The sequence below is a fragment of the Gallinula chloropus genome (genome assembly GCF_964237585.1).
Source record: "Gallinula chloropus genome assembly, chromosome: 1".
In the NCBI taxonomy this organism is placed as follows: Eukaryota; Metazoa; Chordata; class Aves; order Gruiformes; family Rallidae; genus Gallinula; species Gallinula chloropus.
In genome coordinates, this window is record NC_140085.1 from 203,472,708 (window position 1) to 203,544,796 (window position 72,089).

At 40.6% G+C, this 72,089-nt stretch overlaps 4 protein-coding genes across 4 annotated transcripts; all 4 read right to left on the reverse strand.

Annotated features, from left to right (window-relative positions):
• Window positions 1-7,061: 7,061 nt before the first annotated feature.
• LOC311203496 (matrix metalloproteinase-27-like) lies at window positions 7,062-14,051 on the reverse strand (the record flags this gene model as incomplete). Its single annotated transcript, XM_084278219.1, has 10 exons — window positions 7,062-7,162; window positions 7,348-7,451; window positions 8,961-9,120; window positions 9,352-9,482; window positions 10,201-10,324; window positions 10,484-10,645; window positions 12,410-12,538; window positions 12,636-12,784; window positions 13,338-13,576; window positions 13,947-14,051. The coding sequence occupies 10 exons, from the start codon at window positions 14,049-14,051 to the stop codon at window positions 7,062-7,064; spliced, it is 1,404 nt and encodes a 467-aa protein (XP_084134345.1).
• A 5,600-nt stretch (window positions 14,052-19,651) lies between these two features.
• Window positions 19,652-27,052, reverse strand: LOC311203468 (interstitial collagenase-like; the record flags this gene model as incomplete). The annotated part of the gene is made up of 10 exons (XM_084278184.1): window positions 19,652-19,894; window positions 20,118-20,218; window positions 21,139-21,298; window positions 22,293-22,426; window positions 23,082-23,199; window positions 23,709-23,870; window positions 24,554-24,679; window positions 24,770-24,918; window positions 25,765-26,009; window positions 26,945-27,052. The coding sequence occupies 10 exons, from the start codon at window positions 27,050-27,052 to the stop codon at window positions 19,794-19,796; spliced, it is 1,404 nt and encodes a 467-aa protein (XP_084134310.1). The 3' UTR covers window positions 19,652-19,793.
• Window positions 27,053-39,023: 11,971 nt separating this feature from the next.
• Window positions 39,024-47,186, reverse strand: LOC311203476 (stromelysin-1-like; the record flags this gene model as incomplete). The annotated part of the gene is made up of 10 exons (XM_084278197.1): window positions 39,024-39,124; window positions 40,196-40,296; window positions 41,492-41,651; window positions 42,516-42,649; window positions 43,705-43,849; window positions 43,983-44,144; window positions 44,689-44,814; window positions 45,822-45,970; window positions 46,051-46,292; window positions 47,079-47,186. The coding sequence occupies 10 exons, from the start codon at window positions 47,184-47,186 to the stop codon at window positions 39,024-39,026; spliced, it is 1,428 nt and encodes a 475-aa protein (XP_084134323.1).
• A 4,813-nt stretch (window positions 47,187-51,999) lies between these two features.
• Window positions 52,000-57,978, reverse strand: LOC311203462 (stromelysin-1-like; the record flags this gene model as incomplete). The annotated part of the gene is made up of 10 exons (XM_084278171.1): window positions 52,000-52,314; window positions 52,500-52,603; window positions 53,174-53,333; window positions 53,856-53,989; window positions 55,006-55,207; window positions 55,752-55,913; window positions 56,633-56,764; window positions 56,861-57,009; window positions 57,483-57,727; window positions 57,874-57,978. The coding sequence occupies 10 exons, from the start codon at window positions 57,976-57,978 to the stop codon at window positions 52,214-52,216; spliced, it is 1,494 nt and encodes a 497-aa protein (XP_084134297.1). The 3' UTR covers window positions 52,000-52,213.
• Between the last annotated feature and the right edge of the window lie 14,111 nt (window positions 57,979-72,089).

Consider the following 72,089-nt stretch of genomic DNA (forward strand, 5'->3'; position numbering starts at 1 on the left):
GGCTAGCAGTAAATATACATACATGTTAGTATCATATACATACAGACATGTTTGAAAAATGTTTTCCTGTGCTCTTTACAAGCTATATATATTTTCAATTTTTTTAGCAAGATCTTCTGCTCCATAACGACATGTACCATATGGCTGTAAGGTGTTTTATTTTCAAAACACCTTCCTTTTGAAATATTTGATTTTTTTACCTTAACCAGTGTAACTTTCTCAGTCCAGAGTGAAACAGCTGTTACCAGTTCCCATTGTAGTTTCTGACTCAGTCCTTCAGACCAGTTTCCAGTACTCCCCAAATGTTTTCTTGTATGTTTCTCTTTGATGATTTTGAATCAGCAATAATGTGGTAAACACACCACTCAGTTTATGTAATTTAAAATACATCATTACTTGATTTAACAAAGTATTTTTTCATTTTCAAGTGTGCTTCCCTGTGCATATACTTATCTCTTTAAAATACCTTTATGCGAACTATTATTTAGAAAATTGTGAGTTGTGGAATCAAAATTGAGCATCTGAGGAGCTGAGTTGTTGCAAGCTAACCCAGAGCAGATGCCAGGGCAGCTAGGAACACCAAGTGGCAATTGTGATCCTCCTTTCCCATCTCAGGGACCCTGATGCGCTGGGTAATTGGGAGTGCTGGCTGGTCCCTACAGGCTGTCACTGTGGGATGTGTATGCTGTGCTCTGCAATGTAAGGCTCATAACTCCATCCTCTTCCTACGATCAGCATTTTTGCTGTTGGTCAGTGCTAATCTTCTGTGTCATCAGCAACTGCTCCAAGAGTAACCACCATGTCCTGGTTTCAGCTAGGATAGAGTTAATTTCTTTCTAGCAGTGGATGGAATGCCGTGTTTGGGAGTTAGGATGAGAGCAGTGCTGATAGCACCCTGATGCAATCAAGGACTTTTCAGTCTTCATATTTCCCCGCTAATACGAAGGGAGGGGATACAACCAGGACAGGTGACCCAAACTGGCCAAAGTGGGCATTCCATGCCAATTACGTCATGCTCAGCATAAAAGGGGGGCTGGTGGGGACAGGAGCAAATGGCTCCAGGACGTGTGTTTTGGGGATGGTCTGGTTTTGGGATGGGTCTGAGCTGTACAGCCTGAGTTTGTGCAGTTTGGTGAGAAACTGCATTGTCTATTACCAGTTTCGTATATTTTGCTATGAAGTCCTGTTATTATTGTTATTTCTATCTTTCTGCTATCCCAGTAAACTATCCTTATCCCAACCTGCAAGGCTGTGGTTCCTTGGGTTTTCTTCTCCTTCCCTTTCCCCCTCCTTCAACTCCCTCCAGCTCCCCCCCTCCGCCCCTTTAAAGAACAAGTGGCTGTGTGGTGCTTGGCTCTCAGCTGGGACAAAACCATGACACACCACCACCCTTATCACTCCAAGATTAAACCAATGCCCCAGACATTCAATATCAAAGCCCTCAGTTACCCACCCCATATGTAGTATTTAAAAGCTGACATTGGCTTTTTACCTGATGGTTTAGAATGTTGTATTTGTTGCTCAGTTATGTGGAGGCTGTATTGCCCTCAGTCCTACAAGCAGAATTTGTTTGTAAAATACCCAAAAGCACTTCCACCAGCTGGTGAGATCTCCTACACCTTCAGCCCTGCAGAGGCTGCACAGACCCATGTTGTGCCCACGGGCAAGGCACTTTTGTGGGAGCATCTATGTCTATTCACATGCATCTATGGCTATTCGCTTATTAAAATGTAGCAAGACACAAATCATAAAAACACATGATACATGGGATGCATGAAGAAAACCCCCAGCAGACTCCCCACCCCACAAGCTGATTTAATTAATAAATGCAGGAAGACCATGAAAACCTGAGTCGCAGCCAGAAACACAGAAAACACATCTTAAAACTTTAGGTCTTGTCTACAAAGTCTGTACAGGACACTGAGATGGCTGTCATTAAGAGTCCTGACCCTGTAAGGTCTCTGCCTGTGCTTGCAGCCCTCAGAGAAGTGCTCTCCTTTGCTTATAGCCAGGTACGTTGTGCAGCTCATCTGCATGTCTTGCTGGCATAGTCTTGGTACCTGCAATGGCTGTGCTGAGTTTCAGTGCTCTGCCTTGGGCATGGTCCTGGCACACCTGAAGCTTCAGCGTTCAAAAAAAGCTCAAACTTCATAACCTGTTCAAAGTGCATGTTACCTATCAGTGCTTAAATACCAGCCATGTGGCTTCCTTTTCTGTTATCAGGATTTGGGCAATTAGCACCAGGAGGCACGAAGTTATGAGTGAATGGTAGAGTGGTTATCTACATCCAGTTAATGACAAGTTTTTTCCCCATGCACAAGCTCTGATGATTGCTTTTCTGTTATTTTAAGGTACCAAATCCTTAGAAAGGTTCAGAACCAGTTTTCTCAAGGCTTTGGGGTATTTGTCCATCACAGGGGATAGGTTGCGCACTTGAAATGATAAGGGGAAGAGTTGGATTTTAAGCTCTGTTCTAGCAGGTACTTGATGACATAGATCTCTTGCCCTACTCTGATGGCTAAAGCAGTCCCATGCCAGTGCTAGGAGACCAGTGTCTTGAAGGCAGACATGCAAGTGGGACTTTTCAGGACAGCCCACCAGGAATGCTGTACTCTCTGTGTCTCAGCAACACATTACATTAGGATGCATAATTTCCTCACGTCCTAATCCAGTCTCATCATGACAGTTTTATGATCCACTTGAAAAACAACTGTTAAAAAAACCATTAATTAGCTGAGAAACAAATGACCATTTTTTCTTTGTGATATGAAACAACTGGAAAGACAAATATGGATTAGCTTTCTCCTTGGGTTTATATGTCTTTTCTGCCTTGTCTTGTCTGCCTTTCCAAACTCCTCTAGTCACCAATACAGGGAATATGATGTTACAGAACCAAATAGAAATGTGAAGCTGAAAGCAAGAAGGATGTTTACTAAAAACATCAAGAAAATTATTTTAACTTAACCATGTGGGATCCTGTTTTCTGTGTATCTGTTTGTGTGTCTGTCTGGTCCCACAACAACTGAAGGTACTGACCAACTTCCGCCAAGCCAAACTGAGATGCTGTAGTTCCTACAGGTTGTGTGGAAAGTAGCAGCTAGCTAGAGGAGAAAAAACACTAGCAATGGGAAATCTGATAATTCATCCCTTGTCTGAGCTGTGGAGCCAGCAGCTGGTCAGCCCCTGGGCAACTGCATGGACTTATTCAGCTAGGAACTAAAATGCAGTATGAGGACATGCATTATGAGGAGCTACAGGTGGTGTGGAAGTGCTGGGGAGGTGGTATTATGAGGTCCCTGGGCTGTGGGAGTTTATGCTGAGGTGCATGATGTAATCTCATATTAGCCAGACTCCTGTCTGAGATGGAGAGGAAGGACCAACACTAAGCACCCATCACTCATTGGATTTCTGCTGTGGCACTGCTGTTCTGTTTCCTATTTGTCCACAGCATGACAAGAGGGAAAACTGAGTGACCAAACTGTAACCACTAATAAAAAGTCAAATGATTTTGTGTCTCAAGTGACTTTTCAAGCCTTCTTCATGCACAAAGGAAAAGCAGCACACACTGCTTGGTTTATTTTTGCAGGTGACCTGTGGACATGCACCCCCCATGCTGGTTCAACAGAATGACAAAGCTGCTAGTCAGAAAACTTCATTGACAGCATTTCACTGTTAAAGATTAACTTTCCTCAAGACAAGAGATTTATAGAAGTTATGAAAGGTTTCACCTTAGAAAGGAAGGGAGCACAGAGCAATTGTGACGTTTGTTTATGTACTTGAATAAAGAAGGACTTGGACAAGTTTCACAAAGAACTGACTAATCTCCTTGGTGACTCAATGATTAAACTTTTGTGGCAGCTAAAATTGCCATTGTATTACACACTGAGCAGAGTGTGTAAAAGTAATCTTGCCTCTCAGTATAAACACTTGGCAGCTCCTGTGATTGTGCTGTTAAACTGTGCTTTTTACGCATCCATCAACTGAATTCTATGCTGGAGAAGAATGTGAGCAGGGTGGAAATACGGAAATAGGATGGAATCATCTCCATCCCATCTGCCTTCAATGTGTTCTGCTCTTGTCTCATGGAATATCATGATCACTTCACAGGCAGGCAGTGTTGGCCCAAGCAGGTGCCTTCCAACAATTTTATCACTGGCTTGTGGTGATATCAAAAGCTTTACTTTTTTTTTGGGGGGGGGGGGGGGGGAGTGTATCTTGCCAACATCAGAGACAACAAAGATAGGATTCCCGTTTTGGATCACATAAAAACTAAAAGATACCTACTGAAGTCACTGTAAATTTTACCATACTTTAGCTGTCTGAATGTTAACTACTCCAAGTTAGTTGGCTAGCCTTCTTCTGCAAAGGGATGTTTTCTCCAGGGGATGGAGATATTGGGTTGCCCTGTCATAGTCTTTGGATTTGGAAAATTTCTCCCTCTTCTTTCAGTACAGCAGTATTCCCTAACTCATGTAGATCAGGTGTACAGATAGAAAGCTAAAGTTAAATGTTGTGATTTTGCATAGCAGGGTTCTGGTGGAGGAGGTGGGGCTTCAGGGGTGGCTTCTGCAAGAAGCAGCTAGAAGCTTTTCCTGGGTCTGATGGAGTAAATACCAGCTGGGCTCAAGGCTGGACTCACCACTGACCAAGGCCGAGTCCATCAGTGATCATCATAGCACCTCTGTGAATCGCATTTAAGAGAAAAAAAAACCTCAAACAGATGCTTTTTGCCACCACAGAAGGGAGTTAAAATATGTAAGAATCTTTTCAGACACCAGGGTCAGTGAAGAAGGCCAGGGAGGAGGCGCTCAAGACGCCAGGGAGAGACATGCCCCTGCAGCCCATGGAGAACAACATGGTGAAGAAGGTTGTCCCACTGCAGCCTATGAAAGATGATGGGAAGCAGAGATCCCATCTGCAGTCCATGGAGGACCCCAGTCTGGAGCAGATGGAGACACATGAAGGATCCTGTGAGTCTGTGGGAGGCCCATGTTGGAGCAAGCTCCTGCCAGCGAAACCTGCAGCCCGTGGAGAGAGAGGCCCATGCAGAGTAGGTTTGTGGGTTGTATCTGGTACTGCAAAAGCACACAGCAGAACCTTTTTACCCCAAGACACAACAGGTGTGCAAAACAGTGAGATTTATGAGAACTAGGGACCAGGAGGACAAGCCAGTGCTAATGGGATCATGTTCTTAGATATTCCTAGCCATGCATGCAACATGGCCAGCCATTTGTTAGTGTGTTCTGGGCCTCTTTCCAGATTTGAATGTAAAGGAAATACTTGGAGAGGATATGGCTGTGACTTTATAGATTTTGCATAATTATGAGAGTTTTTTTCTGTGTGAGACAGCAGCATGTAATAAATCTCAACTATATGTGCACTTGAAGCACATGGTATGTGGTAGCAGAGCAAAGGTGGTGTTCCACAACATAGTAAATGACTCTAGCTATTGAATAGGACAGAGCTGATTTGTGAAGGATGCCACTCATAGAGTCACAAAAAATGGCTGCTGGTTAAATGTGGTTATGCTGGAAAGACAGATGAGGGTGAGAGGATGTGTTTAGACACTGGGGCAGGAGACTGATTTTGATGGCAAAAATAATGATGTGAAAATGAGTGGTTGCAAAAGTGGAAGAAAGCAGAAGAAGAAGACAGAAGAGAGGACAGGCCAACAAATGGTTAATGAAATGCCTGTCTCTTGAAGATGTTTGAAGAGAAAAGAAGCAAAATATAAACATTGTATATTGGAGGATATTACCATCTTAACATGAAGACTTCCACACCTCAGAGATATGAAACACTTTCAACAGACGAAGTAGAAAATAGTTGATGTCAACATGAAGATGTTTATTACCAAAATGTTTGAAAACCCATGTGTATAAAATTTGGAGCATTACTAGGAGCATGGATTATAAGGGTTGCTGCTATAGGGGCTCAGATGGTCACAGTGAAAAAGTTGTGGTCAACAGCTAGTGGAGAACAGTGATGAATAGTGTTCCTCAGGGGTTGGTATAGGGAACAACACTTTCAACATCTTTGTCAGCAACATGGACGGTGGGATCAAGTGCACCCTCAGTGACTTGGCCAACACCACCAAGATACGTGTTGCGGTCAACACACTGGAGGGAAGGGATGGCATCCAGCCAGGCTTGAGAGGTGGACCTGTGTAACCTGCATGAAGTTCAGCAAGGCCAAGCACAAGGTTGTGCACATGAACTGATATAATCCCAAGTACAACTACGGGCTGGACAGAGAATGGAGTGAGAGCAGTCCCGAGAAGAAGGAATTGGGTGTGTTGATTAATGTAAAGCTCAACATGAGCTGATACTGATGCTTGCATCCCAGGAAGCAAACCTGGGCTGCATCAAAAGAAGCATGACCAGCAGGTCAAGGGAGGTGATTCTGCTCTCATGAGATCCCCCTGGAGTACTGTGTCACTCTCTGGAGTTCCCAGTAGAAGAAAGACATTAAAATGTTGTAGCTAGTCCAGAGGAGGGTCACAAAGATGATGAGAGGGCTGGAGCATCTCTCCTATGAGGGCAGGCTGAGACAGTTGGGCTTGTTCAGGCTGGAGGAGAGAAGGCTCCGGGGAGACTTTATAGTGGCCTTCCAATGGAGAGGGACTGTTTACAAGGGAGTGTAGTGATAGGATAAGGGGTAATGGCATTAGGATGAAGGAGGAGAGATTTAGATATAAGGAAGAAATTCTTCCCCAAGAGGGTGGTGAGGCCCTGGCACAGGCTGCCCAGAGAAGCTGTGTCTGCCCCCTCCCTGGCAGTGTTCAAGGCCAGGTTGGATGGGGCTTTGAGTGTGGGTAGACAGGAGGATTGGAACTAGATAATCTTTGAGGTCTCTTCCAACCTAAACTATTCCTGGATTGTATGGTGTAATGCTGTTGGACATTTTCTATCTAATCGGGGGTGGGGGAAAGGTTTTTTCTAGCCTTGGAGTTACAATTATAGCTGACGTTGGTTTATTGAAATAGTAGACATATATGAAAACCTTTGAGAAATCCAGACATGTTTTTTTACATTTGCTGTGTGTAAGAAAGTTTAATGATATTAACACTTAAACCAGCTGTTACTCTTTATTTCACGGATAACTTTATTAGCAGTAGGGTCGAACTCCCACTGCTTCGATCCATGGAAGAAGTAGAAGAATCCTGGAAACAGAAAGGTAAAGCATTGTAATATGAATATAAGGGAAAACTTCATTCTGACAGTGCAGGAGAGTATCTCTTCAGTTCTGTATTTTGCAGGACCCAGCAATAGTGGCATTCATCATAACTCCAGAACATTATGTTGTTTACATGTAAACTGATTTTACTTAGAAGCACATTTCATTTACCTTTCTGTTGGAAAACAGCATCAACCTTCTGGCTAATTCCTGGAAAGTCATTGGCTGTCTGTCTAGGATAGCCCTTCTCCATTGACTGCTTATATTCATCAAACCTGAAGGAGATGTAAATGTACAGAATTTAGACATCAATTACTTAAATAATTAAGCAGCTGGTGGAAGGTGTCCACTGTCTGTATGTAGTTTCACTGATTCCACTGAGGTTACAGAGCATTAAGTTACCTGCTTGCACAAATGCCTGCAGGACGCTGGCCATCGCGTTTTCCATGAGGTGGCCACTTGTTTCCTGATAAAGGCAGGCACATCTCCAAAGAATTGAAGGAATACCCATAATTTTGACAGTAGGGATGGGATTTACTGCCTCTGACGATAGTGGTGTGACAGGCAGCACATGGAAACTGCATTGATTCCCACTGTGGTGACTGCACATGTTTATTGCAGGAGTTTTAAACTCCTCTTCAGACTTTGATAGGACGTTGTACATAGGCCTCTACTAGCAGACAGATTTAGATGGAGGAAAGGAATCTGATTGGTTTCTAGTACAATCAAGTTGTTCTTAACTGAGCCAGGACAATTTTTATAAGATGAGGCTTAATTTGTGAGCTGAAAGGAGGATATTAAAGGGTTTTGAAGATTTGAGGAACCCTCTCAGGAAAAAAAAAAAGGAAGCAAAGAAACGATCCTTTGTTTTACTTCTCCTTGGAAACAAGAAATACTTTTTACAGGGACATGAGACTGAGAGAGTGAGTTGCTAGAGAAGAAATCTGTGCTGTGGCTTCCTTGCATGCCTTTGTCTTGTGACCAAGGCAGTAAAATAGCAATGCAAGATATTGGAGATACTCTTTCCAAAACTATCAAAAACAAAGGACAGGAAACAACATGCAGCTGAAAATCCAGCTGACATTGTATGTGTCACTGAGGAACCCCACAATTAGTCACTATGAAGTCTGACCCACGCACGGTCTGGCTGCCTGCAGAAGGCCTCTGTAACAGTTGTCCTTGCACACAGGAGGGCTCTCTCACCTTTCCAAAGCTTACTTTTTTTTTTTTTTCCCCTGGTATTAGAGTATCAGACATCACTCATGCCAGCTTGGGAACAGGATTTAAAAGCAGCGTTGCAAATCCAATGCTAACCAGCCAAAGAAAGGAAAATGAATAATCACCTCTATCTCCCTGAGAAATAAAATAATCCAGGACTTTTCAGAAACCCAAGAAATGCCACACAAGCCATCCCAGCCAGCCTTTTGCTGAATTAGGTTAGCTTTCAGGTATTTATTTCCTAGAGATACTTCTGTCTATTGTATTTGTAAAAATTCAAATGATGAATTTGGCTGAAATTTTTTCATCTTCCCAACATAATGCATTGAAACACACTCATATCTTGAATACCTGTTTCAGAACAACCTTAAGCTCTCAAAAGTCAAAATGAAATTCTTCTCCCTGGGCAGAAGTCGAAGAAACATTTATGTGAAAAGCAGGATTACTATTGCTACATAACATAGTTACCTAAAGGTCTACTTTCTCTTTTATCACATGGACATTTTTAATTGTATTCAGATTATATGGGAGTCAATCATAAGAAACCAGTTGCCCATTTTTCTTACCTCCAGTACTTGTCACCTATGAAAAAATCTGTCTTCCCTGTATTTTTATTACAAACAGCTGCATCAATTTTCTTGACACCTTTAGGGAAGCCCAGCGTGTTGATACTCTTTGGATACCCAACAAGCACCTGGTATCCACTGATAACCCAGAATTTATTGCCTGTTAAAAAGAAAATAATTTTGTTTCACCAGTGATTTTAAGACACCAAAACTAAAAATGCACTCTGTCAGTGTAGGTTGTAGAAAAACTAAATGAAATGTCCTAATTTATCTAGCTATCTGTCTATCTATCTGAGAAGTTAATTTAATGTGCATATAGCTACCCTTCATCCCTCCCGTCTTCCCACAAAGTTAAATGTAACAAAAATTTAAAGAACATCTTGTACTTCACCTTTGAAAAATAGGATCTGATCTTTCATGTTCTCATACACAGCCTGAATACCAGATGGCAGCATTGGCCAGAAGGTAGAAATTAATTCAAGTTCAACTTCTGAGTGATCAGGGTAGACTCGCCATAAGTGCCTAATTTAAATATAAAACAGCTTTTGTAGTAAATAACAAACCACAGACTTTTTTATATATGCACAAGAACGTGAACAATGCTGTGACTTACAAGCTCATTCTTGTCAGTGGAAGTACCTGGGTTGATGTGTCAGAAAGGCAAACATTCCCCTTGGTGGGAGCTGAGGCTTGCTTTATTCTGGCTTCTTTCTGGAATTACCCTTCCTATTAGTACTGATTGATTGATGATAGCAGTTACAAATAACTGAAATATTCTGGTTGTTCCTGTACTATATAATGAGAGTCATAGGGTTCCATGTGAACCTGACTGTAAGTTATTCTGTGTACACTCAGATGACTTCGGGGTTGCATAGGAGACTGGAGGAGAGATTGGTCCAAAAATATGGTAGAAAATACTAATTTCTAAAGGAAATGGTTGTAGCATTTATACATATCACTGTTTAGTGTTGCCATCTACAGATTTGGGAATAAAACTTTATTGGGACAAAACTGTTTTCTGGAAAAAAATGAAGTGCTTTTTCTATTTTTTTTCCCCCAGGGAATCCTGAAAAATATGAATATAACTCATATCTGCGAATAGTGTTGTTTCCATGAACTGAAATCTATCAATTTGTCTCCTTATAAATCTCAGAGTCATGTGAAACACGAGATTATTCAGTCTTTGTAGAAACTGTGAAAAATTAAACCTTGCAGAGACAAATGTCAGATCAATATTTACCTGCCCTTTAGGAAAATAACTTCCCGTCGGAGCGTAGTTACGGCATCGAAAGACATCTGGGATCCGCAGGTTTTAGGTGAGGTAGGGGTGGGTGGCTTTTTATCTGGGACATTTGGTTGAGATCCTAAGGGGGGCATTTTAGAAATGACACAACAAATTTGGTTTTCACATATAAATGCACGTTTTATATTATGAGAATAGAATAATATTTACAGTGAAACTTTGTGAAAGAGATTATTTCTCTTCTGCTTAATTCTTCTTTTAAGCCATAGATTTTACTTACCATAAATAGACTGAATGCCCCTTATATCATCTGGAGAGAGGGGAAATTCACTGGGCCTGACATAGGCATAATTGGGGAACATCAAAGCCCTCTGGTCATTAGAATGGGAGAGACCCAGTGCATGGCCAAACTCATGAGCAGCAACAAGGAACAAGTTGAATCCTTAAAAAAAATTGATAGAGAGAAGAGATTAGTCTGAGTTTGGTCTGCAGGTGGCTGATACACTGTGAACATGGTGGGGCTATTGCTCAGTGATGGTTTTCATACAGCATATTGAAACTCCCTAGGGTATGCATATAGGTAAACTTAGATTTTACATAGGATAAGGGAATGACTTTTGGCCCGTTTCTTTCTGTTAGCCATTGAAAGTATGTGTGTGGCATGAGTGGATGTCTGGGGGTGAGTCTGGGTGCAGCTCTGAGGAGTGTCCTGGCAGGGTTTCCCGGCTGAACAAGGGCAGATTAGATAGTGAGTCAGATCAAATTAACATCTCTCCACAGCAAGGATAAGACGATGCAGTCCGTGCTCACTTGAGGTCTCAAAGTGTCACTCTGTGTCACCCTCCCTTCTACAAGCCTGAGAAAGATGAGATCATTAATAGACAAGGAAAAGCCTTAATGCAAAGACTTAACTTGTTATTTTTAGGACTTGCAAGTGTGTAGGTTCTTTATAGCCTTGTCACATAAAATATTGGTGTAAAATATTGTGCATATGCATGCTTATTCTCAGTCTAATGTGTTAACGTGGTAGATAGATAAACATGGGATTTCCTTCAACATGCATCCCCTGAAGTGACACGGCTTTCTGAATTAGGGAAGAACAGTATCTGCTGTGCAGACCGAGAGCCAGGAATATCAACACACTTACTGAATGTCACAAGCCTGTGGCAGAGCAGAGGACTGGTCATTGATTGCCCAACAAATGCTGGCTGAAGCTAAAATTTCCATTTCTCAAAAAAACAAACAAAGCCTCAATTTTTCCACACATATTTCATTCCTCCCCTCTCATGAGCCCTCTAAGCTCTCCAGCAAGTTCTGGCTGCTGGTGCGTGCTGTTGAGGAACAGCAGCAAAACTGGGGTTGTTGACCTGTTCAGTCCCAGTGTGGGCGAAACATACATTTCTCAGCATGGCGTGTCCACCCCTCATCCTTCTTTTTTTACCGTCACAGTAAACCTACATCTCCCCTCTTCATGCCCTTACAGCACCTTCCTGTTTGTTAGCTCAGTGCTTTTCCTGCAGTGTGACCTCAATTCTTCTTCTGCAGTTAACCTCTGCAGTTTCCCATTCCAAAATCTGGATGAGAAAAGGGCCCAAAGTACAGCAGGGTAATATGCTGACAGATCTGCCCATGGTAGTACCTGCTGTGTGGCCAGCCTAGGGGTTGAGGAGAGCAGATGGGTCCTGGCTACATGACTGAGCACTTGGTGTTCCTCTGAACAGCATGATCTGACACCCGGCTGCTGGCACGCAGCTGAATTTAAACTGGTGACTGTAATGCTTTTTAGGTGGTGGGGAGTCTCTTCAGGGGGCTGCTGCAAGGCATGATGTGTTTCCTCAGCAGTGTGTGGTAGTGCCAGGCTTGTTCCAGCATGTACACCAGGAGGGGGAAAAGTGTCACAAAGCTTTCACCACCAGTTATGAAGCTGTGGTGGAGACAGGCCCTACTGACCCCCAGGGAAGTGGGGCCGTGTCTGTAGTGTGGGTATCTGAAAAGGGTTGTCCTGTTAACACATTTGACAGTGCTAAATATGATCTGGAGTAGATCAGTCTGGTGTTGCATCGGCATCAGTGTAAGTATCCCTGTAATAGCCTCAAACTGCTCTCACTGTTATTGCTGTGCTTCATCTCAGTGTATTCCTTCAGCTAAATCAGAAAGGAATTTACCCATCTACATAACACTTCAGAACCTTTTTTTTTTTACCTACCAGCTGAGCCTGAGGTCCAATCTTCATCCTCATCGAAGTGCACATCACCACCAAAACCTTTGCCAGGTGGAAAGGCATGAGCGAGGACACCAAGGGGGCCATCAAAATAACGAGGGCAATGTCCATGAGCTAAATAAGAGGATGTTGAAACAACACTGAATTTATACCACAGCTATTGGAAAATCTCTCAATTAATCTTACCATTGGCATGCAGTCAGCGTATTACCTTTGGTCTGAAATGCAATCATCACGTCTGCTATTCCCTCGTAAATACGAGTGAAAATCAGCGGGGTGACAGTGCTCCACACTTCAAATGCCTTCTGGATTGCTTTATCTACATCCTCTTTCCGCATATCTGGTGTGTGGTTCACAATTCTACAGATAAGAGGGTTGAAGTAACAACACTTAGTGTTTGCGGAAATAATTTATCTAATGTTAAGATGATGAGCAGAAATGTATAAGAAGCAATTTAAACCATCATCCAATAGCTCCCAAGATTCATCTTGGACTGGCTGGATTTGAGGAATGCGATAACTGTCCAACACTTCTTTTTCATAATCATAATTGTGTACATGGCATCAGTTTTTCTCAAAACAGCCCTTAGCCACGAGGTGGTCTCCTGCATTAGTGAAGTTTGGTGATAAAGGGGCTTGTACAGGGCAAAATTGATATTTCTGGTTCTCAGAATATTTGTCAGGAGTGACACATAACAGGCAAAATACTATGATTGACTAAAAAAATGTAAAACACCCAGTTTGACTCCCAGAAATTCCTCACAGGAATATGCATAACTAGCAGCTGGGGAAAGAAAAACATCATTGTATTCCCAACTGGAGAGAATCACTATATAAGTTATATTTAAATATAACAAACATGGATATCCACAAAACCAAAATTTAAACTCAGAAAGTAATTATTGAAATACTACCTATATGTCAGATTGGTTTTTTTCCATCCTGGCAGAGTAACACCATAGAGACCCACATCAGGAACTCCACACCTGGGTTTCTTCATAACTTCCAATGTCTCAGAATCTGGTTTTCCAGTCACTTTCAAACCAAAATATTGTTGCATTTTCTGAATTTTTTCAGCCGTGGATTCAGCATTTGCTTTCCATCCGAGTTGATTTGGATCTGGCTCAATAGTGTAGAATTTATTTAAATAGTCCTAGCAAAAAAATAGAGCAAACACATTTCACATTTTATCTGTTTCTTAAATAAATACCTTAGGACCAAAATTGTTTGTTGACTTCTCTGGCAAAAAAAATAAACAACCCAAAAACATTTGCCTATGATTTTGGAGAACAACAGCTTTCCTGAGGATCATAGCTAGACAGAAACAGACAGCTTTGTCCCTGACTCTTATTTACTTGACATTTCCAGTTTGTATAGATATATCCTACTTAAGTAAAGTTTGAGCAACAGAGTTACGTTAGCATTGTCTCAGAAAGACAGCAAACTGCTGGGTAGCTGGGACGAGCAGATTATATCTAAAAAGAAAGGGCTCAATAGATCTCGGATACAGGCAATGCAGTTACCTGTACAAGCTGTGCATCTTCTCCATGGTTGTCATTCTCTGGGTGGACAGGAAGAGCGTTAGAAACAGCTACACATGTTAAAAGCAAAAGGAAAAGACCCTTCATTCTCACTCTCATCTCTGTCCTGGTAGGAGAGCAGCCTGCTTTCTGCTCCACGTGTATTATCTCTCCTGTCTTGGTTTGTACGATTCTGGGGTGCTTTGTGGAGTCAGCTGTAGACTGACTCAGAGTTTATCATGCTCTGATTACCTCCACACTTCCTATAACACTGTGCTGGCAACAATAAAACTTAATTAAACCCATCTGTTTTCACAGACATGTGAAGTCAGTTAGTATTTGAACACTCACGAGTTACTTGGCTACCATTTCAAAACTGCCACTCTATTTCAGTTATTTTACTCTGAATTTCAGTGAAGCTGAGTAATTTTATGCCAGATGAAATGGCAAACACAAAGCCAACCCGGCTGCATGAAGTGGGGCCACCAAATGCTCAGGGACTCTTAACCATTCTTCTCAGTCTGGAAATTGGGAGTCATGAGCCAGTTACAAATCCCATCCTAAAAAATGTAAAACTGTGGGACAAATTACTGTAAGCAGAAAGTTTTCTTTTTAAATTGATCCATAAAGTGAGGCTGTATTTTGGAAAATGGATGGATGCCCTGATTTGTTCCCGACTCTTCCCTGCAGCTCTGAAAAACTGTGTTTCCTTTAAATTATGCTGGTGGAATCCAAGATATACATACAGAAAAAAGATTTTACCCTGTAAATGTAGCCTGAAAGATGTGAATAATCAAATGTCTGTCTTCATTCATGTTATCTATCTATCTATCTATCTATCTATCTATCTATCTATCCATGAATCTATGAATCTATCATCTCTCTCTCTGGCATTTCATCATGAAACATTTCTTCAGTTTAACCACATTAGCCACAATATGATTATTTCCTGTCTTAAGTAATTCAGAATAAGGGAAGTTTCAAGAGTCACACAAGCTGTGACCAGTTATGGGATTTCACCCTGGGCTGGCTAAGCACTGGCAGCAATGGGGGCTGAGGGTGTTCGACACTTCAGAGGACCTGTGACAACATGCCCTCAACTTTTACAAAAGAGTTTTAAGAAATACTCTCATGCTGGACTGTGGCTTTTTCAGGAAATCTTTGCTTCTGTGTTTTTGGCTTTCTTTCACTGTTGCTTGCAGCTGACTTTTCTCAAGTATTAATGATGAATTTTCTCACACTAATTTCACATTGCAGCCTTTTTAGTTAAACTTCTTTGTTAATGGCATTTCTCAGGTACCACCAAACAAACAAACAAACAAAGAAACAAACAAACCTCTTATTTTTAAAAAAAAAAAAAGAATTATCACAGGTAAGAGACCTGTGAGTTCTGGGTCCCATTCAGTTCTGCAACTGAGGTACAAACTAACAAAAGATTTTCTGAGATGGAGAGCTTGCCTGAACTGACATTGTCTTTTTCCAGAAGTACGGGCTTGCTTTCTTGAGTTCTCTTATGTGTTTAAATGGATATATTTGTTTGTCCCAAAGGTTTCAGCGTAGGTCACAAGAGAAACCCCTCTTCAGTGGCTTTTGCACCAGACATATTTTCCAACACATTTTTGAAAAACTTCTGTTGGCTGATATGAATTTAAGTGGATTTTAAATGGTTATGTTTCTCCCCTGCTGTCATTGGCCATGGGATCCCTACAGTTTTCTGCTGTGTAGCAGTGGGAGGATAGAGGCAATAAGACCCCACAGGTTAAGATTAGTTACACCTAACTTTAAATATTTATTAGGTAAGAATTCTATAGAAAAAGGATGAACTGGCCTCTCTAGGTGGTCTCTGTCTTTGTTGAACACAAAGAAGCTTAAACAAGTAATTTAGATTATCTTCCTAGTTTCAGCTAGTAGCTCAAGCTACATTAGTGTTTCTCAGAAGATGTTTGAGTGACGGATGTTGATCATCTATGTCACTCAAAGCATTTTTTTTGCAACTTGACCACCTACACAACAGAGCAGCCAGCTCCCAGTGCCCACGGGTGAGAGACTGAGCATCATAAGGAATGTATATGACTACATCTGGCCTTGAGGCCTGGGAAAAGAAGATGTTGTATAAGCAGTTCCTGGTTATGGTTTCCCAACACTTCTCTTTGACCTTGGTCAGAGTGGGTGCATGTTTATTTACCAAACAACTTCTTTTTCACCCTAGAATTGGTTCTCTCCAGACTTCAGTAATGTGACCTATGTTTAACCCAGAAAGGTGACTGTCTATCCTCATCACATGCATAGCACCAAGTGATGCTAGGCAGAACTTCACAGGAATCATCAGTGTTGCTGTGTCATGGTCAAGTTAACACAATATCAGCACAGATTCATCTTTAAGGAGAAACTTTTTCACTGTGAGGGTGACAGAGCCCTGAGACAGACTGCTTAGAGAGGTTGTGGAGTCTCCTTCTCTGGAGATGTGTTCCTGTGTGATTTAGTATAGGTGATCCTGCTCTGGCAGGGGGGGTTGGACTAGAAGATCTTGTAGGATCCCTTCCAACATACTGTGATTCTGTCATCTTTCCCAAGTGTTCACAATGTGGATGTCTGCACATGGGCTAATGGTCTAAGCTTGCAGTGTATCAACAGAAGTCTAATAAATATGGTCAAATGGCATCTAGAGAGCATTTCATCTGACCACATGCAGGAGGTAAAGTTTGGATGATTTGTATACCTCTCCAGAACTTGGGAAATGTTTTGACTGACACCATAGACTATGATGAGAGCCTAAGCCTGAGATCACATGAAAACACTTAGGTGGCAGTTAAGCTGCCTAAATAGTGATTCCTTGAGCTATTAGGACAGTCTAGTGAACCTGAGACATTGATACAGGCCTGGTGGCTGTGACCCAGGATATACAGGGGACGTGTGGCCTCTAGACTGCTGGTAGCTGAGTTGAGCCACTACTTTACAGACTCAATCCTAGCTACTTTGGGAAGTGATGGTCTCCCAGAAGTCTTGTTTTATACCTGCTCAGGTACCCTACAGCACCTCAAATGCACTAAATATATATTTTAGGAATTGGATTCCTGCTTGGGCAAATCTATCTCAGGTAATAACAAAATGGGTTATAACTTCCCACAAAACCAGTAACCAAACACTAAAGGAGTGTTATTTAGCCATAGTACAGTAATTATCAAACAGGACCATAAACTTATTAAAAGGGAGTAAGAAAATGGCAGGTGATTGCATGGACTGAGCTGGAAACAACATTTAGATTCCAAATTACTGAAAGCAGGGTTGTGCCTGCAGGCAGGCGAGCTGCTGGCACCAAATGTGCCCTCCTAATCCTGTGGCTGGAATGAAGCAATTGCCAAGTTCCCTCAGGCAAAGGAAATACTCATTGACATAAACATGGGGATTTCTCACAAGGAAATCACTTACTTAAATTTTAGCTTTTTGTTTCCTGCTTGACGGAAATTCATAAAACAAATTTCAACATTTATGCCTGGCAATTGAAAATCATCTCTTCACAGGATACTAACTAAAAATATGCTGTTATAAACTTCACCCTCTCTTTAACTTCTTCATCTTTCATGGTCTGTAATTTACCCTTTATCTTGCTCTTTCATCCAAAACATAACCACCTGTTTATCCCTCATCTCCCATTTAACATTTTCCCTACCCCATGAGTACCCACTACTTTTTTCTTTTAGAGAGGGATTAGTGTTCTCATTTAGATCCGAGAAGCTGTTCTGGAATTGCCTTGAGATCTTCTGTTCTACTTCATATCTAAAAGAAACATGGGACTCTAATTATTATTTTGAATATAGAATGGGTCTAGTAAGAAATATTATCTTTCCCTATAAATCTTGTGTTATTTTTGGAGACCATCTCTACACAAACAACAAAATTGATGTATATTTTTATATGTCTAAACCAGGTTTTGTTTTATTTTAACTGGCATTGGTGTTTCAGTAGCACTGACTTACACGAGAAAATATAATTTTGAATTAAAGCATTGATGCCCAAATCACCTTGAGAGAAGAAGGTTCACATAAGCATCCTGGTTTCAGTAGAGACAATTTCCTTCCTAGCAGCTGCTGTAGTGCTGTGTTAGGGATTTAGGATGAGAATCATGTTGATAACACACTGATGGTTTAATTGTTGCCAAGTAGTCAAGTACTTATCAGCTTCTCACACTGTCAACAAGAAGGTGAGGGGCACCCAAGAAGCTGGAAGTGGGGAATGAATTCCTTGTTTTGCTTTGCTTGTGTGTGTGGGCTGGGCAGCTTGCGCGATAGCTGGGGGTCTTGGACACCACTGACTATGGGTGGAGAGAAATTGTGCTGTTCATCATTTGGTTTATGCTAATAAAAATAATAACTATCATCATGATCATCATCATCTTTTTGTGTGTGTGTGTCCTATTAAGCTGGTTTTAGTTCAATCCATGATTTTTTTCTCACTTTTATGCTTGTGATTCTCCCCCCCATCCCACCAGCGTGGAGTGAGTGAGCAGCTCTGTGGTGATTAGATCTTGGCCAGGGCTAAGCCACAACAATAAACTAACTTCTTCATTAGAGTTTAATTTTATTTTTAGTATTTAATATTTTTAAATATAAAGAATATAATATATTAAATTATTTTTCAATTATACAATTTCTTATCTTTGAATAGAATTTAGACTAATTTTTAATCCTGAAGTTAATAAATGTAAGAACTATCAAGTCTGTTCTTTATTTATGAAGGATAAAATAGGCTTCTAATGCAGACCATAAATTAATTAAAAAATCTAAATGAATATGTTTTTATATAGTTAAACATCATTTTCTCGAAGTGAAATTACTTCTATTACAGTGATCCAAAACCTTTCTCTAACTTATGTTGAACAATGAAGATGTGTGAGATAAGACATTTTGTTATGGACGTACAGCTTCTAATATTGTCAGCTGAGCTACAAAGACTGAAGAGAAAGTGGTTAACCCTTCAAATGCCATTTTAATTCAGGATATTTAAAAATCACAGTTAAGCTGGAAGTCAAGCAGTCTTTTTCACGAACTTTTTGTATCAGAATTATTTTTGGCCAAGTGTTTTAATTTTTTTTAAGCAAACTTCTTTATCATTTAGCCCACTGAAACTAGGAGGGATTTACTAACTACTAGAGTAGCAAACACTTGAGAGAGCCTAGAGCAAAGAAGTTAATTTGTCTGCTATATGAGGTAGCTACCTGTGATAGCAAAAGACTGGTTTCAGTGATCTACAGGGTCCTTTCTAATCTACATTTCGAGGCTTGAACCCATTTCTTAAATGCAAAACACGTGAGAAAAAAGACCAATACACACTTGAAAAAGCATACACCCTGGAGGGAAGGCTAGGAGTAGAACCCAAGGAAAGAGGAATGGGAAGTGGAAATGTGATTTGTAGACTGCTACTAATAAGCCCAGAGTGGACTAATTACCCATAGAATTTTCACCAGGGCTTGTGTGAAGTGATGGGGTTCAAAGCAGTTGTCTGCACCTTTCTCTGGCTTTGCAGAAAAGAGCTGACATTTCATGCCGGAATAGAATCTTTAGTGTTTGGAAGCCAAGCTTGGCTCTTGAGTATTAGTGCAAATAGAACACCGAGGACACAAGGATAAACAAACATAATTTATTAGGAAACTTTAATGCAGTAGGTAAATTTGTGTTAATTTATATATATATATATACACACACACATAGATATATATATGTATTAGTTTTACAATAAATATTTCAACTATACTCCCACAGACTTTGGGCAGTAATCCATTCTGATAGTCATGAAATGCTGAAGAATGCAGCACATAAAATCATACAGCACACATATGCAAAAACATTGTAATTAACAATTAAACCAGCTGATGCTCTTCTGTTTTCTGACAATCCTTTTGGCACGAGGATCAAACTGGAACTGAGTTGTTCCATGAAAGAAGTAGACATAACCTAGAAATAAAATGAAATCCAATTATAATTCATATTTCAATACTTCTTTGGAGTATCTTGGAAAAAAAACCCACCCCACAACATCATAAACAGTCCATGTATACTTCCTATTTTTAATTTCATTCTCATGAAGGTAAATAACAGGTTTTTGAAAATAAATTATTCTATCTAAGAAAAGCCTAAATATTCAAATAAACCCAGATTAAAGGTATGTTTTACTTACCATCTTTCTGGAAAGCAGCATCAACTCTGCCAATTTTTCCAAAATCGGAGACTATTTTCCTGGGATAACCGTGATCCATGGACTTTTTGTTTTCATCATATCTTAACACAAGAAACATCATTACAATTTCTGAGGAAGCAGACACTATTTTGAAAGTCCAAAGCAAATCCATACAAATATGCAGTTCTACTGTTATTAAGAAGTTTTATAAAGATTAGCTAAAGTAGCTTTTTGAGTCTTTCTATTACGTATTAAGGTTGTCATGTGATAAGTGCCTTCGGATTTGAAAATCCTGCCTTTGGTAAAATTTATAAGAAGGCTCTCAAGGACATTGGGAATGCAGCTCAGGAATTTAATTAATGCATTTCTGGACTGTCCAAAGCCTTGGACATCACTTGTACATAAAATGAGTTTCTCTTTCAAACCACTGGATATCCAGTTCGGTATAAAACCAAAACACAAATCCTCGGAGTAAAAGCTGATAGCACAGTCCTGAAATGTATTTATAATTGGTTCATGGATGTATTACTTAAACAAAACTATGCTCTGAAATTTGTCATGAGATACACTTGAATTATAAATATTACCAGCTGTGCAATTGAAGAATATTTATTGTTTGTTCATAGAGAAATTAAATTGCAACACTTTTTACTACTAGTTCATTTGGTTTGAAATGTAAGTGAAAAGTGGACACTATCACAACATTGCACAGAAAAGCAGCACTGTTCTGGAGAAAAATCAAATAATTTCCTAGGAAATTAATCTCTTATTGGGCAGGTGTTTCATTCAGTTGGGAGCAATTACTGTCCTGCTACTGGAATCTAACAAATGTCCAAAACATCCTATAGAAAGATGACATTTCCTAGCAGATGCTTAAAATTTTTAAACTTCCAGAGAACCCTGTTTAAATTTCTTGAATATACATGGTTTAAACATCATTGCATTTGAAATTTATAGTAATACATCACTCCTCAGGGACAAGTGAAAATATGCATTCTAGTAAAGGAACATTAAATCTTACCTCCAGTATCTGTCAGCTACAAAGAAGTATGTTTTTCCTGTGCTTTCATCACTGTAAGCTGCATTAACTCTTTTAATAGTCTTTGGGAACCCCAGACGATAGATCTGTTTAGGATAGCCTGGTGCGATGTCATATCCCCTGAGAATCCAATATTTATCCTCTGAAAAATATAAGCACATTTATTTTGGTTTGGCTATTTAGAAACAGCATTTAATTGTGATTTGGATGGGTAGCAAACAATGTGTCTTAGATACCAGTATTATTCCTTTCAGTTTATTACTTTAGGAAATAGTTCTGATTCTTCCACTGGCACTAAAGTGTGAAGACAGGGGAAATGTCTTTTGTTTTTATGAAGAAAACATTGGAACTATAAGGTGTACAGATAGTACTTTTCCCAGATTTTTTTTCAAATTAATACAAAGTATCTGTCAGAGTAACAACATGGGGAGGGCTGGAAGTTGATGAACTAATCCACTGACATTGGATCAGGATGCTGTGTTTATTAAATTCCTGTAATATGCTATTAGAGACACAAAATATTTTGGAAACTAGACATTGTGCATTAAATGAAACTATTTAGAAACTATTTAGAAGGGCAATCCAAGTTTTAGATACAATGAACATATTCATACATGGTAACACATCATGTACTGTAATGTGTGTACCAAAGTTGAGACATTTAAAGCATATTTGAGACCTTTAAAGGGAAGGACTGATTGTTTCTTCAGTGAATTTCCCTCTCATGGTATGCTTTTCCACCAGTGTCAGTGGATCAGTAACCGATAGCAGCCTATCAGTGACAGGAGTGTGTGAACAGCTCTATTTGGCAGTTGAATGCATCAAAACCCTTTCTGCATAAAATGAAATGCTGTTACGTGAAGAGAATGAGACCTGAAGAAGGGGAGATTTTTTTTAATGTCTTATTTTTCAGAGCATTGACTATAAGAGGGGCAAATTTTCAAGTTTATGACCTCTGGACATCCTTTACAACAGCATAACTCTATGATCCTCTGGTTTAATTATTTGCATATTTTAAAGATTCTCTGTTTCACAGATCTTTCTTTAAAAATCACTTTGACTTTTGTAACTGCATAGTGTGCAAAGGAGCAGGGCGTAACTGATCAGAAAAAGGAGAGAATTTCAGATTCCCTTACCTTTAAAAACTAAAACTTCATCCCTCTCAATGTTTTCATAAGCAGCTTGAATTCCCGATGGTAACTTTGGCCAGAACAGTGAGATGAAATTGAGCTCGGTCTCTGCCCTCTCAGGATGCTTGCGCAGCATGTATCTGGTTTAAACAAAATTTATGTAATGAAATATCTTCCACTCCTATCAGAAGCACAAAGTAATTATTATAACTCCTGTAGTATAATGGGGGGAGATGGGAACCTGGGTGTGAATAGCCCCCATCGCTGAACATCAAGGAAATTTAGAGTGACTGCAACCTTAACTTTAGCCCATGATAAAGATCAGGCAAGATGAATATAAGCCCTTCTGTTTCTATGAAGGACAAGCTGGCTAGGAGTTGGCTTCAGCAACCACCTAACAGGCATCTTTCTGCATAACAGTGCTTTCAGTTCTGCCCCGATCTTGTAGTGAGGAGTAGCAGAAGGGCTACATCTGGGACCCATGGGCACATTGATGAGGGATGTATGTGTTCTCTTGCTTTGCTGTCAGTTGAATTCAGACACAAGTCTGTTGCAGCAGTGGCCACAACAGCAGATAGTTGAAAATTAACCTCCAGTCCTCATCTCCTTCACGGCTCTTGTCAACTAGGGCTCCAGGTATTAATGATCTGAGAACTCTTGCCTGTGTGAATACATGGTGATCTTTTAGTGCTTCTCTTTGTACTATGTTCCCAAAGGACAGTTTTACCTCATGGATTACAATTTTTTTTCTACTGAAAATTTTAAAGAGAACATATATTTGCTTATTTCTGTTACCTGCCCTTGAAGAATATCATTTCTCCACGTAGGGTAGTGATAGCATCAAATGTCAATTTTGGGTCACAAGCTTGGGGAGTTACGGGTCCTGTTGGCTGCACAGCACTGAGGGACTGTCCTACAGGAAGAATATTTTATGTTTTAGTACGGAGAAATAAAAAGACAAGGTTCAGAAGGTCTCTGAGGACACCAAGAACCTCTTTACAGAGAATGAGAAGGCATATAATATTAAATGAAGGGTCTGTGACTGAAAGCAGGATTTTATGTTGAAAAAACCATTTGTGTTCATCTTTTCCAAAATGAGTATTTTGCAGAACTGGACTTCAGCTGAAGTTAGGTTTCAGGAATTTTCTCTTTTGCTATCCATTGTTCAGCAACAGTTAAACTTTCAATTTTGATCAAATAAGTGTATTATTATTATTATTATTATTATTATTATTATTATTATTATTGTTATTATTATTGTTATTATTGTTATTATTGTTATTATTGTTATTGTTATTATATCATGGAATGCATTGTGTTGGACCAGGTTGCCCAAAGCCTAATCCAACCTGGCCCTAAACACATGATTACTGTTTACCAGACTCCCAAGGTGAAATATTAAATAAAAATAATTTTTCTTACCATAGATGGCTTGAATGCCATCAATGTCATCCTGAGGAAGAAGAAATTCATTGGGAGGGGTGTAAGAGTATGTTGGGTACATCAGTGCTCCAGGATCGTTTGAATGTGACAGACCCAGAGAATGGCCAAGCTCATGGGCAAGAACAATGAACAAGTTGTATCCTGTAGGATAAAAATCACAAGGTAAAATCTGTTTCAGTACTCACAGTTTACTAAATAGGAAGCATTTAAGAATCCTCCCAAAGTGCACAAGAGAAGCTCTAAATCATGTTGTCAACATCACAACTCGAAACCATTGTAACAGAATAGCTGTAGGAGTACTTAAAGAATGGCCAATCTTAATTGTGATCTCATTGTCCTTTCTCTAGTGTCGTTTGTCTTAAACACAAACCCTGTTGCTCCTTCTATCATCTAAACTGCTCAGATCAAGGATTCTGCCAACAATGAGTGGAGGTTCAGTGATCTAAGAGAAAAAAAACCTTCATGGCAAACACTGAGACAACATTTTTGGTGACAGTCAAATCATTAGAAACAAACTTTAAAGTGCTAGATTAAGAAAGATAAAAGATTTGACTTGAGAAGTTTGCCATCAGATCTCCCTGTATCAAAGTTTTAGGTTTCATCTGAATAAAAGATTTAAATGCTTTGTTTCCATTTCAAATGACTATGACCTAAAATCTCTTTTCTGTGAATTGTTTCTTACAAATAGGGAAAAAAAAAGAGCAAAGGAATTTAAAAGGAGAAGTTCTGCCACTTTTTCTCACTTTTTTGACTGTAATGAGGTTTATAAAGTAAGATTGTGCAAGGTGAAACTATATAAATGGATCCAGTTACAAAGTCCTTACCTCTTCCATCTTTTGTCCAGGCTTCCTCCTCATCAAGATGCACATCTCCTCCAATACCTTCACCAGGTTGGAAAGCATGAGCTAGCTGCCCATTGGGGCCATCAAAAGGAGAATTGTCTCGGTGGTCTAACAAGAAGGAGGAAAAAATCAGTTAGAATTCTAAAATATTTCTACAATTGAAGATTGTTATTTAATACATGAAGATAACAATGTTACCTCTATAAGCAAAAGAGATCACTATATCTGCTTCTTTGTCCTCAGACTTTTGGAATGTCAATGGTGTCACATTGCTCCAGACACTGAGAGCTTTTTTGATTGCTTCATCTACATCAGTTTTTCTCATCTTTGGAGTATAATTTGTAATCCTTCAAGACAAATGCGGAGTGTTAAGTATTTTTAAGAATACAGCATTTTAGCAAAAAATAGTAACTTGTGCAAAAGTCAGAAATTTTGGACATATCTTTAATGAACAAAAATTCCTAATGACTTCATTTTAGATACCACCCTCTGGACTGTCTGTCTTCTTCCAGAAAGTAGGAAGAGGTTCTTTGCTGAGAGGGTAGTTGAGCACTGGAACAGGCTCCCCTGCGAAGTGGTTACAGCACTGAGCTTGGCTGAATTCAGGAAGTGCCTGGATGATGCCCTCAGTCCCATGCTCTGACTTGGCTGGCCCTCTGTGAAGCCAAGAATTGGACTAGATGGTCTGTACAGGTCCCTTCCAACTCATGATGGTCTATGACTGTGTGATAAATCAGTTAATCACTCTGAATGGTCATTTGCGGCATAATAATTCAGGACACACACACCCCCCCCCCCCTCCCCAAACTGAGATGCTAGATTTATAACTTTTTCACAGAATCACAGAATCACAAGGTTGGAAAAGACCTTTAAGATCATCGAGTCCAACTGTTCCTGTCCTATGCTAAACCATATCCCTGACTACCTCATCTACCCTTTTTTTAAACACATCCAGGGATGGTGACTCAACCACCTCCCTGGGCAACCTGTTCCAGGACCTGACAACTATTTCAGTGAAAATTTTTTTCACTAACATCTAATCTGAACCTGCCCTGGCAAAGCTTCATGCCATTTCCCCTTGTCCTATCTCCTGTCACCTGGCTGAAGAGACTACCTCCCACGTCTCTACAGCCTCCTTTCAGGTAGTTGTAGGTGGTGATAAGGTCTTTTTGAATCAGATTTAAAAAAGTTACCTGTATGTCAGATTCTTTCTTTTCCATTTGGGATTCCCTGTTGTGAACACATAATTCTGTACATCAGGTATACCACATCTGGGTTTTTTCATCATCTCCAAAGTCTCGAGATCAGGTTTCCCTGTCACTTCTAGTCCAAAGAATTCTTGCATTTCCTTGAGCTTTGCAGCAAGGTGATTTTCACTCTTGCTTCTTTTATGAGGCTGCTGATCCATTTGAAGATTGTAGAAATTCTGTAGATAACTCTGAACAAGAGTTTAAAAAAACAGAAGAACATTATGGCATGTAAGTACTCTCTTCAGCCACACTTATATTTTCTAAGCGATCTTGAACTATTTCTACACTGACATCCTCTGTGTACCAGGAGCGAGAATATCTTTATCCATTCCAGGAACTGGTGTGAAGAGTCAGGTGTAACCTATACTTTTCATACAGTTTTCTGTATTTTTTGTTTCACTCATGGAATACATGAAGACATGTCTTTAAAATCTAACTCTATTAATAATTAATTCCACATTAGTTTTGATGCTCAAGTGCTCTAACAACAAAATTTATGAGGAAACAGAGATTGGCACTGAGACTGCACACAGCCAGCACTCCTAACCAAGCAAGTTACTACTAGTATACTTCATAAATCATGCCATTTACTTTTAGCTCTGAAATATGAGGTCAGGAACTCGGGTCTTCCTACTAAATTGCAACGATTTTGTCTCAAATAAGCAGTGTTGTGTCTATGCAAGTGTTTTATTTCTCATAGATGTCCCTTTTTTTTCCAAAGTATTCCCTAAAAAAATCCATTCAGCAAAATGTTGAAATACATGCCTGCTTCAAGAAAGTTTCCTCCCTTATTTTCCTGAGACTGTCACATTCTGAAATGTAGTTTAACTATTTCTGCACAGCCACAGAGCCTTGCTGCTAGAACTCCTGTTTCAGTAGTTTTGTTATTACTTTTCTGACCATATCAAAAGTGAAGTTATACAATATTAAGATGACTTTTGGGTAAATACATTCCACATAATTTTGAAACCTTTTCTAGACTGATAGGAAAAGCTTTCTCTTGAAACCTCTGCGAAACGGCACATCTTTCATTTCAAGCCATGTTTTGTGTAAAGAATTGCAATTATAGTTCTCTCTCAGACTATATTATATTTCATTTAGAAATTTACCAAAAAATATTTACCTCTACAAGCTTTAGGGTTTTTTCTTCATCTTCTGCTTCTGGAATCACAGGATAACCAGAGGAGATGGCCACACACAGCAACAGAAGTGAAAGGGTCTTCATCTTCATCTGAGGTTTTCTGCCTCAGTTTCACTCTTGAGGTACTGAAGACAGCTCTCAGCTGTGTTTATATAGCTAGTATGTAAATCAGTGACAGTCTGACTCATGCTGCATAATATCCTCTCGTTAGTAAAAACGATGCATAACAGTTTCATCATCAGGTAGTGACACAACGTGTTTAACTAACATTACTGTCCTTATTTTGCCTGAGCTTTGTGTTTTGGGCAATTAATAAATAAGGAAATGCTGTACCTAGAGCTACAGTTCATAAGTGGTTATTGAGTTTAGGCTAGTTGTGGCACAAGGTCTTCACAAACTGGAGAGATAATAGCAAGTAACATAACAGTAATATGATATATTATAATGAATAACATGCTATATATAAGGCATAATTTAAAATTCAACAAAATGTAGCATGTTACATTGTAATATGTAATAATAAATATATAAAAGACAGTACAAAGAACTGATCTTATTTAGGAATGGTCAACACCACAAGTCCAAGAGGGCTGTCATCAGCTAACTAAAAGTTCTATCTAAAACAATCTTGTGATGCTAGGAAAAGTAAGTGCTAAAATTTTTTTACTGATATTAACAAAAATCAGTCATGTTACTAGAATACATAAATTGTGTTTCCATATGTATGGTAAGTAGAACAATGGTTATACTCTTGCCAGCATGAATAAACTCCAATAGCATGTTTGGATCCAGGCAAGTGGATGAGCTCTGGTCAAAAGACTCCATGAAGGTCAACTGTAATTTTTGGGAATATGGAAAATGAAGATTAAAAGAACCATTTTGTGACTTTGTATTCGCTATTTCATGGAAGGAAGAGTGAGGGCAGCCATGACAAATGCTGTAAATATATAAAAGGTTTAAAAAAAAAAAAAAAAAAAGAAAGCAGTGATTGATCTCCAAGAGCAGTCTTAAACAACAGTGATTTAGATGTGAGGTTTGGTATTCATCTGCCTGAAAAATTAGTGCTATTTGAGATGCTCTAGGGAATCCCATCTGACCTCCAGCTGCCCTGGAGGCATGTAGGTCTCCATAGCTCTCCTGTGTCATGGCAGCCAGCCCCAGGTTGGTGTCTCAAGTGTGGGCAAATGACTAATGAGGTGTTTCATTATGTAGATAACCGTAAGTTATTTGAGTCTCTAAGCTCACAATTTGGACAATGGATTCTAGAGAGTGATTCAACTGGCAATATGACATGGACTTTAAGATGAGATAAATTGCTCCCTGTAGTTCATTGACTGTACTGGCTAGGTCTCTATCAATGGCAAGTGGAGTTTAAATAACCAGGACACATGTAGGAACCTACAGTGGAGTCCCTAAATTGAGTAAAACATTTCTAATTGCAAGGACAGACAAGTACCAGAGTACATGGTCTGAAATGCCTGCATGTTTGCCCACTCCAGAAGTTGACAGGTTCAAGCTGAACACTTTTCAGAATGGTTTTGGTGTAGCTCTCCTTGTTGGGGGTAAAGACACTCCTTGAAAACCTTAAAAGGGAAACAGTAGATGTCAGTGTGAGAGGGAGAGATACAAATACATGCCACTATCATTTGTTTTGTTTTTGTTTTATTATATGAGCAATTTTTGCACTGAAGGAATGCAATGCAGCATGAAACTTTTAATTGTGCTGGGAAGTTCGTCACTTAGTTTCCTAAATATCAAGGAAAAAATAATGTACTTGGTATACAATTCTACAGTCACTGTAGTGTATGACCCTCTAATTGTGTCTAGGAATAGGAGAGCAGACATAGTTCCTGGGTAAAGCAAATTATTACACTCCTTCCAACCCAAGTCACATTACTTGTCTGGAGTGATTGACTAAAGCTAATACGGGACACTTCAAAAGCAGAAGCAACAGTCCAGTGCCATTATTTGAAATGAGTAGGACAATAATTCTTCAAAGGGTGCAGCTTTTGTACATGTGAAGAGATTCAGCCTCATGGTTCATAGTCCAAGGAAACTTTATTGTTGCTTAATCTTAATCCATCTTGATTTTCAGATGTGAGCAAAAAGAAATGTGTGTGTTGGATACTTCTCCAAAGTCTTTGCTAACAATTCACATGATCCTGGGATTTGTGAAATGTTGCTTAACTTCTCTAACTCTGTTTCTAAATTAGTTTTATTTCCCTTTAAATATTTCGTATTGATTTATATAGTTCCTGAATCAGTAGGTCTGTTTTTTTTTCTTCAGGTTTTTTTTTTTTTTTTGTTTATTTTCTGAAGGCATAAAAGACATGTTTAAACACATAAAGGCAAAGAAGAGATGCAGATTAATCAGATGCACCCAGTGCCTGAGACGGGAACATTAGGAAATTATGTGTTGCTGCTTGCACAGGGAAATCCTGCTGACTTGCACTTTTCTGCAAAGGGTCCATGGCCAAATTTTAATATGACCTCAAGAGGAGGATATTGAGTCAAGCAGAGGATGAGAGGGGACATCTGGCATTTTACAGGAAATTTTATATAAATTTATTTCCAAGGCAGGACTACAAAGTCCTGGACTCCAGCACTAGCTGTGGCAACTGTTTATGTATTGAAGAGTCATCAAGTGAAAAACCTTAAACAGCAGCAGGAAGAGGAAGAATCAGTGGCTTATCTCTGTCTTGGGAATTTCCACAGATTGGGCTACAAAGTCATGCCCTGTTTCACTGTCTGCCTTGGCTTCCTACTGTGTGCCCTTTGGCACATCTCCCTCAAATAAGGGAAGAAGTCTCAGTCATCTGCTCTTCCCATGGTGTGGCAGTTAGCACACTGCCTCCCTCTCCTTTTCAAGCACCTATCTTCAGACAACAAAACCCCTTGAAACTCAACAGAAAGAGATGTGAATGTGCCAAAGCAAAACTGAGACCCCTCGAAATCCATGAGAATTTTTACTGAGTGCAAACCGGTGTTTATAGAGACCCTCACTTTGCTTGTGGGGCGGTTATGTGACACAGTCTGTTGTGTTCTCTCACTAAAACCCATTTCTAGCTATTTTCCTGGGCCAGGAGCTTTGTCCTGTGTGCGGGGATCTGTGGGGGGGTCTCAGTGTGAGTCCCTGGGATGGGACCAGGAGCTGGAGGCCCCTGTCTCTGTGGTGCTGCAACTGGAGAGACTGGGACACATGCATGTCAATTTAGCACATATGAGTGTGTGCAGACACTGATGAATAATGAACACTAATGGCTGGGTGAGCCACTCAGGAGGGTCAGAGTTTGGGAGCTGAGTGTCAAAGTGCCCATAAGCCTGGGCTGAATGCTGGAGAGACCAGGGTTCTGTGTGTTGGCTACTTGAGGCACCGGGAGCCCAAATCTGCAAGTAGGGAGGCTGTGGGATCTGGGGTCAGCAGAGATATACGTTTTTGTGTGTGTGTGCATTAGGCAGCAGGGGACACCAGCACGTCCCAAGGCACTGCTGGATGGATGAGGTGTCTGAGCCCAGCTGCTGAGGGGTTCACAGTGTCTTTATGTGTGAGTGTGTGTACTTGTGTTCATGTGTTTGTACACATGTGCATGTGTCTATTGTGAATACAGGCTTATCCTTGCTGCTGGCTGGACTTAGGGTCATGGAGCTGCAAAAGCTTCACCCCTATCAGGGTGCTGGATCTGGACAACTCCTAACCCATTGTCCCTGCATCAGAGAAGCTTTTTCCTGGACCACAAGCTGCAGTACCTCACACAGCTCACCCTGAATTGCCCTGTCATGTCTGGAACCCATCTGCTAATCATTGCTAAACACAAACTGGCTGTCTAATGAAGAGGGAGTCGACACTGTTGTTAAGAAAGGGCCAGTGTTTTCAAGGGGTTTTCCATTAATCAAGGCAGTACAAGCTTGTGTCTTCCTGTATTAGCAATAATCTTGCTTTATTTGCACACTTTTTCCTCAGCAAAACTGCACCCTTGCTATTGGTGTTGAGGGCAGAGACATCCACGTGTCCTGTTTATAGGTACTCTACTCACTGTTCCTTGTAAGCACTACCAGAGGTCTGTCCCACACATTTCTTCTTTCCAGTATTGACTGGAAGGACAATCAGGAAGAAGCATAAGAGGAAACATATTTCCCCAGAAGATTTTTACAGCCTCAAACAATTTTCTAATTTCCATATACTTTCTGTTCCATTTACTTTCCATTCTGTTAATTTCCATTTACTTTGTACCTCACTTACCTAGGGCTTGCATTTGATTTGTAAGGCTATCTCCCTTTGTCTTGGTTATAGCAGATAATATTTTAAAATTTTCTAATGGCTTTCATCCTTCTCTCCCTAAGGAGAAACTTCCACTCACAGCCTTGACTGAATAACGACTTCACAGTGTGAATCACAGTGGGGTTTCCTCAAATCAAATTCCTCACAACAGAATTGCTGTAGAAAAAGGAACTTTGATTAGTAGTTATGTAATTTTAATATTATAAAAATTATAAACTGTACTTCATAATTCTAAGAATTGTTTCCTGTTGTAAACCATTGTCACAATGATGTTTTCAATTGCTTTCTCAGTAGCAGGTGTCACTACAAAGTACAGTCATCATTCTTGCAAGTACTGTTATCTCCATTCCGTGTCCTTACGCATGTCCCAATTTCCTCATGTGTTTCCAATCTATTTCGAAGCAACAAAAATATTTCTGCGAATCCAGCATGGTGTCATGAAACAAGCTGTTTTCCTTGGAAGATGTTACTTTTCATGCAAAGGATGAAGTGTTAAAGAGGTAAAGCATGTCACTGTGCAGCAATATTTGGCTGGTTGCCAGATAATCACATGAAGTTAGAGAATCCATTAGGAATTTTTTCTTAATGAGCCAAGTAGATTTTAATACTGACATGAAAAGGCAACCCTCCAAATCAGATATCTTAAAGTTTGCACAAGCTTGTGACTTCATATCACTCAACGTTAAGTATTTCCTGTGTAGAAATGCTGTTGACTGTGGTCCAGGAGAAAGATCAGTCACTCTGTTTACGAGCCAGGGTGCTGTGCTGGGCAGTGTTAGGAGCAGAATGCTATAGTTCAAACCAGTCCGTAGTCCAAAGGCCACCGCGATAAGGCTCGGGATGTCAGGAGTTGAATCAGTCCTAATTATCCTATTCTAGAAGAGAAATTCAACATGACAAGTCACAGACTGGGGCAGTGCCCGAGTTACACCTCAGTGACTTGCAGAGTTTCAGACATGGCATCATCAATGACTTCAGTAAAAGGCAAAGGGAAGGAGTGCCACTTTCCATGCCAAGCACCTGTATCCTGAACACAAAGAAAAGCCAAATCAAATTCTTCATCCCTGCAGCAGAACTGTTGCCTGGGATGGGAACTTGCTCTGTTGTGTCCTGGGCATGACTTCCCTGATGGCAGACAGGGCCTGGGATGCTTTACAGAGCCGGCTGTACCAGTTTGAAGTCCTTTGCCTCTTAACCTGGACATTATGACAGAAGCTGTGCATATGTAAAACTTGCCCTCAAAGAAACAGCAAGAAGAAATCAATGTCTGCAGCCATCAGCAAAATGAATCTTCATATACCCCCAGGGCTCTGGACCATTCGGGACATACTGGAATTGCTACAGGCTCACAGGTATCCAGATGGATGCATGACATCAATGCTATTCTGTGAGACAGTTACTGCTTGTGAACCTGCACGGGCAGTTGTATTGCTGGCAGGAAGTGAACATGAGGGAGCAGGTTGGAGACCAGCCAGATGGCAGTTCTGAGGCTGCCAGGGAATCATCTGGAAACAAAGATTGCACTTTGGTACCTCTTAACTACTTTCTCTGGAATACCAATGGTAGCTGAGAGGTGCATCCTGGCAGCTCTGAATTGCCTTCAGTGCTTTGGAACCCAGAAACCTGAAGCTTCTGATGCCAAGAAAAAGGTTTTTTCCCTTCTCCACGTTTCCTTAAAGCCAAGCCAACTTTTTACTAGGAACAACTTACTGCAAACAGCAGTTAAATGAACTAATTTTAATTTTGTTCCTTTCAGCCTGGACCAGTCTGTTACCTTTGTCTTAGGTAGTTAACTCTCTGGGGTCATTTACTTCTGGGTGTCTAAATCATTGCACAATAACTTCTCAGTTCACTACCACAGCCCTACCTATTGTCATAACACAAATGTAATCGTGCCAAGATCAATATCAGAAGGCGTTTGTCCCTTCCAGGCAGAGTGAATGTGTGAAACCAAGAAAACAAATAAATGTTAAGGGAAAGAACATCTAAATCAAACTGCTTTTTCCTGGGGTAGGTAGTGTTAGGCTTACCATGCTGGACCTCCTGGACTGTGTCTGGACACACTACGGAGTCCTTGGCAAATAAAACACAAATTGTTACATTAATATATAGGCATATACATTCACATATAGGCAAAAAGTTGGTGAAAACTACAACAAATCAGACCATTAGAAATAAAACATCAAAGAAAACAATCTTTGTGATCTGAATTCTAGAAAAGAAAGATCCATGTGATAAGCCTATTCCTTGTGAAGTGACTTTTGTCTTCACTCAATTTGCCATTCAAACATGCTAGACATTCACTATAGGGTGGAAAAATCTGGTGTGTTTAGAAATTGAGAAAACCATAACTGAACATAATTGTTTGCAAATAATGAGACTGACCTGTCAGTAATAGCAGACATTTTCAAATTAAGAATTCTGGAAAAAAAAAGACATTGAGATCCAACAACAGAATAAGCTAAATTTTAATGAGACTACACTACTAGAGTCAGTTACACTGTACTTCTGCTGCAGATCCAAGACTTCATATCCATCATCTATAAACACAGTGAGTTAAGGAAGGAAGAACTGGTCACATAAGTTTAGGAACCAGAAAACTGTAAAACAGTCAGGAAAGGTCTAGAACAAACCAGCATTGCTCTGAAAACTACAATCCCGTCTGAAAGAGAATATTTCCAAAAAAAAGTTGGAAAGATCAGATTCAGAAGAAACTATCCCATGTAAAATAATGAGATCTAGTGTGGTTAACTAAGGTATCAGTGCTATGGAGGGCAGCACATACAATGTAGAGGAGGAACAGCAGAAGGGACAACTGAAGAAAACAACCCAAAATTAGAAGTAGTTATAAACTTCCCTTAAGGAACTAAGAATAGAAAGTATGAACCAAAATATTCATGAGTCTTTTTTTGTCTTTTTACTGTTACAGCTGTGACCATGGACTGATTAAACCTTACAGTTGTGAGACCACTAAAAAAGCCGTACCAGATATTTGAAGGAAAACCAGAATTAGAATTGGAATCATAGAATATCTTGAGTTGGAAGGGACCCTTAAGGATCATTGAGTCCAACTATTGGCTCCACACATGGCCAGACAAGTCAGAGCATGTGATTGAGTGCATCATCCAGACACTTCTTGACCTCAGTCAAGCTCGGTGCTGTGACCACTTCCCTGGGGAGCCTGTTCCAGTGCTCAATCACCCTCTCAGTAAAGAATCACTTCCTGATATCCAACCTAAACCTCCCCTGTCTCAGCTTCATTCCCTTCCCTTGGGTTCTATCACTGGTCACCAAAGAGAGGAGATCAGTGCCTGCCCCTTCGCTGCCCTTGTCAGGAAGCCACAGATCGCGATGAGGTGTCCTGTCATCTTCCTCTTCTCCAGGCTGAACAATCCAAGGGACCTCAGCCTCTCCTCATAAGTTTGCCCTCCTTGTTGCCCTCCCCTGGACACTCTCCAATACTTTTGTGTCTCTCTTGCACTGTGGCACCCAAAACTGCACACAGTACCCGAGGTGAGGCTGCACAAGCACAGTGTAGAGTGAGACAGTCCCCTCCCTGGACCAGCTAGGAATGCCATGCTTGATGCACCCCAAGATATGGTTGGCCTTCCTGGGCACACTTCTGACTCATGGGCACACTGCTGACTCATGTTTAACTTGCTGTCAAAGAAAGAAAACAAGAACAATGTGATTGATAAGGAGCACATGAACAGCACTCAAATATTTTCTACTAAGACTGGAATCTGCTTCTCTGACCTTTGCATTATCAGACACCAGAGCTACTCATTTCCTTTTCTAGAGGTGCTGTAATAAATCTAATCCTTTTGACTGTAGTTCTGCTTGGTCAGCAGTGTTGTTTGCCACCTCCAGCGGGGTGTGGCAGGGTTGTTTGTCTTGAAACACTGAGAGTGACATGTTTTGGACCTTGATAGAATTCAGATAAAATTTACTCAGCATCTAGAACCACACTGAAGTGACCCACTTGAGCGATGCTGCTAATAAGGGTTTTACAAATTCATCATAAAAAAGTTCCATAAAGTGTCTAAAAAATATCTCATTGCATTCATGCAATACAATTATATGTACAAATACAGTACAATCGCCTTTTCCTGACAGGACCAGATGCAGTAGGTGCAAACTGAAACACAGGAGGTTACCCCTGATTGTCTGGAAACTGATGTCAGTGACAGAGCACTGACACAAGTTTCCCACTGAGGTGGTAGTGTCCCTCTTTGGATATGTGCAAAAGCAGTATCTCCAAAAGCCACCTAGAGCTTCAGCAACCCACTCTATGCGACTCTGTTTAAGCAGAAGGATTGGGACAGATGACCACCAGAGATCCAACCAACCTCAGTCGTTCTGTGATTCTGCCCCTCTACTCCACACTCATGAGACACCATCTGGAGTACTGTATTCAGCTCTGGGGTCCCCAGTACAAGAAAGACATGGAGTTCTTAGAGTGAGTCAAGAAGAGGGCCACAAAGTTGATCAGAGGTCAGGAGCACCTCTCCTATGAAGACAGGCTCAGAGAGTTGGGTTTGTTCAGGCTGAAGAAGGCTCTGGGGAGACCTTAGAGCAGCCTCCCAGTACCTGAAGGACCTACAGGAAAGCTGGAGAGGGACTGTTTACAATGACATGGAGTGATAGGGCAACAGGTTCAAACTGGAAGAGGAGAGATTCAGACTAGATATAAGATTTTATTTTATTTTTTTTTACAATAAGGGTGGTGAGGCCCTGGCACAGGTTGCCCAGTGGAGCTGTAGCTGCCCCCTCCCTGGCAGTGTTCAAGGCCAGGTTTCATCACAGAATCACAAGGTTGGAAAAGACCTTTGAAGATCATCAAGTCCAACCATTCCCATCCTATGTTAAACCAGATCTCCAAATACCTCATCAACCCTTTTTTTTGAACACATCCAGGGAAGGTGACTCAACCCCCTCCCTGGGCAGCCTGTTCCAGGCCCTGACAACCCTTTCAGGAAAAAATTTGTTTCTAATATCCAATCTAAACCTGCCCTGGCACAGCTTCATGCCATTTCCCCTTGTCCTATCTCCTGTCACCTGGCTGAAGAGACCATCGCCCACCTCTCTACAACCTCCCTTCAGGTAGTTGTAGGTGATGAGAAGGTCTCCCCTCAGCCTCCTCTTCTCCAGGCTAAACAGCCCCAGCTCCCTCAGCCGCTCTTCATATGATTTTCCCTCCAGCCCCTTCACCAACCTGGTTGCCCTTCCCTGGACTTGCTCAAGGACCTCAATGTCCTTTTTATGGTGAGGAGCCCAGAACTGGACACAGTACTCAAGGTGTGGCCTCAACAATGCTGACTGCAGGGGCACAATTACTTTCCTGGATCTGCTGGCCATGCTGTTTCTGATACAAACCAAGATGCCATTGGCCTTCTTGGCCACCTGGGCACACTGATGGCTCATACTCAGTCTGCAGTCAACCAACACCCCCAGGTCCTTCTCTGCCTGACATCTCTCCAGCCAGTGTCCCCCAGCCACTTTGATGGGGCTTTGGGCAATCTGGTCCAGTGGAGAGTATCCTTGCCCATAGCAGGGAGGTTGGAACTGGATGATCTTGAGGTCTTCCATCCACTGGTGAAACACTGACATGGAATTCAGCAGCCAAGCTCAGATATGCAGTCATCCCAGTAGCTGTCCCAGCACCTCCTGTATCCCCAGTAAGGTACAAGTCCATGCAGCTTACAGATATTCTACAGCTGCTGGTACTTAGACCTTTTAACCTACTTGGTAGCCAGTCTAACTTGAAGTTCACTCAGACACATGTAGAAAGATTTACTGAGAAGACAGTCCATGTACAGGGCATGGCCAAAGCAGCACACTGACAGGCAGCCTGTTTGCAGGCAATGAGCTCTCTTGATCCTCTTATCCCTTTATTTTCCAAAATCTGTTCAGCAAAAGGAAGACTAGGGAAAATGTGGGCTGGCTGTTGAATGAAGTGGGTGTCCTGGTGAAGGAGGATACAGAGAAGGCAGGGTTACTGAATGACTTGTTTGGCTCAGTCTTTACTGCTAAGGCTGTCCCTCAGGAATCCCAGAACCTGGAGGTAGGAGAAAGTATGGAGAAAGAAAGACGTTCCCTTGGTAGATTAGGGTTGGGTTAGAGATCTTTTACTCAAACTTGACACCCACATATCCGTTGGCCCTTACAGGACATCCACAAGTGCTGAGGGAGCTGGCAGATGTTATTGTTTTGACAGGTCATGGAGAAGACAAGAGGTGCATGAGGACTGGAAGAAAGCCAATGTCATTCTGGTCTTCAAAAAGGTCAAGAAGGAGGACCCCTGAAAATACAGGCCAATCAGCCTCACCTCCATCCCTGGAGAGGCAATGGAACAGCTCATTCTGGGAGTCATCAGTAAACATGTGAAGGAAAAGAAGCTGATTGGGAGTGGTCAGCTTGGACTCATCAAGGGGAAATCATGCCTGACCAATCTGATAGCCTTCTATGGTGGCACGTCTGGCTGGGTGGATGACGGAAGAGCAGTGGATGTTGTCTGTCTTGACTTCAGCAAGGCTTTTGACACTGTCTCCCATAACATCCTCATAAACAAACTTATGAAGTATGGGTTAGATGGGTAGACAGCAAGGTGGATTGAGAGCTGGCTGAATGGCAGAACCCAGAGCGTTGTGATAAGCAGCACAGCATCTGGTTGGTGTGTCTCAAGGTCAGTACTGGGTCCAGTCTTATTTCACATATTTATTAATGATCTGGATGAAGGGGACAGAATGTATGCTCAGCAAGTTTGCTGACAATACAGAACTGTGAGGAGTGGCTGTGCTGCCATTCAGTGAGATCTGGATAGGCTGGAAAGCTAGGCAGAGACGAACCAAGAGAGACTGAACAAAGGCAAGTGTAGGGTCCTGCACTTACGGAGGAGTAACACCAAGTACCAGTACAGGTTAGGGCTTGACCCGCTGGGAAGCATCTCTGTAGAGAATTGTAGAATCATAGAATCATGGAATCATAGGGGTTGGAAGGGACCTCGAGAGATCATCGGGTCCAACCCCCTGCCAAAGCAGCTCCCCAGCTCATATTGCACAGAAGGACCTTTCAGACCTGGTGGGCAACAAGTTCTCCATAAACTGACAATGGTATCCTGGGGTGCACTAAGAAGAGCGTGAAGGGAGTTTATCCTCCCTCTCTACTTTGCCTGCTTTCTCTCTCTATATATATATAAATAAATATCATTTGCTAGGATTCCTCACACCTAAGTTTAGCTTTCTATAATTGGGCATTTAATGTAAATCACTCAAACAGGTTGCCTCTCCAGTCAGTAATGAAAAGGAGCACCTCAGGACTCACCTCAGGCTGGGTGGGATGGCTGTCCAGCTCCTCTCTGACTCCGTATGAGACATATGTTTAATTAGCCTGCTTGCTTAACTTTGTAATACCTAAAACATGTTGAAAGCAATCCTAGCTCCAGGAACAGAAACACTCTTCCTCATGGACTTCTGGCTGACAGGGGTCTGTGTAGGGTGATGTATAGCATGAAGAGTGAAAAGAAGACGGTGGGAAAAGTAAAACAAGACACAAATTTGTATCAAAAGTAAAAACTGTATTGTTCTTTGGATTGGTAGCAGTCCTGATGATAATTTTATATATACTCATCAGTATAGTAAATAGTCTTCTGTGATTTACAGAAACACAGATTGTGTAGGGGGTGAGGTTTGATGACTGATGTTGAAGTACAAAAACGTTCCATATATTTAAAAAACAGTAAGAGTTTCTATTCTTTCCAACACCATCATGGTTTTCATTTTCTTAACACCGAAACCAGAAGTTGGTCTTTAGGAGGCGTGTAACCCTCTTCTTATCAGGGTCAAACTCAAATTGCTTTCTTCCACAGAAGAAATAAAAGAAGTCTATTAAAAAAAAAGAAAAGAAAAGAAGAAATAAACCCAGATGAATTAAGATATTGCAAGTGTAAAGATTTGTATGCTTTAATAACATCTAGAAAGACCTTATGAAAGTTTCGGATACACTTGCACTGCCCACAACATGTGCTCCCAGGTGTGACCTCAGCACAATTGTGCACAGTGACATGCAGACACCTTCCATGCACACACCCCATGATATACTTAATGAATCCTATGAGGTGACCATGAAAAAAAAAAACAATTATCCCATCTGTTTCTGCAGTTTGAAATATTTCCTGATATGCAAGGGCTGTGTTGGAACCCTCCAGAAGGGCGTATTTCTAGGCATACATGGGTGTGTATGACACAGCCTGGAGTGTGGCACGGAGCACGGCAAGGTATGAGCAGGTTAAGGCTTGCTGAGGTGCCACTGGATACCATGCAGGGAAGGAGAGACCCAGCCCGGGGCAGACGCATCACCACTGCCCTCCAGGAGCGAGGGCTGCAGTTAAGGATCCCCAGCACCGCATGCAGTACTCTTTCTGGAGGAAGCTGGTAGATATGCTGGGAACCAATTAATGTGTATGGGTTTTGATATCCAAAAGATAAGGAGCCAGGAGACAACTAGAAACATGTGCCATTTTTCAGCGTGGACACTCTCCCTCATACAGGAGAAGCAAGTACCAACTGCTGCTCCCAGAGCAGAGCCATGTGATGTCAGAGGGCCAGACTGGGATAGCCTTGCTCACAGCAGGTGACCTTACATTGTTGAGATGTCACTGTCTTGAGTGGTACTCTTCATATTGTGTTGTGCATGTCAACATGAATACAGATACCTCAATCTGTCCCTGAGGGCTGGCCTTTTCAGTTATGAAGCAAATTTCAGCCCGTCACCAAAGGTATATCCTCACAATTTTTTCAGGGAGGTAACATGAAGCATGGGAGTGTTACGTGACTATTTCAGGGTCTTGTTGGTCACCCAGAGGGCTATGAGCAGCATTTAGAAGTGCCCTCTGTGTCCAAGCCCTCTCTGACCCTGAGCATTTCATACAGATTTTATTTAGAAGAGTAACTCACTTTCATGTTGAAAAGCAGCATCGATCTTCCCATTGATTCCTGGAAATGCATTGCGTATCAGCACGGGCTTTCTGTCCATAGACTGACTTCTTTTATCATAACTGAGAAAAATGATAAAAAACCCTAGTGTCAGTGAAAACTGTAAACAAGGGATGATTAATTTGGCTCACCTCATTACCTTTAATTTTCATTAAAGATGTTAACTATAGTTTAGGTAGTATTGAGACCAACATGAATGATGTGCCATAAATTATTATTATTCTATTAGCTGCACTAGAAGAATTGCTTCTCTTTACATCAGCTCAAGGTATGTCTAACAATACCTGTTATTTGAAGTATAATCATAAATCTGCTAAATATTTTTTAAAGCGACTGTACATAAAGGAGAGGTAGATAATCTTATCTCAAACATTAGTTAGATCTGTAGGGTTATAAAAAGATTTCTTTCATGGTCCCTCTCTGCAAGAAATGATTACCACAAAAAAAAGCCAATTATTTCTCCTTAAGTTTTAAGTTATTTTAAATCACTTTACTTACGTTACTTACATCAGGCTGTAACAGTTTTAGTGCAGTGCAGTTTATCTGTCAGTGAAAACATTTTCCTTGTGAGAACTTTTCTTAGTAAGAGATTTAATGATCAGAAAAGCTGCTTAGCTATGAGAGTTCAAACTAAAAGTCCGATCTTCTGCTTCAGCTACAACCATGTGGCTGAATAGTTACTCCATATTGATCACTGTGTGTGCAGTGATTTGGGCACTGGGGTGGCAGGAAAGGGAGAAGCTCTGTCATTCACCTGCAAAAGTTTAGGTTACCTCATGCTTCTGTTACAGGAGCATCTCCTTTAATAGAGGTATGTGTCCTGTAACACAATCCTGAGCAGTGAGGATTGGATTGAAAGGGGGAAATAATAACCATGTACAGCAGATGATTCCATCAGTAACTGCAAAAAATGCAGGATGGTTCTCACCCCACAGAAAAAAAAATCAATAGCGCTGTTGTTCTGACTGATTTCTTGAGCTGACTTGTAGAGCTGTAGGATGGCTTTTTTTCCCCAAGGCAGCTAAATGAAAATAAATAAATAAACAAATAAATGAAAAAAACTGTTTAATAATTTAGTCAATTAAAAGGAAAGTGAAAAAAATCACTGTTTCATCTCCCTTTCAAGGTTTTTTCCATAACCAGTTGTGACACTGAAAGATTACCAAAAGTGTGTGAACAGTGCATCCTAAATTATGACAGGGTTGATCATGTGTTTATATTTGCTCTTATTTAGGAAAGCAGCACATTAAATGTTACCTCAAAAATTTGTCTGCTATGAAGTAATATGTTTTCCCCTCATTTCCATTATAAAAAGCAGCATCAATTTTGGTAACATCCTTTGAAAAGCCCAGGGTGTAGATTTTTTTTGGGTATCCAGGAAGTATGGTAGCTCCTCTCACAACCCAGAATTCATTCCCTAACAAGAAAAGTTCAGGAAAGCATGTTATTAGAATCTTCTTCTGGGGATGACACATCCTTTTCATCAAAGATATTCTTTCAATGGAAAAATTCAGAGAGAAAATAATGGTCACTTGAAAACATTCAGCATACTAGTTCTAGAGTAAAAAAAAAAAAGCAATACTTCTTTGCACCACATTTTAAGAAATCTTAAATTTCAGTCTTCCACCCTGCTTAGATTAGTTTTCCACAAGCTAGGAAGAAATGAAGGGTACAATTTTCAAATTCAATAGAAATTTTTCCAGGAAAAAAACCAAAAAGAATTATATTTATTTTGGCAAGGAAAATTTTCCATATTGAGATAAAAAATAAAATACTTATTCCTTATGTTGGATAACATACCTAAAAGGTGCCTATAGGGAAGCTGGGGAAGAGCTGTTCATGAGTGAATATATCAAGAGGACAAGGGGTAATTGTTTTAAACTCAAAAAGGGGAGATTTATGTTGGATATTAGGAAAAAGTTCTTCAATATGAGGATGGTGGATCACTGGAACAGGTTGCCCAGAGAGGTGGTGGAGGCCTCATCACTGAAGACATTCAAGGTCAGGCTTGATGGGGCTCTGAGCGACCTGATCTAGTGAAGATGTCCCTGGTTACTGCAGGGGGGTTGGACTAGATGACCTTTAAAGGTCCCTTCCAACCTTACACATTCTATGATTCTATGATTTTTCTTACCTCTTTGAGTGAAATACATCGACTTAATGGGCTAAATTAAAGCTCCTGGAATCCTAAAGAAAGAGCTTAGTGTTTTTTAAGCCCGACACAAACTCGCAAGGCTATTTGGAATAGAAACGTAAGAAAACTAAAAAGACAACGTTTTACCTTTAAAAATGTGAGTTTCGTCTTTTTCGGGAATTTCATATGCAGCATCAACACCAGGTGGCAGCAGTGGCCAGAAGGAAGATACTAAATTAAAATCGGCTGTTCTGATTGCAGGGTGCTTGCGCCAAAAATGCCTTCCACAAATATAGAACAGGTTTTAAATAAAATCAGACGTTTACACATGCTAATGGATGAAACCACATCATGGCAACCAGGGCAGGATTTATCGGACTAAACCCACCCATGTACCCTTAGTAAGTCACCCTAAGCCCCCTGTAACGTCAGCCAAAAGCAAGTTATTTCCACGCTGGAATTCCTCTCATCTGGATGCAGACATCTAAAAAAAACGTCAGATGAACTTTTTGGTCAAAACAATTATTATTTTCCCTTATGCAGAAAAAGAGCCTAGAGACACTGGCTCACATGGCTGGTATGGGGTAAGGTTTTGGGAATGAAACCCCACCCTGGGATTAACACCACCATTTAGGGAAACAGTTGGTGTGTGTTTGAGGATCTTCTGCAAAATAACACTTTACTGGCTTTGTGGACTCCAAACTCTGAGGTCAAAAATCCCTTTGACTTTGGGAAGAGTCTGAAGGAGGGGGAGCACAGCCCTACCACTTGAAAAGGAGGGGAAACAGCTCTTTTACCTCGTCTCCTCAAGTCTTTGGGTTGTCTTCATGCCCTGGAGAGGGATAGTTTGTCTGAGTTTAGCATTGAATCTGTTATCCTTTTATTGTTATACTAAATCACTACTGTAGGGACTCTTCAAACAGGTATTGTGTCAGGAGTGGTAAACCCTCAGCTGTCTCAGGACAAGGACAACAAGGAAGGTGCCAAGTGTCCCAGAGCTGGTGTTGCCTTTCTGCCAAAGCTCAACTCTCCCAGATGCCAAACATTTGGGACTTGCTTACAGCCTGAACTGAAAACAGCCCATTTTTTTAGAGGAGACATCTTTCCCCATCCTATTCATAGCACGGCATTTCAAAGTTGGTCTTCCTCCTTATACTTATCTGTCTTCATTTTTCCACCACCCTCTTTGTTTTTGCCTCCTACATCTCATCCTGATAGCTGGTCTTACCTCCTGCCTGGAATAGCTGATATTCTCAGTGAAAATATTTTTTACCGTGCTGCAGGGCATAATTTAAAAGTGGAACCCAGCTATTTTATTTTCAGAAAGCAGACTTACTTGTCTTTAAAGAACATTATTTCTCCACGGAAAGTGGTGACAGCATCAAAAGTTAAATTTTGGCTGCAGGTATTTGGCAACGGAGGCTCAGTTGTGTTTTTTGTCTCAGTAGATTCATGTTGATCATTGTGGGTCATAGAAGGTCCTAAAAGAAGTGATTTACAGAAGAAATTAAAGTAAGAAGTGAGCTGGGTATATCTAGCACACAAAAATGTCATTGAAAGGTGTTCAAAGTGTTTGGAATTATAAGCACTAGTTGATTAGTAATTGTGAATTACCATAGAGGTACTGAATGCCATTGATATCATCCTGATGAAGAGGGAATATTGAAGGGTCAAATTTCCTATAAACTGGGTACATCAGAGCATTGGGGTCTTTGGAATGGAAAAGTCCCAGGGAATGACCAAACTCATGGGCAGCAACATAGAACAGGTTCGTACCTGAAAACAGCAAACAAAACACAATATACAAGAGCTGAGTCTTTTCTTTGGTCCTCAAAACATGAAGAACAGAAGGTAGGTCAGAAACTTTCAGAAAAGCTTGCCTAAGCAAGTGAAGCTGTTATGGGAAATTCAGGTTAAATCCTACTCAGAAAGTAAAATAATGAAGTCATTACAGTAGAGTACAAGGAAATAATCTGTAGATCCTGCAGAAGTCAATGTGGGAGAAGGATTCTGGATGAGCGCTGTCCCTGAGGTAACTGCAGGGACAAAAAAGTTGAAGTAGAGAGAAGGAGGCTGCCAGATGCCCCAGCTCCATCCCAAATGGATTTCCACACAGTGTACAGCACAAGTTCATCTGGGACCTTAAATTTTTAAACCAGAAAGCTCAGAGGCTTTTTATAGCTATGAAAACCAGCTGCCCGATACTCCTTCAAATGAGCCCCATTTTTAAGCATTTCTTAAGGAAGAGGAGGCAGACACTGCACCCTTGATTTCACCTATAGCCTGCTTCAGGAAAGGCTTGGAGAACTTAGTTACGTACCTTCTTTAGTTTTGGTCCAGGTTTCATCCTCATCAAAGTGAGCATCTCCTCCCAAATCCTTTCCAGGTGCATAGGCATGAGCAATGGACCCTCCTGGGCCATCGAATGGGATGAAGTCATTGTGACCTGAGGAGCAAGTCCCATAGACTGTTGACTGAGGGTTGTGGAGGTGATAGATGTCAGGCATGCAGAGAGCTCTCTGCTCGCAGATTTTGTAAACTTTCAGGTTCCCCTTCTGCAGAGTTTTGCTAAAAGCTGTGTTTTTCACAGGGTAACTTTAGGAAAATTGGAATTGATGAATCAGAAGTAAAATCTTGGTTTCCTCAAGAAATGAGTGGACAATTACATACTTCTGCAGCGAGGGAAGAGGAGGATGTGGTTTAAATTGAAATATACTTCATTTTTGCTTATAAGGTAAAATTTTCTCAAGCTCTGTGTCAGCAGCCATCAGGTGGTTACCCCTGAACCTTACCGATAATTTAAGTGTTGATGGCAGAAGCAAGATCCTGGAAAGACTGTAGTCTCCAGAAAAGGATTTAAGGACATAGATGTTACATGTGGTGTCTGCATACTCTGCATAGCCCAGATGAGTGGATATGTTTGGGTGGGAACAGAAGAGCCAACTAGAAGACTGCGTGACGGTTAATGAAAGAGGGAAGGCTGCTGGTAAGTCTTCCCCTAGGGCGATGCCAAAAATACAAGCCTTGAGTCTGTCTAGAATTTATTTAGCTCACACAAAGCACATGACTAATCCCAGGCATGTAACTAGAGCTACTCACTCCACAATACTCTGAGCCTCATTATACCCCACAAACCCTAAGCCTCTTGTTGTTCAAGCACACATTGGGCATCAAACACTTGGAACAGATCCAGTGAAATACCAGCACACTTTATTCTCTCCCTCTTTTCATCTGCCTCTATATACTCCCTCAAAGTTCTTACTGAATTACAGCCATAGCAACTTGAGCAGGGACTGTGTTTTTCTGTTCCCTTGTTCAACTTGACACGGTGCCACCTGACATGTGCAACCTTTGCTTGGGCTACCCATGAGAAGAAATCACAGCATTTCAGGTGAGCTGCTCCATACAGATGGTAACCTGGCGATAGCTCATAACAGTTACATAGAGTTTTACCTCTGGCTGCAAAGGATATCATTATGTCTGCATCCCCTCTGTCCTTCTTGATGAATTTCAGTGGTGTCACACTGCTCCAAACACTTAATGCTTTCTTGATTGCTGCATTGACATCTACTGGGTGTAGGTCTGGTGTGTAGTTTAATATCCTTTAAAATATAAGGCAGAGAGTCATGTTCTTACACTGTGTAGCACACCATCTTTACATTAAGAATTGCACTGTAATTACCTGTATGTCAGAACTTGTTTTGTCCATTTTGGCTCTCCTGCAAAGGTGGAGAACCCAGCTACATCAGGGAACCCACAGCGACGTTTCTGTACCAGGTCCAAAGTGCCGGGATCCAGTTTCCCAGTCACTTGCAGACCGAAAAATTCCTGCAGTTCTTTTATTTTCTTGGTCATTGGACTATTACTTTTCCAAGTGAAAGATTCCCCATCTTTCTTAAAGCCATAATAATTTTCCAGATACTTCTAATAAAAAAAAAGAAGCAAGCAGCATTTTAGGACAATTGGTGGTGCTTACTTTTGAAGCTTGTAAAACATTATATTAATACCATCCCTGGCATACACCTTTACTACTTTTCCTTCTGCTCCTTGGGAACATGGGCAACAGAGTTTGTTAATTATATGAATATTTTTCTCTTAATAACATTTATTTTACATTATATTATCACTACATATTTTGCAGTTTACTGAGAATATATTCAGAATTATCATTTGTTTAATATACTGATTATTTTCTGGTAATGTAGCCTCCACTTAAGCCGAGGTCTAGGGTTACCCAGAGTCCTTTAGAGCAGGCTGTGCAGACACTGTTCAAAATTTATGCCTGAATAAAAACTTTGAACCTCATTTACCTACATTTTTTTCAGAGTAATAATTCAGACAAAATAATATTCTTATTTTATGAAAAGTTATGCCTTGTAATACCAGAAGTCACATAAACAAACACATTTCCATCTCACGATAAAGCAAATGTAGACTCATTCAGGCGCTTAATTGTTTGGAGAATCAACACATAAGTGAATGCATAATTAGTTTTAATTGCTCTCTATGAAAACGTAAACCAAGAATGAATCAGGATAGAAGAAACCTTTGTCATCACGGTGCAGAATACAGCCCCTCTATTTTGAGCTCACGTTGTTCATTCTGCTGGAATTTGCAGAACTAGCCCCTCAGCTACCACATGCTAGTTCCAGGGACTGCAATGGATGCTCAACCATTCCTAACGTTCTCCCCAGAGGTCACCTTCCTTACCTGGGCAAGCCACATGCCATCTTCTCTCTTCTGCCTTGTGCCTGCAGGAAAAGCACGTGAAAGTGCTGCACTTAACAGCAAGAGTAATGGGAGATTCTCCATTCTCATTTTCACTTGTCTTTGGAAAAGTCTCCTTTGTGGTCTGCCACACACGTGCTTCACCTTTATGTAGTATATGTTTGCTTTATAAAGCTTTCCAACCCCTGACTCACTGATCCTCTCAATTTCTAGAACAGCAACAGAACACATGCAAAACAATGGTTTTACCATAATAAAGATTAGTGCTGCCTTTCATCCGGTTCCACCCTTGTGCAGGTTTTGCAACATCAAAATATGATTAATGAGGGATAATAGACCTGTATCTCTTTTTTAATAAGATCATTAACCTTTTAGTTTTTAAAAAGTAGTTTTCGTCACATAAAAACCCCAACCTTAAAGCATCTCTCTTTAATGTCTTCCATTCAAAGTTCCTATTGATTTCAAATAATTTGTTGAAGTACCTAAAAGGAAGATCCTTCACAGAAGGTTGCAGGACTGCAGTGTACAAGTAGAAAAAAAAATAACCTAGGGGCATTTTTTTTGTAGTTTTACAGGAAGGAGCATGTGCTTTTGCAGATTACTATAGTGCATCTACCTTTGGTGGAACCCTTCAAAATTAGAAACTTCACAGGGAAACTCCCTGCTTGATGAAGGAGCCCTTTGTTTATGCAGTTTTTGTTTGATACATTTCTCACCTGGACGAAACATCTTTTTGTCTGCAGGAAAAAAGTGGAAGTGCTGCAAGGAAATGAAAAAATTTTTCTCAACTTAGCTAAACTCATTATTAAAATTGAGCCAAAATGTTTGCATGCTGCTTTTATTCAGAGAACTGCCCAATTCTTCATATTTCTCAATTTCCTTCTGCTATACTTATTATAAGGTTTCAAAAAGCACTGAGGTTTTCTAGATCAAACTCTTTGATGTCTTTCCCCTTCTGAGGAGGTTGTCCTCTGTTCTCCATGCCTGCTGTTGACAGACTGCTGAGACTCAACATCAGGTCCACTTTTGCTCCATGTCCGATCACACTGTCCATGCACTGGCACAAATGAGGACAAAGTGGAGGTGACAGTGAAAACCATGAAGAGTCATGTCAACTGCCTTTGGAGACAGCCTTCCATATCTACAACTTCTGCATGGGGCTGTCACAGGCTTTAGGGTACACCTCAAGTTTCTCATGTTGGAGAAATTCATGGAGGACTGTCTCCTGTGGGAGGGACCCCAGGCTGGAACAGGGGAAGAGTGTGAGTCTTCCTCCCCCTGAGGCAGAAGGAGCAGCAGAGACCATGTGTGATGAACTGACCCCAACCCCCGTTCCCCATCCTCCTATGTCACTGGTGAGGAAGGATGGAGAGAAATGGGGAGCGAAGTTGAGCTGGGGAAGAAGGAAGAGGTAGGGAGAGGTGTTTTAAGATTTGGTTTTATTTCTCATTCCTCGACTCTGATTTGATTGGAAATAAATTAAATTAATTGTACCAAGTTGAGTCTGTTTTTCCCTTGAGGGTAACTGGTGAGTGATCTCTCCCTGTCCTTATCTCGACTCATGAGTCTTTTGTTATCTTTTCTCTCCCCAGCCCAGCTGAGGAGGGCAGGGATAGAGCGGCTTCCAGCCTGGGTCAACCCACCACAATTACACAGAAACATCCTCACTCCACTTATATGAGGCCTTACACACCCTCAGTGTCTTGGCCAGGCAGGACTCTGGTAGCAGGGTAGGACCCCTGGCCAAAATCTGGGAGACCAGGTCCATGCACTGGAAGCTTCCGAGTGGCAAAACTACAGCTCCAGCCTGTGCCACTGATGAGCGGTGCTGATCTTGGCATCTTCAACACCTCCTTCCTGTCTGTGCTGTAAACTCTCAGACCTGGCTGCACAAACCTAGCCGCAAAAATATCATACTGCTGAAGGAGATGAGTGTGTGACCTACTTCTGGCTTTTATATAACAGTCATCCATCTCCAGCACAGTAACGCTGATTCACTGACAGAGCCCCTCTTGTCCCAGTTGGCTTGTGCACAGGTCACCCTCGCTCTCCATTGCTGAGTGTTTAGGGCCTCCCCACAGCTTAATTCTTCATTTTCTGCTTGCATGTGGCCGTGCTGTCTGGGCCTGTGAGTGGAGTCTTGCTTTGTATGTAAATCCTGCCCAGGAAAAACTTAATTACCAGGCACAGAGAACAGCATTAGACATATATTTCCAAATTTCCTTCACAACAACAGCAATTGTCTTGAAAATCAGGCCAGGAAGAGGAAATGTAGAAGATTCCTGTCACAACATCTCAAAAAGACTTTTGTGTAACACAGTCATTCTCCTGCCCAAAAAGCAACATATGACAGCTGCTGCTAGTGGGACTAAACCAGCCTTTCAGCTGCAGAGCTAGTGCTTGTGACTGAACTGTCCGATGTCCAGGTCTGCAGCCCATCACTTTCTCATAGCATTGAGAAGTGCTCAGTATATGTGACTCAAGTGCCAGGAAAGCTGATGTTCCCCAGACTCTATTTGCTTCTTTACCCCCTGAGTTTTGTGTTAGCATGCGCTGTTACAAGCTTGCACAACTAATACTCTGGAATGGATCTATTAAGCTCTCAGTGAAGTCATTAAGACATTTTTGTCTGAGTCTTCATATGCAGGAGATTGAGTCTGGGACAACAGTTGAGCAGTCGAGAACTTCAGATGTAACTGGGTTTTTCTCTGTACATCTTCTTTTGCGTGTCTGGTCTCAGATTGCAGGGAAAGTTCACATTCATAGAGGAACAGCAGTTGAGGTGATGTTTATTGACAAATTTTCCCTGCTGGTATCCAAAAGACCTGTAATTCCAGCAGTTATTTATGAGTTATAATACAACCATGCTTACAAGAAATCTTGTCATGCCCGTTCATCTTAGGCAGCTTCAGCAGTCCTGCTTCCAAACCCATCTGAATGACATATGTTATACCATTTCCCAGGAATTTCACTGCTTTTCCCAAACAAAAAGTAGTTTTCTTTCATTGCTAAAGTTTAAGACATTAACAAAGGAGAAATACCGATGGAAAATCCGTGGTCAACACTTCTCACCTGTCCCTTTGTGAAATCCACGCCATGTTGTCTTTTCATTTATAGATTCTCCTTAACACCCAAGTAAATATAATTAATTTTTCAGATATCAGTAGTTTAATCTTATTAATACCTGGAGGTGGGGGGAGTATTTCTATTCAATTCTTTCATTGAGGTCATAACAAAAAACCAGTATCAGCCATATGTAAGAGAAAGCAGTTAGTATAATAGCCCACATGAGTCATCGTAAACAATGTCAATGATCTGCTTCACCACTGCTGAAATGCTCTTTTTGGTTCCTCCTTAACCACTTTCGCGTCTCAGCCAGTAACCAGAACCTAAGGGCCTGGTTTCTGAAGGCAGCCTTCACAAACAAGAAGGTATCTGGTTAGGATAGGCACTTTTAATGTCAAAGGTAATTAACTCCATTATTTATGTACAAGCAGTACTCATAAGTGCCCTGCCTAACCCTGGAGGCATCTTAAATCCTTGGACTGAAGGTTCTTCTGGACAGGCAGTATACATAGCATGAGCTATTGAGAAAGATACTGGGAGATGTTGGGGCAATACCACTTTTCCTGTGTCTCTGCCCTGCCTTGGACTACCACCAAGTTTGCTCATCCACTTGTCAGTCCATGACTTCACTGTGGTGCACCACTGCCATTGCAGCAATGCTGAGCTGTTCAGTCCTTATTTGACTTTTAAGGCCCGATGGGATTCATGGCTTGATTTTTCACCTAGGTTTTAGGCTTTAGTGTGTATCTACCATGTCACAAAACCTGCATGAGGAACAGAATATGTCAGAGAAGAGGTTTTTCAAGATCAGACATAGAAGCATCTCAACTCTGTCCCTGGTCTTGTCCAGTACCACAGTGAGACAGTGGGTCTGTGGAAATACTGGGAGATATACAGCTTTCTCTAGCCCTGATGGATGGTGTGACAGATGTCAATATGTGTTTTAACCAGATGTCTGTTTGACCAGATCTGCCCTGTGCCAAAGATCACGAGAATATCTGACCTCTGTCTAATGGGGTTTGAGTTGTGGTAAGCAGAAGACTGTCCTCATCAGACATTCTCATCCCTTGCTGCCTTTGACAGTTCTGCTAGAAAAAATGGAATAGAGGAGAGTTGTCGACCTGCTTGTAGAAACCAATCATTAGTGTTGTGAGAGATGAGATCAAATCCTTTCACAGAGAAGATAGACTTCATCCAGGCTTTCTTACAGCCCAAGGGGTGTTTTAGTCATTAAACTATGTCCCTGTGAGGGAGACCCAAATCAGGTAGATGGAAGAAATGATTGTGCTTGGAATTCTGTGATGATAACTGCATCACCTCCCAACCTGCCCATGTGCGGCCTCCACCTCCAAACCAGAAACCTGCTCTTCTCTCCAGACACTCAAACCCTGCTGTATCAACAACTCTGCCCACCAAAACCATGCACAGCAGCACTGGCTCATGGTTCCTCTCAGTCCGTTGCTATATTCCTCTTCCACCAGCTGACACCCATCCCTGCCCTGCCCGCTCTGTCCCCATGCTGTGGGGTCAAAGCAAGTGAGGCCACAGCCACCAGTCTCTCCATGCCCTTCCCACACCATTGTGTAGGATCTCCTCCAACCTCTTCTGCCTCACCTGCATTGTTCCTGAGTGTCTTTTCTTCACTCCTCTATCCCCCATGTAATTTCTTACTGCCTGTTGAAACTGCTTGGCTACTTCTGCTTCCCTCTAACTTCCCCCCTACGGACACCGAGATCTCCTAAAAATGGTTGTGGGGTCCTGGCGTCATTCAGGCTTGTGTGTGGTTATGTCAGATGCTTTATCTCCACAGAACTGAACCAAAACACAAGAATGCTGCTATACTCAAAATATTTTATTATTCAAAAACAACCTGATTAATAAATAGTTGGAAAATAAATTAAAACTGTACATTAAGTTTTACATTTTAAAGACTTTTAAATTAGAATTATCAAAGGCCATCATTTCAGACTTAGATGCACAATAACAGCTGAATGATATTGTTTATAATCAACATGAAAAAAAAAATTATACAAATACAACCCTGCACCAATCTAGCAATTAAACCAGCTGTTGCTCTTCACTATACGGATGAGTTTCTTGCTCTTGATGTCAATCTCATACTGGTTTGCTCCATGGAAAAAGTAGAAAAGTCCTAGAATTGGAAGGACAAAATATTGGAAAATCAGTATTTCCTTTTCTGTATACATATTGATACGTGCTTGCTAGTTTCTTGAATGATTACAAAAAATCAGCATAAACACTTTATATATATATGCATGTATTTTTTTGGCGTTGGTTGATGGTCTTTTGGTTCATTTTAAATTACATTTTATTTACCATTTTTCTGAAGGGCAGCATCAACTGTGTGGCCAATTCCATGGAAGTCAGCTGCTATTTTTCTTGGATATCCCCTTTCCATTGATTGGGTATTTTCGTTGAAACTAAATAAAGACATTGTATGAAAACAATAAACAAATGTGATATTCAATGTTGAAACCATGTGGATTTTTTTACTAACTAAGTCTACTTTCAACTGATAATTCAGTAACTGTGAGCATCTGTGATCTCACAGAATGGTACAAATCCTGGCTGCATGAACATTCACATCTATAGTGGCCTATGCAAGAATGTTTTCAGAACATCAGACTAAATAGTTCACTTCCATTCCCTGTGACTGATAATAAGGCTGAGTGCATATATAACATGATGACAAAGTCTACTCACATTATCTTTCTTATACTAATTTCATGCAATACTGCTTCCTAAAAGGTAGACAAAGCTCACTTGCTAGTGCCTTTTAATCACAGACTGGCAATAGTAAATGGATGTTGCCTTTGTTTCAGGTGTTAAAGACATAGTTCTATGAGTAGACTTGAGTAACTGATGCCAAGTTTCAGCTTTATACTGGCTAAAATGAGGCCAGAAACTTACTGTGCAAATTCTAATATAACTTGACATAGTGAAAGCTATTTTGATTATCTACCATGGGATAACAGAGGAATGACTCTTACCTCCAGTACTTGTTGCCCACAAAGAAATAGGTTTTCTTGGTGTTTTCATCATAAACAGCTGCATCAATTTTCCTGATACTTGTGGGGAAACCCAGGTTCTGAATAGGCTTGGGGAAGCCTCGGTCTATACTGTAGCCACTGACAGCCCAGTACTGGTTGTCTGCACGAAAACCAGAAAAAGTTAGTAGGGATTCCTGAGGAGGCTGAGTTCCTTTTCATCAAGGCCTGGAGCTTTCTGTGCAGTAAAAAGCAAAGATGTCCAGCTGAAAACATGACCCTCTAGGTCATGCATAAGTCTGAATATTTCAGAGATGTGGATTTTCCACTTTTTATAGTAATTAGATGTTATATAATAGCTAAACCAATATATTTTCTAGGTGTGTTTGGCACCTTTAAAGATGCATTTGAATAACTTAATGTAGGCAACCATTTTTTTTCAGCTACGATCTTCTCCAGCACTGACCAAAGAAGTGTAATATCACATTGTACAGGGCTGTTGTGAAGCAGAGTTAGTTAATGACAGTGACAGCTTTTTGAAAATGAAATTGATTTGCATATTAAGTTATTATTATAATTATATTACTTCTATTAAGCATAACATACAGAAGTATTTACAGGCTAGCTGTGCAACTATAATTTTATTCACTCATAAAAATGACTGACGAAAAAGTAAGAGAAATACCTTTAAAAAATATTACTCGATCCTTCTTGTCAACCTCATAAGCAGCATCAAAGCCAGCTGACAGGGATGGCCAGAATGAGGAGATGGTGTCATGCTCAATGTCTGAGAAATATGGGCTTTTGCGCCAGACGTAGCTGAGAGAAATGAAAAAAAAACCCAGTATTTCATTATCCATGTTTCACAAGGAGATCAGTAGCACAGAAATGTACTTTACTTCCTACTGTCTGGGTGCTGGAGCCAGTCCTCCCTAGGAGGCAGAGATATCAGCCCTTTGGGGATGCAGTGCTTCACATTGCCCTGCCCTCTCAGAGACATTTGCCCTTTACTACTTATTTTTCTGGGGTCTCAGTATGATTGAGTTTGGAAGGGACCTCTGGACATCTTGTCCAACCCTTCAGCTCAGGCAGGTGCACCTAGAACGGGTGTCCTTGTAGACCTCTCCACTGAAACCCTAATGGCCTGCCCAAGACAACAGGTGATATCTGTGGTAGTGCTGAGAGTTGAAACTTTGGCTGCACTATGTCCCATGCATGTAGGAACAGCTGCATTCTTAATTTTAATTTGGTTACAAATGTTTAGTAAACATTCTTGTGAAGCACATTAAAACACAGTTTAAGGAGGAACTGGTCCTTTCTCCCCTTCCCTGAAAACTATTAAATTTTTGAAGTGCAGGTATAGATGGGAAATCAGACCCATGTGTTCTAGATGGGAAATCAGTAACAGCAGGGGCTTCCTACAGACAGTACTGGACAGTGGCCCAATGCAGATCCTAGATCAGAGTGCCACCAGAAGTCACTAGTGACATGTTCCACAGGTCCCTGACACACATACAGGATGGTATGACAGGATGGTGCTGAATGTGAAGCAGTTGCAGGCTGAGGAGTGGCTCTGGGATTAATCAGCCTTGCACAATTATAACAGACATGGGTGATGATGGATGAATGGCTTAAAACATTTTGCTCACCTGTCAGTAAGCCGTGTTACTCACCTAGACCCATTGGCCTAGTAAAATTTCATGAAGTTGCCTTAATGCTGTCAGAAAGAAGTATCTTCTTTTGTAATCAAGGGAAGACAAATTCCTTGCACTGAGCTTTATCTTGTGCCTTTATGAGCCTCTCAAAAAGGTCCTGATAAAAATGAAAGTGCTTACCTGCCTTTGAAGAACAGTATTTCCCCACGGAGAGTGGTGATAGCATCAAAAGTCAAATGAGGGTCACAGTCCGCTGGTCTTGCAGGTGTTTTGGAGGGTGTCATTTCTGTTGGTTCTTTCCTGGGTGACATTTCAGTTGGTGGTTCTGCTGGTGCCATTTCAGTTGCTTTTGTTGGAAGTGCAGGAGATTCCCTGGGCCGTCCTTTGGGAAACAAGTAAGTGTGGAATTGGAAGGTGAATTTCATTGTTTCATGTTGCAGAGCTTCAGTATGTACCATATGCAGCCAAATGTATAGGGTTCTTGAGGTTAACACATGGACAGTAAATTAATGGGAGGGAAAGGTCCTGGGCAGTTTAACTTGTCTCTTTGTGTTGCTGAGTATTAAAATGGTCTCTGGCATTGCTTTGCCAAGACAAGACATTGACTTTTCCAACTATATATGCTCAGGAGTTAATGTAGAACAAACACCATTTCCAAAGGGCAGACGTACATGCAACCACCCTTTGTGGAAAGTAAGAGAGTTTAATACTATAGACACAGGTTTTATTTTGAGAAAGGTTCTTGGATTGTTTGCCTTACTGGCATGGATCCAGCCAACAGATTCCATTTTGCAGATGTAGACTCACAAAGAAACCAAGAGATTTGCCCAAAATAATAGGAAATTAAACCTCAGTATCCTTCCTGCAGTAGAAAGTTTAGTACTTTTTAGTTCTTGGGTAACCAAAAAATTATGCTTCCTGCTTACCATAAAGGGCCTGAATGCCATCAATATCATCCTGAGGAAGCCTGTAGTTCCTTGTATCCTTGGCCACATATATAGGATACATCAAAGCACCAAAGACATTTGAATGACCAAGACCTAGTGAGTGGCCCAACTCATGTGCAGCAACAAGAAATAAGTTGTATCCTAAAAAAATAAACAAAACAGCACAAAGAACAAACATTAAATACAGTTTCTTGCAGAACACCAGGATAAAGAGGCCATCCTCTCAAACATGATATATCATCCACAGTACTAATAAACCAGCAAAATCTAACTACATCCCAAGTTAAAGGTTCTCTATCTTCCTAGAGAAATAAGTTTCCAATTATGTTTATTTCTCAGAAGAAAACCAATCTGGAGACTGTTTTTGCTCATGTTGCAGAAATTTTCCTGCCAACAAAGAATGTAAATTTCTTTAATTTAATAATGACTGAAAACTGTGTGAGAACAGTTTGATCATCTGATCAGATTTTGGGAATCGTAAATGACACTGAATTCTCCTAGTAATTACTTCACAAAGAACAGTACCATGTGGACTATCACCCCTGAAGTGAGAGTGCAATATTACAGCTTTTAAGATCATTAACTGAGGGTCAGAATTCTCTGCCTTACAGTGTGCCAATATTGCTGTGCCTATCCCATTTCCTTCACTGGATCTGCAACTGCAGCCTGGCATTAACTTCAGGGGACTGTCATGACTGCAGCCCAGGTCAAAATATGCAGAATAGTTTGACTAAATTACACTAAAATTTTACATCTTGGTGAATACTGGAACTACTGCCATGGGATCTATGACTTTACAGTGTTTTCAAGACATCAATGTCTAATAACAACCAAGCAATGTAATATTTAAGGTTGCCTACCAGTGTTGGTAACATATTTGGTCCAGTTTTCATCTTCATCAAAGTGAGCATCTCCTCCTATCCCACTGCCTGGGGGGTAGGCATGAGCCAGAGTTCCTCCTTGACCATCAAAGGAGTAAAAGTCACCGTGAACTAAAAAAATAATAATTAAAAAATAGATGCTTTTTATCATCTCAGTAAGAAATAGAGACAAATATTTATCATTCCCAAGTAAGAGTGTCCCCTTACATCCAGCTGCGAAGGAGATCATGATATCTGCTTGACCACTGTAGAGCCTGGTGAATCTCAAAGGGGTGACACTGCTCCAGAGCTGGAAGGCTTTTGCAATCGCTTCATCTACATCAGCTTGTAGCATGTCTGGAGTGTAGTTCAAAATCCTGTGAAATAAAGAGAAAGGAATTAAAAGCAATGAGATCACATGTGGCTGGGGCACATAGTATCAAGGTCAAACATTTTAAACTGTGGTTGTTAGTATTTATGTCCCAAGTTGCTTATTTTTAAATGATTGGTTTATATAATAGAGGAGGTATTTACAGGGGTTTTTTCACGTCTTTCAGAAATCCTAACGTATACACACACACACAGTTGTTTCCCTTCTATCCACTGAGTATATTATTTAGTGGGCTGTTAACTAACTAATGTAAAACTTCTATTTCAGTATTTTCACCACTGTTCAGAATTGTAAAGCAAAGCGTATGAATAGTCCTGACATTCGTGGCTCCTTCATCTTGAAAGGGGCTTTTAGATGGAGAAATATAGGAATAAATAATAAAGAAGCTGCTGGCATGACTTCTGCCTAGTGTTCACAAAGCACCCCAGTGGTTTAGACAAACATGCTTTGACATATTACCGATATGTCACATCTTCTTTCTTCCACCTGGGGCTCAATGGGAAGGTGCTGTATGAACGGACGTCTGGGATTCCGCACCGAGGCTGTTTCATCATGTCCAGAGTCTTATGATTCAGCTCCCCAGTCACCTCTAGCCCAAAGAATGACTGCATTTCTCTGATTTTGTCAGCCATGTGATTGATGTTCTTTGATTTAAATAGAGAATTTTTTTCTTCTTTAAAATCATAAAAATTTTCCAGATATTTCTGATGGGGAAACAAAAGCAACAGTTTAGAGCAGCAACATTTAGTTTAAAATGCAGAGTTGTTAATAAAACATTCTAAATCACTAATACATCACTATATTCATTTTCTCAGTAAATTATTTCCTAAGTTCTGTTGGTAGTCCTTACCTTAGCAAATTGTGTATCTTCTTTTTCCCTTTCAGGAACCACTGGCAAAGCACAAGTACATGCAACATACAATAGCGCAAGGAAAGGAAGGGTCTTTGCCTTCATCTTTGCCTCCCTTGTCTTATTAGCCCTTGCTAGAAGACCTCTCAATCTCTTTTCCTTCTGTCCAAGGCTTACCAGCGCTTCTCTATTTATATCAGTTGTGTGCTCTCTAAAGTCAATAACTGCATGACTCAGTTTATAACATCCTCTGATTTCCCACAGAAACACAGAAAACAAATTTGGTTTAGAAGCAAGCTAACACATGACAGTTTACCTTGCCCAAAAACCCCTGATTTCGCAATCATATTATTGGACAGTTTGGTTTTTTTCTTCATTCTTAAACTGGACCAGTACTTTAAACTTACAAGTATCTAAATCTAATATCAGTCACCTGGATAAAAAAAAAAAAAAACCCTCATTTTTCAGAGATACTAAAGGGACCTGGCTTTTTGTGAGGGACAAATAGCTGTAATTGCTTATAGTACATACTAAGAGACTTTCTGAATCTGCCCCTCAGTTTTCTCCATGGCAGCCAGGCAGGGCCTCAGCATGTCTGGCATGAGCCCCTTCCATTAGCCCACCTTGTCCCTGATATATTTTTTTCGTAACTGATTATAAAAATGATTCATTTATCTTTTCTCTTGAACCTGATATGCCAGCATGGTTACAGAACCATCACCTATGCTGCTACCTCAGCTGTGTAACCACAGATTTATGGCTGCATCCCCTTGTTCTCCAATGCTCCCTCCAGGAATCCCTCACACCACAATGTAAAGGTCTCAGCAGAGGATCCCAGATCATATATCCTGGACCTACTGACGAAGGGCATCGTTACAGCTATAGAAGAAATGGCAGAAATTGCCCTGAGGAACTATAGACACCTTGAGAGTGCAGGGGTCTTCAGAGGAACATTTTAATGTGTGTCTCCAGATTCAGATGGAACATGATGAGGAATTGAGCTGTAGATTCCAAGTTCCCCAATTTGCCATAAGTCCTACTTTTGGTTCCTGTGTTGTTTTCTGAATGTGGTGCATTGTGCATCATGTAGGGGTTGCAGAACCACTGTCACTCAGTTCCCTCTTTCTTGCCTGTTGCTCTTGAGACATCCATCTTTTGAAGCAGAATTCTGCCATGTTGACTTAGTGTCCAAATACAAGTTCAAAAGCAGTAATATGAGCTAAAAATAATATTTCTTTTCCAACATGAGAAAAAGGAGGAAAATAAACCACTTTTCTACTGAAAGCAAACATATTGGAAACTTTAAAAAAAAAACCAAAACAGCACCACAGCAGCTGACATCTGCAGTTTGTGAGGTGTCCTAGGGAAAAGTCATGGCCTTCTTCCAAAGGAAACGGGAGTTGAACTGGCTGGCTGGAATGGGGTCATACTTCATGCATGACCCAGGTCAGAGCCCAGGTCCCTGAACTGCTGAGTTAAGTGGCACAAATGTTTGTCTAAGGCTGCAGTGGGATGAGGGTGGCTTTGCCAATTACTCCCCTCTGCTGTAAAGGGATGCTCCTGCTTCTTCCATCCTGGCCAGCACTCCTGCTGTTGCCCTGTGCCCTTCTGAAATTAAGTGTAGCCTCACTGAACTGATTCAGAGGGCTAAACCTACAAGAGAACAGCCCAGAAAAATAACCCTAACCGCACCAACAATAGTTTTCTGCTCAGTTCAGCAACTTCACTGTCTCCCTAAGGGTGAGAAGAGCACCTGAGCCAACATGAAGGAGGGGTGGGACAGCACAGTTGAGAAGAGGGATGCAGGGAGGCAGCCAGGGATGAGGCTGGGATGCTGGTGCTTCTCCTTTTGGTAGCAGCAAGTTAGAAGGTTGTCTCAGCTGGTTGTGGGACAGCACCCCAAACTATATATGTAGAGTATGGTGTCTGGATTTTTGCAAATAAATTCAGACACAAAGCAGTGTCATTTTAAATGTTGCATTTGTATCTCTGCACCTCGCAGCAGCAGTTCCCATATGGCACTTTCCCTATTTGCTTTCAGCTAAATGTTTTGTAAACACTCTGCTCTGTGTCCAGGAGATCTGGGGTGAAGCAGTCAGAGCCTGGGATGCAGCACCATCAGTTTGCAAACATTTTAGCAAGCCTGTTTTAATGTTAAGGAAGCTATTATTTCTCACTGACTTTTGCATGTCTGTCCATAGGCAGCATGTTACAGCTCTTTGTAGATGTTGGCTTCCCTTTCCAGAGTCTGTTGCCTGCGTGCTTGAGCTAACATTTATGGAGTGGCTGATGAGTGCTGTGGGGTGAAAGCTGGGTCTTGCCTAGTGAACGTGTTTGGCAAGATAAGTGGGGAGAATTAACAGCTGGGGCAGCCTGCATGGCTCTGAGATGTGTGAGCGAGAGTCCTTTTACCTTGCATGTGGATCTATAAAAGGACTTGCCTTCTGGTGCAGACCCCAAAGACGCCAGCCGCTTTTAGGGTTCACATATGGGTACTCAGTCCTGGGTTTAAGCATTACAGGATGCAACAGGAGGTGTGAAGTGCTTAAAAATTACCTTGTCACTCGACACAGTGAAGATTTATTAAGGACACACATCTGATTTAAATTGGGTGATCTAAACTGAAGAGGTGACCTCACATGGCATCTTTGACCTAGCGACAGGTCTGCTGGCTCATGAGGTCTGCTTCAGGGGTGCCCAGAAGCAATTCCTGACAAGGCTGAGCAGGTCAGATGCCTGTTTCATGCCTAGGCCTCATGGGTAACCCCAATGAGATGCTGATCAACCCATCTCCCCTGGGAGGCCACTTCCCTCTGGACCGCCGAGTCACTGTTACTCTCCAGCAAGCTTGGAGACCACACAGACTACAGCAGTGACTCTCACCAGCTAATACAGCAGAAAAGCAGCCAAGATGGACTCAGGAGTACTGCTCATTTCTTCCCTCAGCTCATCAGCATTCAGACTCATATGTCCCATATCACCAGTGAGTGTCTCAATTACAGCACTCAGGGACAAGAGTGGGTGCTTTCCCAGGAAGACCCCTGCAATAAAACAGAGTATTTCACTGAAAACCTGCCAACATCCAGGCTAATACTCCTCCACCACAGAACTGTTTGTCCTCTGACGGTGTAATTCATGTTATCCTGTGGGGTCTAGCCCAAGTGCCAGGTTTTTTAGCAGAAAATTCTAGCTGGGAATTTTGCCACTTCTTATTTTTATATGTTTGAAATTCCACCCAGAAATGTCATGCCAGTTCTGCTTGGCAGTTTTGACTTACGGAAAGTAGAAGTAGAAGCATACTTAACATAGCCATATAAACAATTAACTGTATAAACAACTACAAATTATGTCAAAGGAAGCTTGAACTAACTAAATGTACAGATCACTGTGGGATCTTTCAAACCTTCTCTTGGTTCATATTGTTTCCAAAGTCTCTCCCATCTGACTTGTCTGTGCCAAAGCAGCAGGACAGGCTATGAAGGTCTTGGACACACCCAGACATAGAAGAAGCTGATGGGTTTTTGTTTCCATTGGAATAGGATCGGGAGATAAATCGGTACAAGCAGATTCTGGGACTTGAGGAACATTAACTGAACAGAAAAAGACACAAGCTCTTTACAACATTATACAGACCAGTCTTTGCCAGATAACAACTGGATAATAGCAAAGAAGTGCTTGGGGAAAATAAACACGCACCAATTTGCCATGTGGAAAAAATGTTTTTCCGGTAGTAAGACTCAGGGAAGACAGAGAAAATGTACGGAAAAATAAACATTTTCAATTCATCTCTGCAAGACAATATTTTGAGAGTATTGAAACTGAGCCTGAAATAGGTATTAACTTGAATTCTGCAATTTTACCTGTATATTTATATGCTCCCACTCATCCTAGTTTTATAATATAGAGCTGCTGCTAACAATTATGTTAGTAATTTTCCTACCTCATCTGACCATTTTGTTGAGGTTCCATTGTACACTGAGAGATGGCATGTAGAGATAGCCTCAATGGCTGATTTATTTAAAGAGGAATTTAGATTTTTTTTTGATGTCTGTATCTTCTCCTTGAGTATTATCAACAACAATAAAGCTGAAATCACTTCCGCACTTGTATTTAGTGCATAAACAAGTTGCATAAGTTGCATGTCATTTCCTCTCAGCAATATCTGACTTACAAGTTTGTTATGAAGGCATGGTCACAAAGCGATTGAAGTCCACTGGTGTTGTATCATCCATCACCGATGGCCACAATCCAATGCCAAAGAACCTTGAGGTTTGGAGGAACTGAACTGGAGTACAAAATTTTGCTGCCCTTCATAAATGGCAATATATCGGAGCCATACTCTGAATTTACACACAGCCCTGAGCAATGAGTGAGGCAGGAAGCACTGTGGTTGTGAGACATAATTCACTGTTTCCTCTTTACCATCCTGTCCCTTACTAGATTTGGACTATGTCACTGTCCCAACACACAAACCATCTTAGCAACTGAAATACGTGCAAGATCCCACCTTTCTTTATGAAGAAGAGTGGTCCGGAAACTGTTGGTCCCACCTCCTCTCCTACACGCAGACTTTAATGGTCAAGGAGTTACGCACATGCAATTCTTACTCTGTTACAAAATGTATAAACAACCTTCCAGATCTCCATATTAAGGAGATGGTCATTCAGTCGCAAGAAGATTTACTGTAGTTTCTTGGTTCTGAAGGACAGAAAACAAGTCCATAGAAAATGCTTTCCCATGTGCAGTTGGTCATTCTGTCCCTTAACAACTGCTTAAGCATTTGATTTAGGTATTTCCCTAAGTCATATCGTTAATACATTGTATGTTAATGTTACAGGAACTTGATTGCAGTGCTTTGGACTGAGTATTAGGAAGAGATAGGGAGCTTTGCTATTTAAAGTGTCTCCAAAATTTCTGGGATTCTGGGATTTGGTGTTGATTGGAAAAACTTTAAAGTTTTGATAATTTGACATGGAAACCCCAACTAAGATATTCAGCCAAGACACTAAAACTATATGAAAATCAAGGTGATTCCTTAAGAAATCCAAGTTCTCTGATTCATGAGTAGGAACAGCAGGGAAAAACTCTAGGAAACTGTCATCCCGCTTTTATATGTAATGATTGTAATTTGAACATTTAGGCAAACAGCTACTAGCAACCTTGATCTTTGGTTCATGTTGTATATTCTAATATTGCAATCTCATACTATAGATACTAGCTTTCATGTGTGCTTCTTAAGCAGAAGGTCTTCTGAATACAGGTGACTTGTGATAGATACAATTTAGTTATTTTTCAGGTACAGAGATTATAACAGCCATTTTAAAAGACATTAACTCCTTCCAGACAGGGCATGCTCAGTGACACTCAGGAGGCCTTCTGGTGGCCTTCAGAGATGAAGGTTGGACGTCTTCCTCTCAGTGAACTTCTTACCTTTCCCTTCAGCGCCTGCTCTTTACGGTTTTCTCCACAGTCTCAAAAACACATTCCTGTGCTCAAAAACACATTCCTGCACAAACTAGTTAGGAACCCCTTTTAGTGGAAAACAAAACATGCTCTGCCTCTTTATCGGTCGTTGGTCTCATTATTTATTACTTCCCTGTCTTTGCTTTCTTTATCTTCAAGGCTGTTCCACTGTTATGGTTAAATTTTGTAGCTAAACCCAAACAGCTACAGCCATACTCCACTAAAATCCAAAACACACACTTTCTATTCTCCTTATACTAAAGACCAATCTATCCTGTACTGTTATGTATCATTCAATCAACAAAAATCACAAGGAGGTAGTATCTCCAGCGGAGCTGCTCACCTGCTCAAAGTGCTGATGGTCATCTTTTGTGCTCCAAGCAGCCTTGAACCCATAAACATTTCATTTAGGATGTCTATGAACGAAAAAACAAAGGCAAATCTTTAGATGATAACACAGGCAATCCAAGGTATAATTTGCCAGCTTTGTAATAATATTGGCAATTAAATGGTTTTAGAAATGTATTTCATAGACATGAAACCATAGACCACAGGACATAAGCATAACCAGGATAGACAGAATTTGTTTCATATCTAAAAGGAGGAAAATATTGATTTAGTTTCAACTCTTGTTGAAAAGAAAGACTAGTCAATTTTTCAAACCGCTTCTTTAAAGATCCTCACTAGGGTGCAGGTTCTGTCCTTGTGTATTTGCAGCAATGGTAGGGTAGAATGAAACATTCGGCTTTTTCACAGAGGTTACTGTCCTCTCAGAACACCTAGCTGAGATATTCAAATAAATTCACATTACTATTGACTATTAAGCCTCTGTGACCTCAATTGTTGCATCAAATTCAAGTGATTTGAGTGAAGCATGTTAGGGATATATCAGCTCTGCTGTACAGCGGAGGGAAGGACTGGTGAGAAGCAGTTTCTCCAGCTGGCACTGCTGAGGATGACATAGTCATGAGCAAGGACAGGGATTAGGTTTCAGACGTTAAATTATTTTTTCATGCTCACAAAGTTCTCAAGGAATTGGACTCACATGACGGTTGGAAATTATTATCCAGTAGCCTCCAGCTAAATAAAAAAGCACAAAACAGGGTCATCAGGATGCTGCTTCACTATAGTTTTGTAAGACTTGATCACAGTCTTTTGTCTTCAAAATCCCACAGGATAATGCTCCACATACTAAAGACCCATTAAACTGTTCCTAGAGCTGTGAGAAGTAGTTCAGGTGAACAGAAGAGAGAGCTGTGGGTTGTCATGGAGTCTGAGGAATGAAGTATTAGGCAGCTGTGTAATTCAGAATGAATGATTTTTCCCTAGATCATGAATTTACAAGACACATAAAGCTTACCAATGGATATCCTCTATCCTTACTGTAAAGACCTCTTCATAAAACCATTAAAGACTGTATATGAACTTCTTGCAATGGGAGACACTTCATCCAGTGTACCATCTCAGTAGCTATGTAAGGCAAACTAAGGGAGACTTATATGATGCCTTTCAAAGATGAGCTGGAAGCTCTGTGCTGGATACCACAAACCACAGAATTAGCACACACACAATTATGGCACATCATGATCTCCATCCCAGTCACTAATCTATCTACTGTCCACAGGTCAAAATTTGTCTTTCTCCCAGAAATAACTAGGGAATTTTTTATTTCCCCACATCAATTTCTGTTAGCCTTACCAATCAATAATAGATTCTCAGCCCCACATATACCAGCTGTATTTTCCTATAGAGATTATTACTTTATAAACCTGTAACTAAACTAAATAAATAGCCTTGTATTTTATTTAATTCTGAAGACATTCACCTCTCTCTTACATCCAAAGAAAATTTTTTTTTGCGTGAAAATGTATCTATCTACTAATAGAGATTGTTTTATCTAGGCTATTTAGCAAATGGATACCTACAACATAAAACCAGAAACTGGATTCAGTTTAAGTAGCACTAAAAATGTCAAAAGGCCATAGGGAATAGACTGTTATTTTTTAATATATGTTGCCTATCTTTTTATATTCTATTGGGTTTTGAAGTGGTCACCTTTGGATTTGCACAGCAAAATACAGGGTTGGAATTGCCTCAGGTGACACAGGAATATCCTTTCAGACCTCCTCCTCAAAGCAGCTATACTGTGGGGAATTTGACTTTGCAGCATTTGGATTTTGTTCAGTTCAATGCTGTGCTAAATGCATCGTTGGCTCGTTCCTCTAACATCTATGCCATTATATTCTCTCCGCGTTCTACTGAAGAACACAAATAATATTTGTGAAAGAATTAAACCCCCCCCATCCCTAGCAAAACAAATAAAGGTATGACTACACTATTCACACTATATGGAAGAAGAATAAAGTGTATAATATATTTGTTCTCCAAGTTATAATGTTAGTTGAGGACGTGCAGTGAAAGGAGAGCAAGATCATTTAGAAGCTTGATTTCTTTCTATTTTTCATCTGAAAAATCCTTCAAGAAGCAGGTGTGTCTTCCTTTATACTCTAGAAAAATGTGAAGGTGAGGAAGAAACCAATTAATTCAAAGAACAGTTCATCCCAACATATCTGAAACTGGCTTCTAATAAAATATCTGGCAACTATTTTAATGGTTTGATTTTTCTGAAGACAGATATTGTGTATTTCTTACTGAGTCCTGCAAAGAAGACTTCTTTTCTCCTTTGATGAGTATTTGAGAACATATTCACATGTTGTTGTGGGGTAAAATTAAGATTGAGCATTTTATGCAAAAAAAATCGCATTTCACAGGTGGAAGAGTGAAATAATTCCCCATCATTTTATTGTTGCAATAATGGCTCAACTGGTTCATTTTTCAATAAAAATCATAGTTGGGCAAATAATGAAATAAACTGCTACTCACTTGAGAAATTCCATGTAATACGAATTAGTCACCGAATAAGTGTTTAAAGTAATCATATGAGACTGTTAATTTGTTAATAGAGAACTTTCATTATTTCTGAAATATGCTTGGCAACTCCTTGGGTTTTTTTCCTCCACCACAAAAGTTTCTCTTTCCTTTAGAAAATATCCTAGTTAAATATGCTCAAAATTTCCCAGATTATATTTTGGCCCTCCCAAACTTCTACATCACCTATTACTTCATAGATTTAGATAACAGTTTCTTGCCCAAAGCTGACAAATAAATGGAAAGAACTTATTGCAACCAATTTTTAAACCACATGAAATTCAGAGGGTGTTGAGTGCCAAGAGCACTGAAAACATTTGAGGTTAGGTTTTCTCCCAAACTTGGCAAGTTTTGATTTCTGGTTTTACACTTTTTTTTTTTCTTTTTCTTTTCCTTTTTCTTTTTCTAACACTATTAGAATTTAGGCATGAAGCCAAGCATGTGCACTATCTATGAAACACACTTCACATTTGACAGGACAAAACATTTTTATCCCTTAAAACACAGTATATAAAAGTACATATGTTTGGCTAAATGCACAGCGATGCTCTGAGCAATCTGCTCTAGTGAAGATGTTCCCACTTATGGCAGAGGGTTTTGACTAGATGACCTTTACAAGTCCCTTCCAACCCTAACTATCATTCTATGACCGGTCAGAGCTTGTCAGATGGTGGGAGAGGACAGTCACCAAAGATGCACATTATATATACCCAGTTTTTGTATTGCTTTCTATTGTCTACAGGACACAGTGTGGAAGTGGAACATGGGGAGAGAGAGCGAGCTTCCTGTCAATGTGTGACATGTTTTATTCTCCTACCAAGAAGCTTTCTTCCTTCTCCATTATTCACTACTTCTGGAAGTTCTTGCCTTTTTACAAACTTGTTGCCAGGTTTCCATTTTGTCTATATTTTCCTTCATTTGAATTTCAAACTCACTCAGAGATAGTGTCTGGAAAATTATGTGATACATTTTCTTACTGGTACATCATCTTACTACTGAAGGATGATAACACAGTTGGATAATCATACATACATGCCCACCCTACCCCCACCCCCACCCCCTTCATCATCCTCCTGAAAAAAAAAAGGATTGAAACACAGTTCTATCTAAAATAAAATGAAAACAGACATATTTGTCAAAAATTACCCTGTAACTTCCAGACTGAAATAATCACATCTGTCAGAGCAGAGGAAGATCAACGTTCAAAGCAATACTTGTGATTTCATCTATGACAGCTAATGGGGAAAACAAACACAATCTGTATGCCCAAAGGCAGACAGAGTGCAAAGACAGGTGGACTACCACAGTAGGTGTTTATATACCATGGCTTCTCCTGCCTGCCCTAAACCTTTCTTAAATATTAATAAAGTTGCTGGCTGCACAGTTGACCTTGGAGAGGAGATAACTGAATAGCAAAGGGATTAGAGGAAGGAAATTCCTCTACCAGACTAGCAGAGCCCAAAGGAGGAAGGACCTGAAGGGTGGTCTTTGTACATGCAGATGAACTATTTCAGAGGACTGGAAAAAATAATTGCAGCAGTATCCTTCATTAGTACTAAAACCACAGCATATTAAGGATGGGTTTCACTTAAACTACTTTTGTCTGTATAAAGTGAGGGATACATTTTGTTAGTAGTGTAGCTCCCATTACCCTCAAGGTTGTGTAAGAGGCATTGGGGGAAATAATTCAACCAAACTGCCTGAAATAACTCCTTTAGGATGGGTGAAACCGAAACTTACAGAGTTTCCTCTGTTTCTCCATTGACCATAAAAAGACTTTTATAACAGTGAGATAAATCCTTTCACAAGACCTATTCCACATTTTGATGCAGCTGTACAAATAATTTGGTATTTTTCTTTTTAGTAAAATAAAGATAGTGGCAAAACCAGCTGGCTGTCATTTCAACTACTGAATCATTAGTGCAGAGAATGGCAAACATGGACCAGAATGTCTGCTCACAGGCAGAAATGCAGAAAGTCCAACAGGATTTTCATCATCCTATAGCATCTTGTCTCCATGGCAATAAAAGAAACATATTTAGTTAATTTCTTTGGAGAGTTTTCTAGAAAAAATCTCCAGTGCAATCACTGCTACCATATTCTAGCTGTAGAATTAAGCAGAACGTGTCAATATCATAGAATGGAATAATAGAATCATAGAATGGTCTGGGTTGGAAGGGACCCCAAGGATCATAGAGCTCCAACCCCCCTGCCACAGGCAGGGACACCAACCTCCAGGCCTGGATCTACACAAGGCTGTCCAGGGCCCCATCCAACCTCGCCTTGAACACCTCCAGGGATGGGGAATCCACTACCTCTCTGGGCAGCCTATATATCTCAGTACCTCACAGAAGGCATTTCAGGAAAGGAGCATTTATCTTAAGTTGTATTGCTGGAATTTTATTTTGACTTGGCAATCTGTATCAGTTTCCTTAAAGCTAATTCCTTCTTAAGGGCATTAAAATGATGCGTGACTCAGGTGCTTACAATTTATTTAGCAGAGTGATTCAATAATTAGTATCTGCTGGAGGCTCTGTTCTTAAGCAAACACTACTGGAAAGTATTTGCATTTTGCTGCAACAGTCACGTACCCACTTCCACACCTGGCAGAACAACTCTGAACAAATCCCCAGAGGGACACAGGTCTATGGGAATGAGGAAACACAGCGAGGTTGGGGTTCTGAAATTCACATGTGTTTTAATGAAGGCACTGATCCTTCCAAAGCAGTAACTAAGGTTGGTAGTTGTTCCAATAATTTCCTTGAGAGAATAGATTCAGTGACAGAGCTGAAGCCTGAGGCAGGTCTACATCTTTAAATAATAACATTGGTACCAGCGCAAGAGCAGCAGCACAGGCCTCACTACTACAGAAACCTGCACTGTGTGTCCTGAAGGTGAACTCTATCCACCCACAGAGAGAGGGTGGTGACATCGTCCTGGTGATTCCTACCCAGGTAATAAAGACAATCAAGAACTAGTCCTGTAAAGCATGTTGTGCCTCATGCCTTCCTGTGGCCAAGCTCTCTTGCCCTCCATGCTCCAAAGCAAGCACCTTTCGTTGATGTCAGCTGCGGTGCCCGGATGCATTCAGAGACACTGCCTACAGGGTGCTAACTGGCACTGGGGGTGGTCTGAAAGCATTGTCAGCCACCCACCGCTGCTAGAGCCCCATCCCTATCAGCTTAGCAGCATATGTGTACTCTCTAATGACCGCCACAGGTAACATTTCCCCTGCAAGCCATAGTAGCTGCCAGGGCTGGGGATGAAATGAAGTTGGAAAACTTCTTCCTTCCTTTCCCCAGTGTCATCCTGGAGGTCATGCAACCTAGTCCCCACCCCAGGAGGAGAGCCTGTTGACAAGTGGCTGCCACACCATACATGCTTGGCAGAGATGCGACCACCCCCTCTTCTCTCCAGGCCCTGCCAAAACATAGGGGATATACCCCAAAGCTAAGCTGGACTTTGCTGATACCTCGATTTAAAATATTTACCTGGTGGATTTGGGCATCTTCTCATTTACCAGACAGTTCCGTAGAAGAAATATCAATTTTAAAGCTGACCAATGTAATAAAGCTTCTGTTTTCCTATCTGTAAATCTGAATTTATTACTTGTGCAATATTGATCAGTCTGGGATGTTTTATTTCTTTACAATAGCAAAATCTATGTGAGAAAAGACAGAAAACTGGAAGAGGTGGAATCCAGTAATCCCTCTCCAGAGATCCGCCTGTCCTCCTTCCCTTCCTTGCCATCAACGCTTCTTTCTGTCTTTTCCCACACTTCTACATTATTTGCCCAAGACCATTATTGACCACAGAGGCTTCCTGAAACTTTCTGCATCATCATTTTTTATGTTCTCACGGATAATTTGAAAACATATGTAAAATGCAGATTCACATATTCAAAACAATTTCTTACAAGCAAACGTATCACTTTTCTTCCTTTTTAAAAATGTTGTTAATTATTTTATACCTTCTTATCAATCCTTATTAATTTTTTGTTTTGCAGAATGTTCTTGAATTTTCACTCTGATTTTTTTCTAGCTCAAATCATCTTTGATTTTTGACTAAACAGAGACACCAAACAAATGCTAAAGGTTTCCAAATATATTAGATAGTATCACAGAATAAGAATCCAAGGACAGAGTCAGCAATAAAATGACAGAGCAACAAGCGTGAGTGCAATGTAATTACTGATGCAGACGCATTGTGGCCAGAGGTGAGAAGAAAGGGGTGATCAATTAGCCTTAAGAATTATGATGTGAAGGAATAAAATCAAACAATTTCACTTCAAAGGAAAAGCAACTGTGTGCTGTTGAATACGTGACTGAGATCCCCTGGTAGATTTTCAACAAAACATTTGGAATGGTTTTTAAAGAAATAAAACCTATGAAAGTAATCTTGAGGACTGAAATTCATTTCTTTTAATGTTGGATTTCTCCCTTTGAAAGATATGCCTGCTAGGAATGCAATTCATCTCACTCTAAAGTACACACAATTCATGAATAAAGAATAGAATTTTACAAGAAGAGTTAATTTCTTTGGGTTTACTATGAGACAAAGTTGATTCACATTAGCATAAACATTTTTGTCTCACCAGAAGGATCTCATCTTAGCTTTCTAACAAATAATTTTAACAGCTGCAGGATCCAGATGAACCTTGGTGTTATAGTCATCAGTGTGTTTACCAGTAATCTTTGCCCCCGTTATCAAGTACTTCAATTTTGGCTTTGGTTTTGGTAAATACAGAGGATGTTAAAGAAAAGCTGACTACAAAATATGTAATTGCATTGACTGATTAGTAATAGCATCTTGACTGTCATTAGGCAAAACCAAGGATTCAATCAGAAGTCAACTGGAGTAAAAAGTTCAGATACCCGAATGAGAGGAAATATGAATTTTCTGTGGATCAAAGGTGAAACGAGACTGGATCTCTAAAAAACCCAATCTATCTCAGGTAAGTACTTCAGCATATCAGAATACTAATTTAAAATAGAATACTAATTTATTTAAGAAAAACCTGCAATGAGCAGAGGTGATATATGTAAGGGACAGAAAGCTGGCTAAATCTATGGTAAGTCTCCAGTAAACATAGATGCTTCACAGATTTGTCTAGGTTTGGAACATAGTAATCTATTGTCCTTGTTACAGTCAGTGAAGAAAACCAGATGTTTTTCAGACAGCAGCTGAGATATTAATGGGTTGAATCACTTTCTGTATCTGTCCATTGACTATATGGGAAGCAGAAAATAATTTTACATTTGTCTTAACACTTCATTTAGAGGCCTGACATTATGTCAAAGACTGCAGGCATTCAAAGAAGCCTCTGATTTAGAGGTCAGAATATATAGGGATAAAGTGAAAGCTGTCAAACTAAATTGAAACAACAATTAAGTAGCAAGAAAAATATCAATCATTTAGAGAGATTAAAAAATGAAGACAAGAATAAAATAAATGTTACTTGTAAAGTGGGGTAGAAATTTAAGATATTCTAGGTATGACTGACAAGCAAATTCTGTCATCTCACTTTTCAGTAGGAATACTGGCACTGAATATAAGACTGTACGCCAGATGAGTAAGAGGATGTAGGCATGGAGTAGAAAGCAGCATTTTTAAGATGAAGCATAATTCAGAGAAAAATATATGAACTAAAACTGTGGAAAAAGTCAGCAAACAAACATTGGAAGAAGTTGGTTGAAAAGGAGTGACACAGAATTACTACAATTTAGTAAATTTAACACCCTATTAGATACGGTGGAACAGTGATCCAGAAAAATGAAAGCCTGTTAATCCAACCACAGGACTATGCAAAGCATTACATGATTTTG